The following is a 56768-nucleotide window of genomic DNA, read 5'->3' on the forward strand; positions in this document are numbered from 1 at the left end:
GGGAAGGAGGGCCAAAGGGACGCGTTCTGCTGCCTGCAGCGCTGCTTTCACGGAGGTGAGACTGCAATTTCAATGCAGGGGGCAGACGGTCGATGACGGAGGGCCCAAGCCTGGGGAATTTTGTCCTCCCTGCCCCCCCTCTTGGCGGCTATGCTGCAGCCCGCCCCCCCATGCATGCTCAGTTTTTAGACATGCATGAAACTGAGCATATGCGTAGAGGCTGGCAGCCGCCTGAGCAAAGTTTATTCAGCAGGAAGTTTTCTGTCCTCCGACAGCCTTGCACTAGTTTATAACGTGATCCTAAAATGTGTGTAATGCCTTTACTATTATTCTCAGTCCCAAGGACTATCATTGCTGCAGTTTCCCACTGGAAAAATACATGAGCAATGCACTGTGGGTAATGTAGTTCACAGGCAGTGCAACCACACTTGTTTGGCTGTGTAAGAACTGTTACCACTGGTTGTGAGGCCGCCCAGACCTTCCCTCTCTCTCTCTCTCTCTGCCAAGCTTGGCTCTTTTGTCTTCCTGCTCAGTCTTACTATCTGTCCTCAGAGGTCAGCCAGGTATGACCTTTCCCTCCTATCTCTAGGACTACCCCTTGCTATCCGATAGCAGGCTCTGTCCCCATTGGTCTCTATCTGCTCCTCCCTGTGTGAAGCCCCACCACTTCTTTGTCCTTTCAGCCAAGCGGGGCTTCTTTCACCATTGTTGTCAGGCACATGGAGCTAACACCATCTGGCTCCACACAGCTCTGTCCTGCTGAGAACTCCCTGTAAAGAACCTGGTTTTTTACCCTGAGAATATCTCCTTCCAAATGAGATATCGCACATTCCAGTCACCCAGCTTTGGACTATTTCTACCTGTTCAACTACCTTCCCCTCCCCCTGCAATACAACTACCTCACTTCAGATCTCCACCTCCCACAGTCTCCAGATTAAGAAGTCTCTGTATCCTGAACATCTATCTGTGAGTAAATTATCTGTGATTTATTCAATAAAAGAGACTTCATAAAATAATAGAGACTTCAGGTGATTGCTGTGCCAGGGTTATGCTCCATGATATTGGGGCTTCTAATTACCAAGCTCCAAGAGTCATGACAGGAAGGAGGTCTTCAGTTGGCGGGTACTTCATTTACTTTGGTAGGAGGGGGGTGGTGGAAATTAAGTTAGGGTTTTGTTTTAGTTGGGGGGGGGGGGTAGAAACTAGGGTTTTGTTTTAGTTAGGGGAGGAGCGGTGATGAAACTTTTGGCCCACCCACTTTGGTCTCAGGCCCACCCTAAATTGGCTGTCTGGCTACGCCACTGGCCAGCTAATGCCATGTCACTGGCTATGGACACAACTGGTAGTATTCTATAAATTGTGTGCATCATATGGCGAAATGCCTGTGACACACCCATGGTCCATCCATAGTAATGCCCCCTTCAGTTGCACGCAATGGGCTAGATTCTTAGATATGATGCCTAAAAAATTGACACCAAAACAAAATATGCCTAGGCGTACTTTAAGCCTAAATTTCCATGCGTTGCTGAGCACCCGTCCACATGACGAAATGTAGTCACAGGCAGTTACGCCAAGTAAAATGGTGTAAATACCAACGCCTATATTGGGCGCAGACCAGGTGTATTCTATAACCATGCGCATAGATTTTAGAAATGCCCCACGATCTGCCCATTCCATGCCTATGGCCACACCCCCTTTCAACTAAGCAACTTAAGATTTACACGCATCACGTTATAGAATATGCTTAGACAATTCTGCGTGTAAATTCTAATTAAGCAATTAAGTGGCAATCATCAGCGCTGATAGTACCGCCTTCACCACGCCTCCGACACGCCCCCGTCAACTTTACCCGTTTCCGCAACAGATTGCAGTTGGAAACGCCCAAATTCGGCTTTCAATTATACCGATTTGGCTGTCCACGGGAGAAAGACGCCCATCTCCCGATTTGGGTCGCAATATAGGCGTTTTTCTCTTTCGATTATAAGCAGGATAGTAGAATTAGAAAAGATTCAAAGAAGAATGACCAAATGATAAAGGGGATGGAACTCCTCTCGTATGAGGAAAGGCTAAAGAGGTTAGGGCTCTTCAGCTTGAAAAAGAGATGGATGAGGGGAGATATGAGGTCAACAAAATCCTGAGTAGTGTAGAATGAGTAGAAGTAAATTGATTTTTTACTCGTTCCAAAAATACAAAGACTAGGGGACACTCAAGGAAGTTACCTGGAAATACTTTTAAAACAAATAAGAGGAAATATTTTTTCACTCAACAAATAGTTGGAACTCTTTGCCGTAGGATGTGGTAACAGTGGTTAGCGTATCTGGGTTTAAAAAAGGTTTGGACAAATTCCTGGAGGAAAAGTCCATAGTCTGCTATTGAGACAGACGTGGGAAGCAACTTCTTGCCCTGGGATTTGTAGTATGGAGTGTTGTCACGATTGGGGTTTCTGCCAGGTACTTGTGACCTAGCTTGGCCACTGTTTGGAAAACAGGATACTGGGCTAGATGGACCATTGGTCTGACCCAGTATGGCTACTCTTATGTTCTTATGATAACATCATCATCTGTACCATCCCCACCGGGAGACTGTTCTACAGACCCACTACTCTTTCTGTAAACAAATACTCCATTATTCCTGAGTTTTTCACCCTCATCCTATGAGCCCTGGTTCCTCAGCTTCTTTTCAGCTGAAAGAGATCCTGCCTCCTGTAGATTGATATCATGGTGGTATTTAAATCTCTCTATCATATATTATCTCCCTTTTTTGCTTTTCTTCCAAAGTATACCCACTGAGGGCTATGTTTACTAATGCTTAGTGTACGCTAATGGATGTTTGATTGTGCTAAGTGCCACCGCAGCCATAAGAGTAAAATGGGCTTTCATGGCACTTAGTATGCGCTAAGGGTCGGTAAACATCGCCATTAATTCTTTCTGATTCTGGCCATCACTTTGCCACACTATTTTGCAAACTTCAGATCATCTGGTGTGATTAGACTCAGGATCGCATCACTGCATCAACAGTAAGAAGGGAAACCAATCTCTTTGAGCGCAATATTTGCCCCGTGGAAAAAGTGTTAAACATGTCTAAAAACAGTTTCTTGTGCCCAGAGCCAGGGATGTTTTCCCTAAAAGCGGAAGAGATATCAAGATACTAATCCGCAAATGAACCTTTTCCAGAGACGGGAAGGCGGTAGAACTAGAGGACATGAATTGAGGTTGAAGGGGGGCAGACTCAGGACTAATGTCAGGAAGCATTTTTTTCACGGAGAGGGTGGTGGATATGTGGAATGCCCTCCCGCGGGAGGTGGTGGAGATGAAAATGGTAACGGAATTCAAACGTGCGTGGGATAAACACAAAGGAATCCTGTTTAGAAGGAATGGTTCCATGGTATCTTAGCGGAGATTGGGTGGTGACGCTGGTAATTGGGAAACAAAACGGGAGCTGGGCAGACTTCTATGGTCTATGCCCTGATTGTGACTGAATAGATAGGGATGGGCTGCAGTGTAAATTTTAAGGGGCTTCGATGTTAGCTTCAGAACTTAGTACAAGAATAATACTGGGCAGACTTCTATGGTCTGTGCCCTGAGAAAGGCAAGGACAAATCAAACTCGGATATACATATTGTGAAGGAGAGGACCTGGGGGTAGATAAGATGGAAGTGGAAGAGGAAGAAGGGAGGCGGCTCACGAGCAGACGTAGGCAGAACAGAGCCTGGCCTCCATTCCATCCCCAGAGAGCGAGAGAAGTAGTAATGCCCCCTAGAAAAGGGTGGAGGGAAAAAGACTACATTACCCAGCATCCTCCGAGAGAGAGCAGAGAAAGGTTCGTGACCCCTGTAAAATGGAGGAGAGGAAGAGACTACATTTCCCAGCAACCTTGGGGCAAAGCCTGGTACAGAGATTACCTTCCCCAGCAGGAACAGGGGGAGAACTCTAACAAGGAAAGGGTGGTGCCCCTGCAGGGTAATCAAGGGAAAGAGGAACAGCTGCAAAGTGGGTGGGACAGGGAGCCCATGGAGTATCAAGAAGCTGGGCAGAGAGAAAGAGAGGAGAGCGAGGAAGAGCCTATGGACCTCTCAGCCTGGGCTCACTCCTTAGGTAACAAAATAAGGGACCAGGTAACTTCATGGTATGGTAACTGGGCTAAGAGAGGAAAGAGGAAAGGCCATGTGGGCGGATGGGTCAGTGCTTAGAGAGAGTGACCCAGATGGGTGGGGCCTTTTCATTTTCCAGAGCTCAGGCTGTGAATGAACTTTGAGTTTAAAGAGTTCTGGTTGAAGAGGGATGAGAGATTTTCCCGGAGTGGGCTGAGCCCAGCAGGAAGAAGGTGGAGTGTGAACTGTGGCTAAAAAGCCTAAAAGAAGCTGAAGGGGTTGGAGCTGTGTGCTGAAGCCTCAAGAACTGTGTTTGTTTGTTTTTTTTGGAACTGCTTGCATTGTTTTGGCCCCTCCCAAGGGAGAGGGGGGGGGGGGGGGAGAAAGAAGACCCAGGGCTATAAAACTGTCTAAAAGGAGCCCAGCTGGGTGCTGGAAGCCTGGGAGTTAAAAGTTTTTTTTTCTTGCTGTGTTTGTACCCCTGAGAGGAGCAACAGGGGGAATTGTGAGGTTTTTTTGTTGTTCCAAGTATTGTGTCTTTTTGCACTGCTGGACTGTTGGATCCCAAGCAAAATAAAGAACTTGTTAAGTTTGCTTTGAAGTTGATTTCTTTGAGCCCTGCCCTGTGGACTGCAGTGAATCAGGAGGTTGGGCAGCAAGGGTGAAGGGGAGATCCCGAGGACCCTCAGGCGGAGGAGAGGATCATTACCACAATATAAAGTATCACATACCATGTAAAATGAGTTTATCTTGTTGGTCAGACTGGATGGACCATTCAGGTCTTTATCTGATGTCATTTACTGTGTTACTATGTTGCTCTGGGGTTCTACATGGAATGTTGCTACTAATTGGGATTCCAGAATCTTGTAACTCTTTAGGATTCCAGAATCTTCAGAACTTTTAGTACAAGAACAGTGCTGGGCAGACTTCTACGGTCTGTGCCCTGATAATGCCAAGGAAAAATTAAACTCGGGTATACATATAAAGTATCACATACCATGTAAAATGAGTTTATCTTGTTGGGCAGACTGGATGGACCGTACAGGTCTTTATCTGCCGTCATTTACTATGTTACTTATTATCTATTTCATAGACCCCATAAATGGAGATTCCAAATTGATATTAGATTAGTGGCTACAAAGGGATATTAGGGTCTATTATTTTCAGAACACAGTTTTAGACTTCTCGCTGGAGGGGATGGACATGTAGGAGCTCGAATGCCCTTCTGTCCATGTCTTATAAATTTCTTTGAGCTTTTGCGAGGATCCCAAACCATGGATAAAGTATTTTGCAGGCACTCACTCTCCGATTCGAATCTCTATTGGGGTTTAGAAGTTGGGTCCCAAATTAAATTCCACTTATCTGATAGGTCTATAGTTTATACTTCCCATTTCATCATATAGAGAAGCAACTTCTATTTATTAATGAAAATAAAGATAGAAAAAAAAATATTTGAAATCAGTCCTGTAGTGTTCACAGAAGCCAAAGCTTTACAGACAAGTTAGTGATGATTCTTCAAATCTTTTATATTCTTTTGAGCTAAAGACTCAAGTCGCAACTTCTAACTTAATCCTTTTTACTTTGAGCAAAGGAAATAAGGTGTTTAGAGAAAAGTGACCATCTCTTAAAGTGTGATGACTCCAAGCGTAGTGGAAAGGCTGGTGCTAGGGGGTCTGTAATCAGGGCAATTGCCCTGGTGCCCCTTGGTTCAAGCTTGCCCAAAGCTGAAGAAGGTTCAGCCTGCCAGAAGGCTTTGGAACCCCTCCCAGATTTCTGCTCTGCACTCCAGCACGTTTAATGCCAGACATACCTGGTAGGAACCAGCTCCCCAAATAAAGAGACAATAAGGAAAGAAAGGAATTGAAGTTTATGTCTGTGATGCAAAAGAAGATGACCTCCCATCTCCTAGTCTGGGTTCCTATTTTCCTGTCAATCAAGAAACCAAAACAAGACTCATTTTGCAAGAGAAAGGCTTCGTAGAGTGTGTTCCACAGGTTAGAAAGAACCAACCAACCATATACCTTTTCGAATGGCTCATGTGAAAATAGATTCAGAATCAGGAAAATGTATTGGCATGACAAGGGTACAGATGTTACAAAAAAGCCATACATAAAATGGTTAAAATCAAAGGAAAAAAAGGCATTATGGTAATAGCAAAATAACTGCAATGGTGTATCCCCTGCTGTATTTAAAGCTCTCCTAACTTGATAAGAGGATCCAAGATGGCGTCAGAGTAGGAAGCAGTTGAAAGGAGTTCCTGCCCTCTTCAGCTTTGTTATTTTTCTGACTTCATGTCTAAGCGTCGAGGGAAACAGCGGGCTTTTCCTTCGCACCAGCTGCTTATTACCTCCTTCGTAGTCCCTACACCGGGCAAATCTGCTGTCGGACTTAGGAAGGAGCCCGACAGACAGCGAATTTTCGCTGAGCCCTGCTGAACCTTCCACTCCTCCCCCACCCAGGAATATTATGGGAGTCTCAGGAACGATGGCAAGAGGAGTTCGGGAGTATGTCTGGACTCATCTCCTGGTCATCCCTGGAAGAGAAACAGCTGGTGTCTTCAGGTGGAGTGTTTCCTCCGGTGGTCAGTGGTGATGAGTTACATGTTCTAGACGGATTATCTACACTGGCTGGTAGTGTTGTTGCTCCCAGTGTGGTTGTTTCTACCCATCTCAAGCCGTTGGTTAAACCCACCGTGGTGGGTATGGGTGCTATCCGAGGAGCCTTAGAAAGCTTACATCAGGTATGCTCCAGTTTTGCTTCTACAATGACTGAGTCTTCTTCTTGACTGAAAATTTTGGAAAATACTACCTCACAGAATTCTGAAAGACTGGGAACACTTGAGAAGTCAGTTTCCAGCAGTAGATCAGCATTCTGGGGATAAAAGTTTGTTTCTTCGTAAAACAGAGAACCTGGAGAATGCAAGTAGGAATTTGAACTTGCGTCCAGATTACTTTCACCGAGGGAATTAATAACTATTTAACATTGGTATTAAAACATCCAGGTTCTAATAGGCCACTGTTGCAAAAGATCCTCTACATCATGCAGGGCCAGTCAAACCCGGTAAGCGGGGTAAGCACCGCAGGGGGGCGCCTGCCTTCAAGGGCACTGCCATACCGCGCCGCCCTTGGTGCTTTAAATCTTTAATTTACCTCCGTTCCAGCAGCCGCGTCATTTGAAAGCCCTGCCCTGTCTCTAGCCTTCCCTCCCTTCGTTAGTTCGTTCCGCAGTCCCGCCTTCTGATGTCATTTCCTCGAGGGCGGGACTCCGAGGGAACGAACTCACGAGGGAAGGAAGGCTAGAGACAGGGCAGGGCTTTCAAATGATGTGGTTGCTGGAACGGAGGTAAATTAAAGATTTAAAGTACCAAGGGCGGCGCGGTATGGCGGGGGATGGGGCGAAGGAGAATTGCTGGACAGGGGCAGGGTGGGAGAAGAGAGAAAGAAGATTGGGGGGCGCCAACTCATAGTCTGCTGGGGGGCGCCAGAGACCCTAGGACCGGCCCTGACATCATGTCCTCATCTGTGGAAGATCAGAAGAACTTGGATGTTTCAACTTTACTGGAATCCTCCTAAGCAGAGTGGAGGAGTGGCCTAGTGGTTAGGGTGGTGGACTTTGGTCCTGGGGAACTGAGTTCAATTCCCACTACAGCTCCTTGTGACTGTGGGCAAGTCACTTAACCCTCCATTGCCCCAAGTACAAATAAGTACCTGTATACAATATGTAAGCCACATTGAGCCTGCCATGAGTGGGAAAGCATGGGGTACAAATGTAATAAAAATACCAGGAAGAGCTACTTTTCTGGTTTCTTTCTTTTTTTTTTTTTTAACACGATAGAGAGGCCATCTTGAGGTTGTTCTATAGGTCTAGGAATTCTGTGTTTTATGGTGACAAAGTATTTCCTGATGTATCTAGATGGACGCAACTGAGAAGGAAAACATTTCTGGCCATGCGCCAATCAGTTATTGCTTTGGGGGCATCCTTTCAGCTATGTTTTCACGGCAAATGTTTTGTTTCTTATCAGAATGTTAAGTGTGTATATTATGATCCTTCAAAGTTGTAGACTTTTCTTCAAACTTAAACAGGTTTCAGAGACTTTCTGTGATAGTTTCCTAATGTAGGCGTTATGATTTAAGTTATGGGGGCATTAACTATTTTGGGTTTTTTTTTTCCTCCAGCTTCACATGGAGTTCTTTAGGATCCTCTTTCCTTTTCATGGACTGTATTGGGTACTAGTAGTGACATTTAATTAACATAGTAACATAGTAAATGACGGCAGAAAAAGACCTGCACGGTCCATCCAGTCTGCCCAACAAGATGAACTCATGTGTATACCTCACCTTGATTTGTATCTGTCTTTTTCAGGGCACAGACCGTATAAGTCTGCCCAGCACTATCCCCACCTAAGCTAGTATTTTGCGCCTAAATTAGGGTTACCATATGTCCAGATTTCCTCGGACATGTCCTCTTTTTGAGGACATGTCCGGGGCATCCGGCGGGTTTTGCCCACCTGTTTGTCCGGATTTCTGGACAAGCAGGCGGGCGCCGCCGTAGGTCTCCCCTCCCCTTGCTTACTGTCTGCCTTGGTGGTCTAGTGACCTCTTCGGGGCAGGAAAGAGCCCCCTCTTTCCTGCCCGGAGCGCTGTCTGTCCTTGCCCTGCATCGTTCTCAGTCTCGGCTCGGGATTCAAAATGGCCGCCGAGAGTTGAAGCGGCCTCGCGAGACTTCAACTCTCGTCGGCCATTTGGAACCCCGAGCCGAGACTGAGAAGGATGCCAGGCAAGGCAGCGCTCCGGGCAGGAAAGAGGGGGCTCTTTCCTGCCCCGAAGAGGTCACTAGACCACCAGGGCAGTAGATAGTAAGTAAGAGGAGGGGAGGGGAATATGTGACAAGGGGGAGGGGAGGTGATGGGGGGGCAGGGGAGGGGAATATGTGACCCGGGGGGAAGGGGAATATGTGACAGGGGGCGGGGTGAGAGCGAGAAAGGGTGGGGCGAGGATCCGAAAGGGATGTGGTGTGGGCGGGGCAAGGGGGCATGGCATGTGTCCTCTTTTTCAGAGGACAAAATATGGTAACCCTACATTTAATTATGTTTTTTTTTTCTTCCTTTGTTACTATTTCTGGATTTCTGTCAAAGTTGAATATTTGATGTATAATGTGTAAGGTTATTTAAAAAAAAAAAAAAAAACAACTCTCCTAACTTGAAACAGAGTAAAATAGTTACAGGCTTTTCTAAGACCTGAAATGGAATAAGACCTTCTAGTGGCCTGTGCAGGTGGAGTGGGGTAAACATCTGGAATCCCTGCTGATGCCTATTTCTAACACAGAAATACACGATGCATATAGCTCACTGGAAAGAACGTCCCTCAGCACAATGATATCAATTAAATACAAATCAAAGCGAGCTGTGAATTCCCGAGTGCCCATAGTCAACATCCTGTTCCAGCATGCACTGCCTTTCCCACTGAGCGGGATGAGCTCCCTGGGGGGGACCCAGAACATCTAGACTCCATTAGACTTTAATCAACATAACAGCAGCTTCCTGCCATTACCAGTATTATTGTATTAAAACACGGCGCTAGCCAATCACGGCTTTTGCAGCTTCCTCCCCAATTCGCCTTCTCAGAGGCGCAACCGGAGGCAAAGGTTGTACCTTGCTAGCTCCAGCTCGTCTGCACAGGACTCTGAAGTGAACAGTCTGATAGCTGCAGCAGTTTTTCACCACTTTCCTGAAGGGGGGAAAGGAAAGGAATGAAGCAGGAGGCTGAAAAGTAGCCCAGAGGGATTGGATCGGCCTGGTACGTGCCCAGCGCCGAACTGGCGGATCTCAAGGCTGAGCTGCTGTGGGGGTAAGTTTGAGAACTTCACGCGCCCATGAAAGGTTTTCGGAAGCTGCATTTCTTCCGATTCAGGGATCCAGCCCGCGGGGCAGGGAAGGGGAAAAGGGAACGAGGAGGAGGAGGAGGCTGGAGGAAAAGCAAGTGCATGCAACAAGCAGTAGAACCTGAGCAGAGAACTTTGTAAAGAAAGGTCAGGAAATGGCCAGGGGAGCGACTGATTGGGCAACAAGCTATCCGGATAGTTGGACAGGTACGGACAATTCTTAGATCGCTAAAACCGTAACGTGCTAACCCACCACACCCCTTCATATTTTGAAAAAACATCTGTTTTTAAGCAAAGGGACCGGCGTAGCCAGGTTTTGACATCAGGGGGAGCAGGCTTTTTACAAAATAGGCGCCAGTTGGTGTTAGCTAGACAACAGTGCCTGTGGCTATGATGGGCAATGATTAATGCAGGCTCTCTCTGTTATCTGATGTTGTCCTGCCTACAAGGAAACAGGAAAAGACAGGTACAAATCAAGGTAAGGTATACACAAAAAATGGCACATGTGAGTTTATCTTGTTGGGCAGCCTGGGTGGACCGTGCAGGTCTTTTTCTGCCGTCATCTACTATGTTATCAGGAGACAGGGTGCAGAAGAGGTCCCCAGACTGGCCAGCTGTCTTCTTAACTACAAGTAAAAATATTCAAATTGTGACCATAACCTCAGGAACATCGCACACACTCCTTCCACTGCTAGACACTTTGTTTAAATCAGATGGACTATTGTTTATGTGGTGACTCTAAAGGATGTGGAGACCACTAGTCCTGAGCATTTTTAGTTTGGTTGACAAGGGCCACCAAAGGCGACCCTTGCCCCGGAGCTTACTTTCAAATAGGGCCAGACCAGGGGCGTAGCCAGACCTCGGCAGGACGGTGGGCCAGAGCCCGAGGTGGGGGGGGGCACTGTTTAGCCACCTCCCCGCCACTTTAGACCCCACTGCCGCCCGCCCGCTGCCCCGCCGCCGCATCAGGTACCTTGTTTGCTGGCGGGGGTTCCCGTGCAGGATGTAAGGCGTCAGAAACAGATGATCACACAACGAGGTGCCGGAGTCGACCGGCGCTGAAGAAGACTCCGGCTGGCGGGGATTGGGGACCCCCGCCAGCAAACAAGGTACCTGATGATGCAGTGGTGGGGTGGGGGGCAGCGGGAGGGGGCGTAATCTGTGGGGGCCCATGCCCCTGTGGCCCCACATAGCTACGCCCCTGGGCCAGACACTTTGTGAAATAACACAAAACCCTGCAAAATGACACCCAAAACCTATACTGAAAACTTACAACACCATAACAGCCCTAACCCACTTACGAAAAGACAGTTCTACAAATATTACACTTAGCCCCAGAACAGTGTTTCCCTAGGTGGTCCTGGAGTAGCCCCTTGCCATTCAGGTTTTCAGGCTATCCACAATGAATGGAGGCAGAATATGGAAATCAATTTCATGGATATTTATTGTGGATACTCTTAAAGCCAGACTGGCAAGGGGGTACTCCAGGACCAACTTGGGAAACACTGCCCTAGAACACCAAACTTACCACACCATAACAGCCCTAACCCATTTATGAACAGACAGTGCTCTATATATATATATATATATATATATATATATATATATATATATTACACTGGGCTCTACAGCACCAATATACCTACTATTGGGAAACTGGAACAAGCTGCACTGTTACACATTCCTACACAGACACTACATGCTAACAGAATCCTTCATCTCAGTCGCACATGCAGAACATGGACAGACCCTCATCTAATACAGAATAGGGAGCCACAAAAAAAACCAAACCAAACGGACAAAAGTTGAAATAGAGACCCCCTCCACTCTGCCCAACAAAGCCAGACTCAGTGCAATACTGGTAAAAGGGAAACAGAAATGCATTTTCTTCTGTACTTTGCAAAATAAAAAAAGAAAAAATGTATATTTTACAAAGCAGGTACATCTCAGTCCTTACAAAGTATTACATAAAACATTTTTTTCTTTTCTACCTTTGTTTTCTGGGAATTAAATTTTCTAATTGGGTTGATCCCAGTTTTTTTTTTTTTAATTTTTTTTTGCACGTTCCATGAGTCAGTGTTCCAAATTCTTTTCCAGGCTGTCCTATCTCCTCTTTTCTTCTTCCTTTCTCTACATCTGTCTGGCACCGATCTTTCATTTTCTTTCTCCAGTATCAAATAGAGGTGCACTTCTGTATTTTTTTTTCCTGAACAGCTGACTTAGAACATAAGAGTAGCCATACTGGGTCAGACCAATGCTCCTTCTAGGCCAGTATCCCGCTTCCAACAGTGGCCAAAGCCAGGTCACAAGTACCTGCAGAAACCCAAATCACAGCAACATTCCATGCTACAAATCCCAGGGCAAGCAGTTCCATCCACACAAATGGATTATTCTGTTTTGAGACATATTTCAGGGACAAGTGGATTTATAAGTCCAAATAAAAATAAATATTTTGTTTCGTGCAGATCTGAACATAACTAAATGGGCTATAAGCCCCTAGTGCAGTCCATTGGTATTTTTTTTATATATATATATATTTTTGTTACATTTGTATCCCACGTTTTTCCCACTCATGGCAGGCTCAATGCGGCTTACATGGGGCAATGGAGGGTTAAGTGACTTGCCCAGAGTCACAAGGAGCTGCCTGTGCCAGGAATCGAACTCAGTTCCTCAGGACCAAAGTCCACCACCCTAACCACTAGGCCATTCCTCCACTCCATGTGTCCGTGTGATGACTTATATACTGTGCCAAAACTGAAAACTCTTCTCTCTATCTGGTCAATAGTAAAAGGAGCTCATTGTGAACACAATCCACCCTAAAAAGGTTGTTTTGTGGCGGTACATGAGGAATTGTAATGTTGAATAAATGTGTGTTTGTATCCCTAGTTATGCATTCAAAGTTTATAGAATTCTTTCAAGAAAGTCAGTTAATCGTTTAACTTATTAGTGAAACGTAACCACAGAGGCATAGTATGGTCGCATTTTGTAATAGGGTAATACTAGGGCCCATCTAAAGAGCAGGTTATTTTGAGCTGGTCTTCACTAGATCAAACTTGCTTTCCTTGTGCCATCACCATAGAATTCAGTTACATCATGGGAGCAAGTACATAGGCATGCCTGAAACATTTGACAAAGTTGAGATTAGCATATATACCAACTGAGATTTAAAAGCCTGGCCTTTAGTGATGTCACATGTTCAGAAATCGTAGCCATAAGTATAGACAGTTGTTCAAATATTGTCAGATGCACACACCAGAACAGGCATCCATATACACAGTGCACAACAACAACTTCCACAGAGTACATCCAAAACTTATTTTTTATTTTCTCATTTCCATCTTCCAAAATTTTAGACAGCAGATGTACAGATCAGCAGAACCATCTTCAACTCCTCCCTCTCCTTCTCTGCGCATATCCAGCAGATAGCCAAGACCTGTCGCTTCTTTCTCTATAACATCAGCAAAATTCGCCCTTTCCTTTCTGAGCACACCACCCGAACTCTCATTACCTCTCGCCTTGACTACTGCAACCTACTCCTCACCGGCCTCCCACTTAACCATCTATCCCCCCTTCAATCCGTTCAGAACTCTGCTGCGCATCTTATCTTCCGCCTGGACCGATATGCTCATATCACCCCTCTCCTCAAGTCACTTCACTGGCTTCCGATCAGGTACCGCACACAATTCAAGCTTCTCTTACTAACCTACAAATGCACTTCATTACCTCTCTACCCTCATCTCCCCTTACGCCCCTACCCGAAACCTCTGCTCTCAGGACAAATCCCTCCTCTCAGTACCCTTTTCCACCACCGCCAACTCCAGGCTCCGCCCTTTCTGCCTCGCCTCGCCTCGCCTCACCCTATGCTTGGAATAAACTTCCTGAGCCCATATGCCAAGCCCCCTCCCTGCCCATCTTCAAATCCTTACTCAAAGCCCACCTCTTCAATGTCGCTTTCGGCACCTAACCATTGTACCTCTATCCAGGAAATCTAGACTGCCTCAATCTTGATTGACTGCACATTTTGGCCTTTAGATTGTAAGCTCCTTTGAGCAGGGACTGTCCTTCTTTGTGAAATTGTAACCCTAGTAGCGCTTTAGAAATGTTAAGTAGGATTAGTAGTAACCCAAAACAAGTAAAGTCAGAAACAACAGTTTATACCTAATTGTTCAACCACCCTTAGGAGTCACCTTTTGGTTTAAGACGCAAAGGCATGTGCACGTAAGGACTGAATAAACAATTTACCACAAAGTTTAAAGCAAATGCCCGTAATATGTAATACTTAGTAGCAATAATGAAACAATGATGGATTTTCAGTAGTAAGCAGCCTGAGACAACAGATTTATTTCCACTCAACAGAATTAACTTTGTATAAACTTGGCGACTAATACTGTGCTGAACTGGACAATGTGGGCACATTTAGACTGACTGGACAGAACGTCTGCATAAAGGAAACTCTCCCCTCATTATTCCATACCTCTCTGTGATAGTAATAAAAAAAGGCAAGTGAATTTTTATAATATACCACTGCAATCCACAAAACAAAAGAGCAAATTCCCACATGCCCTCTTTTTCTTTTAATGTAGGCACAGGAAAAAAAAAAGATTAAATGCTCCCAGGTTTCAACCTAATTAATGTTTTTCTTTTTTAATTATACTTTTAAATAGTAAGTCTGATTGTCAAGTACCTGAAAACATTTCTGCATACATGATTAGCTCTCTGCTTGCTGGAGATAACCAGGGGGGAGCCCACCATCTCTGAAATCCGCCCAGGTGGCCATTTAAAAGGAACTGAAAATATTTACAGAAACAAAAACAAAAAAATCATAAACCAAACCCCCATGCCAGCAATCGGAAAGTCAGTGGAACTGTTGGGTTGTTCACTCAGCAGTGGGTGGTGGTTCTGTGCTTCCTATCTGCTTCCCTTCTCCCTGTCTTTCTCCTGCCTGCAGATCTGCAAGCAACGTGGGGGGGTGGGGGGGACCAGTGCCGCAGAGGCGGAACCCGTTGCCCGTTCCAATCCAACTCCATTCCCCCCACACACACAACGAGCCAGCCAGAAGAGACGGTCCCTTACCCCAATACAGCCAGCAGTCAGAGAAGAAAAACAGCTCACACAGCCGAGGCCAAGCGCTGAACAGCCTGCACCACACACCGCGCCTGAGCTGAGGAGGATCCTGGGCCCCGGCCCCTGCAATGCTGCCTGCACTGCTTGAAGCCAGGAGAAGAAGAACGTCGTCGAGAGAGCTCAGCTGCAGCCGCCATTGCTGTAAGTTACCACAACGGCCGCTGCAGCTGAGCTCTCTCGACGACTTTCTTCTCCTGCCTTCAAGCAGTGCAGTCAGCACTGTGGGGGCGGGAGACGGGAGTAGTACGGGCGCTGGCCAGCAGCAGTAGTCTGTTCACTTCTTCGTGCGCTGTTAGGGCAAGCACGGCAGGCGAGTTGATGGCGACAATCCGGTAGTTCTGCCACCGCATGCAAGCGGGAAGGTGGCGGCGCATAGGCACCATTTTTTTGACAAAGCTATTTGGGGGAGTGACCGCTCCCCCTGCACCCCCTAGCTACGCCACTGCAAAGGGTAAGACATTTCTTGGATTCCAGCCCCAAGAAATCTGACTTGGCTGACCATTTTCCCTCCCAGGGGAATGTTGGTTTGTATTTGTAACTCCTTTTTAGAGGCGATAACCCCAGTGTCATTCTGAGAATTGTTTTTCTGACAACATAGAATGCATGAACTACAAAAGGTAGATGTCATATCAGTTCTACGTTTCTATAGTAACACCGAAGTCCCACCTTTTTATTCTATGCAAGGGATTTAACCTTAAGAGAATACTAGGAAGGTTTAGGTATCACTCCGGAGTTTTCTCCGCTGTTGCATGTGGCACCTCAGAAACAAAACAGTAAAGAAAGGTCCTTTCCAATCTGCTGAATTTCTTGCCTGCTGCAGTGCCCATAGACCCCAGCTGCTCTCTGGCTTTTTCCGTTCACATCTAGGACTCCTGGGGCTTACAGAGTGCTTTCTTCAGTTCTGTTACTGGGATCTGTCTGCATCGGAGGCCATTCCATGTATTCATATCACTCTCTTTCCCTGAAGATATTTTCTGTTGTTCCCTTGGAGATGCAGTTTCAAAACAAAACTGAAGTCCAAGGCTGAACACGACGTAGAAGAAATATATTTTGTGGTGTAGCCTTTTTTTTTTTTTTTGAATTGGTGCAAGCCAACTTTCTACCTGCCAGGTTTTCAGAACAGGGCTAGGGGCAAACTTTTATTCCACCTACTTCGTCATTCAGGCTGGAAAACGGCCTCTCTTTGCTAGGGAAAACTGCTTTAGAAATAAAAGACTTGTCCCTTTAATGCTGGTCCATCCCTTGAGCATCTGTATTATTTAGAACATGACCTCTTTTCTGCCATGCTTTCCGGCCCTTATTGACCAAAACAAATGAGGCCCCACATCCGACATGGGTCAACCCCTTTGTATGTTCTACCTCCACGTTCTTCGTTGGGGGGGGGGGGGGGGGAGGTTAAAATGGTTTGAACTGCCCTTGGTCCACACGGCACACCCAAGCATTCGTATAAAAAGGCATGCAAAAGCTACATGGAGGGCAATTCGATAATAAAGCGCACACAATAAAGCGTCTGTTCACGCTTTCCAAAAATACTAGGACTAGGGGGCATGCGTTGAAGCTACAATGTAGTAAATTTAAAACGAATCGGAGAAAATGTTTCTTCATTCAACGTGTAATTAAACTCTGGGATTCGTTGCCAGAGATTGTGGTAAAGGCGGTTAGCTTAGCGGAGTTTAAAAAAGGTTTGGACGGCTTCCTAAAGGAAAAGTCCATAGACCGTTATTAAATGGACTTGGGGAAAATCCAGGATAAGCAGTATAAAATGTTTTGTACATTTTTGGGATCTTGCCGGGTATTTGTGACCTGGATTGGCCACTGTTGGAAACAGGATGCTGGGCTCGATGGACTTTTGGTCTTTCCCAGTATGGCAATACTTATGTAGATATAGGTTTGTTACTTTTTAAAAGTACTTAAGTAAAAAGTAAATGTACTGGCTACAAAAATAGTGAAGTAAAAGTATAACTCGTATAATAAGTAAAAAAAAAAAAAACTTAAGTAAAAAGTAATAAAGTACAGCTCTTAAAACTATTTTTTTACTACTACAAAGTAAAAAGTATTCTTAACAAGTTGGACCACATCAAGTATGCTTACAAGCTAACTTCTTGGGGGGGGGGGGGGGGAGGTGTCACACAAGGTCCTTTCTAGAATAAAACCCTGAACGTTGCAGTATGCGCAGAGGAACATTAATACAACTATTGGAAAACAAAACAGGCTGCAGTGCATGCAACAAATTTAATAGGAATTGAATGGCCTTTGTCATATTTGCCACACGGGGATCAGTACCACTGCTTTTTTTTTTTTTATTTGTACCCCGCGCTTTCCCACTCATGGGGGGCTCAATGCGGCTTACATGGGGCAATGGAGGGTTAAGTGACTTGCCCAGAGTCACAAGGAGCTGCCTGTGCCTGAAGTGCGAATCAAACTCAGTTCCCCAGAACCAAAGTCCACCACCCTAACCACTAGGCCACTCCTCCACCACTGTTGCTACTATTTGAGATTCTACATGGAATGTTGCTATTCCACTAGCAACATTCCATGTAGACGTTGGCCCTTGCAGATCACCAATGTGGCCGCGCAGGCTTCTGCTTCTGTGAGTCTGACGTCCAGCACGTACGTGCAGGACGTCAGACTCACAGAAACAGAAGCCTGCGCAGCCTTCTACATGGAATGTTGCTAGGGGAATAGCAACATTCCATGTAGATTCCCTGTACCTGAAGTGGGAATCGAACTCAGTTCCTCAGGACCAAAGTCCACCACCCTAACCACTAGGCCACTCCTCCAAAGCCCACAACCCTAACCACTAGGCCACTCCTCCACTGTTGCTACTATTTCAGATTCTACATGGAATGTTGCTATTCCACTAGCAACATTCCATGTAGAAGTCGGCCCTTGCAGATCACCAAGGCCGCGCAGGCTTCTGTGAGTCTGACGTCCTGCACGTACGTGCAGGACGTCAGTCTCACAGAAACAGAAGCCTGCGCAGCCTTCTACATGGAATGTTGCTAGTGGAATAGCAACATTCCATGTAGAATCTCTAATAGTATCTATTTTATTTTTGTTGCATTTGTACCCTGCGCTTTCCCACTCATGGCAGGCTCAATGCGGCTTACATGGGGCAATGGAGGGTTAAGTGACTTGCCCAGAGTCACAAGGAGCTGCCTGTGCCTGAAGTGGGAATCCAACTCAGTTCCTCAGGACCAAAGTCCACCACTAGGCCACTCCTCCATGAATTCATCTGAGACAACAGTACTTTTTAACCCAGAGCAACCACACCTCTAATTTCTTTGAAAGTATTGTGTAGTCACTTACAGCACTTCTTTGCTCATTATTAATGTATTGGTTAGTAGATGGAAGAACAGATGGTGGAGGATTGAAGCAAAGGCTTCCTTTCACACTGCAAATGCAGCTATACAACTAAAACAATTAATATAAGCATGGAAACTTCTGCAGACATTCCTCCTAGAAGGTGAGCGTCAGTAAGCTGTTTCAAATTAATATTTTGAAGTGTGAGTTTATCCAGCATTTGAAACCCATTCACTTTGAGCACTTTAGATGTTTTTAAAAATTGGTTGGAGTTAAAAGATCAAGCAGCACTCTTACAATTTAAGACCCTGGTGCAGGGATTCTTAACCCAGTCCTCATGACACACCTAATCTCTCATGCATATTCATTGTGAGTATCCCGACTGGCTTGGTGTGTCCCAAAGGATTGGGTTGAGAGCCCCTGCTCTGGGGTATGAGAAAAAGGTCCATACCTGTAATTTATTCCATTCTGCCACTAAAAGTATGTAGTTTTAGAGAATGACACAGGGACATTTGCCCACGTCCCTTCTCCATGGGTTCTGTCTCCAACCCACCCCGTCCCTGCAGGCCCTGTCTCCATCCCCTTGGTCTCTGTTTCAGCTGCAGAAGCCTCAAATACATGATTTTTATATTGAAATCTTTTTATTACAGTATAAAAAGGAACAATATGCTGTGCATCTGTTGTGTATAAATTACAAATAAAAAACAATAATAACTAGCAGCTATAATAACCCTCCCACCACCACCAACCTCTACCTTTCCCAAGACCAAGGAATCCTAATTCACCCTGTTAAATTATCCAGGGGTACAAAATACAACCCGTTCAAACATGCGTGGGATAGGCATAAAGGAATCCTGTGCAGAAGGAATGGATCCACAGCTTAGCTGAAATTGGGTGGCGGGGGGAAGAGGGGTTGGTGGTTGAGAGGCTAGGATAGGGGAGGGCAGACTTATACGGGGTCTGTGTCAGAGGCGGGAAATACTGCTGGACAGACTTAACGGTCTGTGCCCTGAAAAAGACAGGTACAAATCAAGGTAAGGTATACACATATGAGTTTATCATGGGCAGACTAGATGGACCATGCAGGTCTTTTTTTGCCGTCATCTACTATGTTACTATGTATGTCCTAGAGGGGAGATTTAATAAGAAGTCATCAATAATCTCAGGATTCAGTCTAGCTCTCCCGTCCTCCACAGTCCCTCCTGCAGTGGAAGATGCCTTCTTAGAAGATGTGCAGGTAGCAGGATGTACAGGATCCCTCATACAAATTTTGCTAGCTGTGGCTAGCATGTTTGCTTGTTTTCCCCCCCCAAAAAAATATTGTCATCTTCTTCATCAAACATAAATAACAGTCCAGTTCATTAACAGGCTTCAAAGTAGAAAGTGACACAGGGACAAAGTTTATCCCCGTGTCATTCTCTAGTTTTGCTCTATAACCCATCTCTTTCAACTCTAAGCAAGCACATAGCACAGCAGATCGCACTAGAAAGGAATCTGCACAAGTTTAGAAACACCTGTGATTAGATGGAATATGAGTGACTTGCTGGGAGGCTCAAATTTGAATATTTATCTATTACATTTGTACCCCGTGCTTTCCCACACATGGCAGGCTCAATGCGGCTTACATAGTAACAATATAATGAATTACAGAGTCGTAAGAAGAATATACAATTTGTAGTAAACGCAATATTATTGGGGTTAACGGATAAGTAAATTGAGCATGGGAGGAATTGGGTGCAGAAGGAAATAAGCGTAAGGAGGTAGGCGTAGGAAGATGGAGAGGAATGGATATGGGGTAGCAATAAGGATAGTGGGAACATGGACAATGTATAACAATCGTCAATAAGAATCATGTGGGCAGGCATTGGTTAGGTTGAATCGTTAGGGTAGGCTATCTTGAAGAGATGGGTCTTCACTGCTTTTCTGAAGGGCAAAAGGCCGTTAATGGTGCGGTTGGGTCTTGGTAGAGCATTGCAAAGCTGGCTACCTGAAAAGAAAAAATTGGATGCATAGAAGGATTTGTACTTAATACCTTTGCAGTTGGGGGAGGTGCAGATTAAGGTAAGTACGGGAAGACGTCAGACTATGTGCTATGGAAACTGCACACGTTTTGCAGAATATTAAGGGCACTTACATGTGTAACTGTCAATTAACATCAATTAATTTATTTCAAAATGAGTCATCTTACTCCTTGGATGTTTTCACCTATTACTGCTTTGTATGTTCATTATTGTTCTAGTACATAAGTACATAAGTAGTGCCATACTGGGAAAGACCAAAGGTCCATCTAGCCCAGCATCCTGTCACCGACAGTGGCCAATCCAGGTCAAGGGCACCTGGCACGCTCCCCAAACGTAAAAACATTCCAGACAAGTTATACCTAAAAATGCGGAATTTTTCCAAGTCCATTTAATAGCGGTCTATGGACTTGTCCTTTAGGAATCTATCTAACCCCTTTTTAAACTCCGTCAAGCTAACCGCCCGTACCACGTTCTCCGGCAACGAATTCCAGAGTCTAATTACACGTTGGGTGAAGAAAAATTTTCTCCGATTCGTTTTAAATTTACCACACTGTAGCTTCAACTCATGCCCTCTAGTCCTAGTATTTTTGGATAGCGTGAACAGTCGCTTCACATCCACCCGATCCATTCCACTCATTATTTTATACACTTCTATCATATCTCCCCTCAGCCGTCTCTTCTCCAAGCTGAAAAGCCCTAGCCTTCTCAGCCTCTCTTCATAGGAAAGTCGTCCCATCCCCACTATCATTTTCGTCACCCTTCGCTGTACCTTTTCCAATTCTACTATATCTTTTTTGAGATACGGAGACCAGTACTGAACACAATACTCCAGGTGCGGTCGCACCATGGAGCGATACAACGGCATTATAACATCCGCACACCTGGACTCCATACCCTTCCTAATAACACCCAACATTCTATTCGCTTTCCTAGCCGCAGCAGCACACTGAGCAGAAGGTTTCAGCGTATCATCGACGACGACACCCAGATCCCTTTCTTGATCCGTAACTCCTAACGCTTTAAAAGTTTGATGTAAGCAACACTGAACCAGAACTTGTTTGAGATAATGCAGGGGATACAAATACTATAAATCAGGGGCGTATCTGCGTGGGGCCATAGGGGCCTGGGCCCCCGCAGATTTCGCCCTGGACCCCCCTACCACAGACCCTCTCCACCTCGCCCGCCCGCCACCAACCCGTCGCCGATCTTTGCTGGCGGGGGACCCCAAGCCCCCGCCAGCCGAAGTCCTCTCTTCCGTGCAGGATGCAAGTTTCAACGCTTCCTGTTCTTCTGAGTCTGACGTCAGACTCAGAATTTGGAATTCAGTCTGACGTCCTGCGCGTTGTACGTGCAGGACGTCAGACTCAGAAGAACAGGAAGCGTTGCAACTTGCAGCGGCGCAGCCTGCATGGAAGAGAGGACCTCGGCTGGCGGGGGGTTGGGGTCCCCCGCCAGCAAAGGTAAGTGACAGCAGCGGGGGAGGGTGTCATTGGTGGTGAGGGGGGGGGATCGGTGGCGCCGGGGTGGGGGGGCTAAAATGTGCCCCCTCCCTCTGGCTCTGGCCCCCCCTACCGCCCGAGTCCAGATACGCCCCTGCTATAAATTATTGACAATAATTGCTTGTCAAAGCCAATTAGCATCTAATTATTCTATTAAGTTACACAGGTAACTTGGGTGCGCAACTTTGCACGCTAAGCGACAAGTTAGGCACACAAGTTTATAAAATAAGGGGGATGGGGTAATTTAATAAAAGTGTTTTCCACGTGTCAAGCATGTTTTACATGTCCAAAGGGCTCTTATAAGATTATATGACCATGTGTGTGTTTAAAAATAGGTACATGGCTAGAACATACCTTTTTTATGAGATTTGCATACAGGCATGCCTGGCATGTAGTTTTGGCTCAAAAATTATTGGTACTTTTGCAAGACTGTGAAGACCTAATTATTTATCAAGGCATTTGAATGAGAGGATGGTTATATGGCCTTGATTTTTCCTCCCTCAGGTTGTTTTTATTTTCGAAATCTAAGCTTTTGTGATTTATTGTATTTGACATATTCTTTCTATGTTGCATTAACGTCTACAAAAAGATATTTTAAGACATATTTGCATTGTAAAAATATGTTGTTCCTTGCACGGAGACAGGTTTTAAGTGTAATAAAAGTGAAATAAGAATCTCTTCCCCTAATCTGTTTTTCAGTTGTATCTGCTCCTTTTTTTTTTACATGACTCAATGTGACAAATGCAAATGGTTCTTACGAAGTTTGGCACAATAGCTCCCCCATTTACTTACAATATTGTGGTGAGGGTAGCTGGGGAATGTTTGCAGGAAGAGCCACACCTAACTTTTCTATCTGCTGTTTATTCTCAGGTACTAGCCACTGTCTACAGCTGGAAATACAAGATTGCTTTAATGTCCTATCCACATGTTAAAGGCTATTGAAACTTCAGTCTTTCAATGAGAAGCTGCCTCCACACACACAAGGTGCCTCTCACATCTTCCTTCTTGGCGACTTGTAGGAAAAGAGACTTTGTCAATGCTGGGATCCCATAGTCATGCAGTGGAGGAATCCTACAAGGAGATTGAGGAGTGTAAGAAGATTCATGCCTCACTTAATAAAGTCACAGCCTATTACAGGCAGGCAGTACTGTGTGTTGGAGGAACCTCCGACTCCCTCAGGCTGAGAGGGGAGCTAGAGGACAGCAGGAAGAAAACTTATGATTTAAGCAATGGTAAGTATGTTGTACCTGACTAGAACTAATTAGGTTGGCTATTTTAGGAGGCTTAAGCAGTTAATAGCAGGCATATCTATCTTTCCTAAATCATGGTAATATAACAGTGGAAAAGCTCATACTATTATGAACATGTTCATTTATGTAATAGACTAGTAAAAAAAGGCCTGTTTCTTACACAAATGAAACAGGCACTAGCAAGGTTTTCTTCGGAGTGTGTATGTTTGAGAGAGAGAGTGTGTGTGTCATAGAAAGAATGAGAGAGAGAGAGAGAGAGCGCGTGTGTGTGAGAGACAGAGAAATGGAGTGTCTCAGAGAGAGTGTATGTGAGCCCCAGTGAGTTAGTGTGAGCCCCCACCACCCCTCTCACAGGGCCCCCCCTCTCTGATTGCAGGACTCCCTCCCTCTCCCCCCCCCCCCCCTACAGCTACCCATGTCCAGCGACCCTCCCCTCCACCGCCCCCAGCGCATCAAACCCCCTCACCACCCGCAGCTGCCAGTGGTAACACTGTCTGGCCACTGCTGCTTCCCCTGTTGAGCAGCAGCGGCCGCTACAAAAAGAAAAGAAGCGATGTTTTTAAACCCAGCCCAAATCATTCGCAAATGCCTGAGTCTTACAACGCAGTCTCTGCAGCCGCTCCTCCACTTGCCTGTCATGTCACTGCGCTCCTCCGGGGTCTTACTCCAGGTGCAGCGACGAGGAGGAGCGGCTGCAGAGACTGCGTTGTAAGACTCGGGCGTTTGCTAATGATTTGGGCTGGGTTTAAAAACATTTATCGCTTTTCTTTTTGTAGCGGCCGCTTCTGCTTAACGGAAGCAGCAGCGGCCGGACAGCGTTACGGGGGGGGGGGGGGGAATTCTGTGGTGTCGCGCTTGTAGCTTTTTGATGCACCGCTCCCTGCTACTTCCGGTTTCGAGGGGCTGCCGTGGACGTCAACCCAGTCGTCAGAACAAGCAGCCTGCTTTTCCTCGGAGAAAAGGTGTTACTATTGAGTTTTTGTCACCACTGTAAGTTTTTCTTCATATTCTTTATCAGTGGGCTTTGTATTGAGCTCAACACAGCTTCTATGTTGCTTCTAATTTTCTGCAACCGGCTTCTTTCTCCATTCTTTGAAGGATGCTCTTTTGGTTCTAATAACCTCTTGCGCTTGACCTGTTAACCATGCTGGCTGTCATTTGCTCCTTGCCACCGTTAATACTTGGAATACATCTGGTCCGGGCTTCTACAATGGTGTTTTAAAACCGCATTCATACCTGATTTAAAGTCCTAACCTTTGCAGCCTGGCTAACTTCAGTCTGCCTGTGCAATAACTGAATAGTGCTACAGCAGTCAGACATGATATTTAGAGTCACTATCTGATTAAATGCTTCTTATCTATCTAGCCATGGACCCAGTCAAGCAGGCCAGCTGCTGCCCTGCTAAATATTGACCCCCTTATTGCAGAAAATGCCACTCGCCCCTTAAATATTTGCTCATATAGCCAGAAAGTAAAAAGCCACATTATGAGAAATTCATCTCATTACACCAGAGCTTATATCAAATCTGATCATATACTTCTCAAGCAGCATTTTCCTGTCTTTTTAAATAAGTCCTACTTGCATCTGCTCCTGCAGTTCACATTTCTGGTAGAAAAAAAAATTAAAGTGACTCTTCCAATATATCAATTATCTGCAGGAACAAGAAATTACAGAAAGAAATTGTGCCTGATCATTTGATAAGCCATTACATGAAGCAATCTGTAGAATGTGTCAACAATAGGAGAGTCAGGCTTTTCTTTCCAAGGATTTCACTCATGCTGCCATCCTGTGACATACTTCCATCACCAGATCATGTACTCCACTAAGGACTAGGGCTAAAACTCTTCCTCCTTGTTGGCTCCTGAACCAGTTGCTGCACCAAGTCTAAGCTGAGGCTTCCTGAGCCTATTAGCTGTGTTTTATACTATTACTAGTAAAAAAAGCCCCGTTTCTGATGCAAATGAAACGGGGGCTAGCAAGGTTTACTTCAGAGTGTGCATGTGGGAGTGTGTGTCCCTGCCCTCTCTCCCTCCCCCCTTGGAGTCCAGTCCTTCAGTGTTAAGTTTCCTGCTGTTCTGTGTTACAGAGAGAGTGAGGGCATCTCTCTCCCCTCCCCCTCCGAGTCCTTCACTGTTACAGAGAGAGGGATTTCGTGCTGTGCTGTTTTCCTTCACTCATGGGGAAACCGGATATCTGTGGCGCTTCACACTTCCGGCTGGAGGCTTCATAGGACTTTGGTCTTGCCTTTTATATATATAGATTATAGAAACTATAAAAAACCAAAACACCCTTAAATGCTAACCTGTAGAACTGTGACAGATAATATGCTAAGAAAAACTACTGCCTAAACGCCTATGCTATGTGAGCAGAGCAATTCTAAAATAAGGGCCCTGAGGTTACCTATTTAATTCTAAGCCTACCTTTCCCCAAGTTTTAAAAAACAATTTCCCTTCAAATTCTTACCAAGATCTCTTCTTCACACACTTCTTTCAATTTAATAGCCCCTGACTTAAGCAGCCTCTCTTAGGAGGAAAATTGTTTGAATGTTAGAGGGGGGAGGGGAAGAGAAGTTAAACTCCACACAAATTTTATGGCACTAAGTCTTGCCATAAATTTTTTTTTTTTTTGGGGGGGGGGGGGGGGGGAGGAATCTAGCAAGGCAGGAGAATCACTTAAGCCTCTGTTGTATTGACCAAAACGATGATGTTCACAGACTATTTCAGTGCATGTTCTAGACTTCTGTGCTAGCACTATATATATATCAAACATATAAACGGCAAGTGACTGAACACACTCGCAAATGCGCAGTAGAGACTTCCCTCTCTGTCCCGACCCTGCGTCAATACGTGACGACGAGGGTGGGACGGAGAGGGAAACTATGCTCCCCCGCCACCCTCTGATCGCAATTAATTCAACTTACATCTCCGCAGCACGCAGATCAGCTGAGCTCCGGTCGGCCTTCCTTCCCTGCCTGTGTCCCACCGTGGCTGACGGTACGTCACACAGGCAGAGAAGGAAGGCCAGGCCGACGGGAGCTCAGCTGATCTGCATGCTGCGGCAATGTAAGTTGAATTAGTAGCGAACAGAGGGCCTGGGCCAGGTAGAGGGGTGGCGGTGACTCGGGGGGGGGGGGGGGGGGGGGGGGAATGCCTTGGAAAACCCCCATTCCAATAGGAGCCCGTTTTAACGGGCTCAACGGCTTATATATATATATATATATATAAATATATAAAGCAGAAACACATGAGAAAGTGGTTACTTTCAGGACTTGTACCCTAGTTTGTTTCATATCAAAACATATTGCATTTGTACATATCTAATTGATTGCCCTTCATCAACTTTCAGGACTGAGGAACAAGCTCATGAAGCTTCTCATTGATCAGCAAGTGAGCGCAGAGGAGCGGGTAGAGCTGGAGAGGATCTGGGTCCTTTTCATGTCATCACTTGAGCTGTACCAGCAGGATCTTTACAAAGCCCATCATTTAAGTCAGCTCTTCCCCTTACACAGCGGTCACAAGTGTTTGATCAGCACTGGAGTCGTAGGAAAAACATCAGATGTGGGCTCCAGGACTCGAACGGTTAAAGCAGCAGGCAGTAAGCATCATGACAACGTGGAACACATGGAGCAACAGTGCCCAGCCGATCTCGGCATCCAAATCCATCAAGTTGAGAGCATGCTTCACGACATGGAGATGAAGATCAGCATCCCAGTTTGGACAGTGGAAGCCCGGGAAGAGGCCTGGGCTGAGCTCACTTCAAGTTTCGAGGTGGAAGATGGCTCTGCCCATGAGATTTTGGCTGCAGAAGAGACGCATGGTAGAGGATGCTGCACTCAAGGGCAACCATGGCAAAGGTTTCTCTGTTTGTTTTCATAGACTATAAATGGGAACCAGCCACCCTTACAAAAATGTAAGCAGAATGCATTTTAAACACAGTTAAAGCAATTCAAGAACTGGACCTCGCTGTGGTTCCCAGGAGCCCTAGACACAGTTCCAGTCACACACTTTAGAGATCAATACTATGTATACCAGGAGTGGGCAAACAAGAGGCACAAGCCTATCAGGTGGAGGAGTGGCCTAGTGGTTAGGGTGGTGGACTTTGGTCCTGGGGAACTGAGTTCAATTCCCACGTCAGGCACAGGCAGCTCCTTGTGACTCTGGGCAAGTCACTTAACCCTCCATTGCCCCATGTAAGCCGCATTGAGCCTGCCATGAGTGGGAAAGCGCGGGGTACAAATGTAACAAAAATAAAATAGATACTATTGGAGATTCTACATGGAATGTTGCTACTGTTGGAGATTCTACATGGAATGTTGCTATTCCACTAGCAACATTCCATGTAGAAGGCTGCGCAGGCTTCTGTTTCTGCGAGTCTGACGTCCTGCAGGACGTCAGACTCGCAGAAGCCTGCGCAGCCACATTGGTGATCTGCAAGGGCCAACTTCTACATGGAAGAATAGCAACATTCCATGTAGAATCTCAAATAGTAGCAACAGTGGAGGAGTGGCCTAGTGGGTAGGATGGTGGACTTTGGTCCTGGGGAACTGAGGAACTGAGTTTGATTCCCGGCACAGGCAGCTCCTTGTGACTCTGGGCAAGTCACTTAACCCTCCATTGCCTGCCACATTGAGCCTGCCAAGAGTGGGAAAGTGCGGGGTACAAATGTAACAAAAATAAAATACAAGAAAACAGATCATTTGCAGCGTAGAAATCCTAACACCCTGGACTGGGTTTGTGGCACTGAGTTTGCCCACCCCCCACTGAAACAGATAATTCAAGAGACAAGAACAGGCTGAAGTATTTGAAAGACAAGATCCAAAATAAAATAAGTTTATTTATACAACACAAACATTTGTAGACTAACAGTATATTACAGTATTCATTTACAGGAATAAAGACAGTAAAACAGAACTGCTGTGCAAGAGAGAGAGACCAGCTGAGCAAAGGGCTTCAGTTCTCCTTGTTTCTCACCTGCTTGGCGTACAGCTCATGGAGGTGTTTCTTGTAGGCTGGGAAAAAATAAAATATGGTAGCATTATAGGAACAGGGGTGTGCAGAGCCTAGTAAAGTTATTCTTCCCTCTCACAGTGAAATTTGCTTCAGAACTGAAAGGAGCCCAGGACCCATTTGAGAGTGAATAAATTGCCTGCAGCTCAGAGTAATGCCACAAACCTCACACTGCAAGCAACAGTCTGATCCCCACCCACAGGAGACTAACATGGCTGTCACCAGGCAAACATTTTGAAAAAATAGGACATTGATTTGAATGAATATGCAGAATACCATGGCCCTGTGGTTTCTAACAGGACTACATTCCAACCCCCACATTGCTGTGAGCAAAAGATGCACAAACTTACCAGCCTGATTGTGCCACAGTTCTGCTGCGTTTGTGTTCAAAGGGCTGTCATTATTGGGCTCTGTGAATAAAAATAGGCAAGAGCCATTTAATAAAACCAACACCTTATTTCTAACACCAGAAGTAGATGAATTTCGGGAACAATTCAAGTTAACACTGCATTTTGCAGGTGTGCATCTTTGCTCAGACATTTTGCGAGCACACCTATTAGCTTGTGTCCCAGGGGCTAAATGCAGGGCTTCCTAATTGCATTACTCTTGCCAAGTTTTATTCCTTAATGCAGTAACCAAATATGCAGATCTCTGCACAAAACTATGCACTAACATGGAGTGTGCACACAGATTTGCACTAGCAACAGCTGTGTTTCACATAACATAAGCATCACCACACAGACAGTCCAAAAGGTCCATGAAGCCCAGTATTCTGTTTCCAACAGTGGCCAATCCAGGGCACAAGTACCTGGCAAGATCCCAAAACAGTAAACAGTTTATGCAGCTTATCCTAGAAATAAGCAGTGGATTTTCCCATGTTCATCTTAATGGCTTATGGACAAGTTACTCAAACCTTTTTTAAACCCTGCTAACTGCTTTTACCACATTGAATTCCAGAGTTAATTACACATTGAGTGAAGAACTATTTCAGATTAATTTTAAATTTACTGCTAGTGCCCCCCCCCCCCAAGACGAGTACACACACAATTCACATCTACCCATTCCACTGCAGTCAGTATTTCTATCATATCTCCCCCTCAGCCACTTTAGTCATAGAGAAGTTACCCTTTTTATCACTCTACTCTTTACTTATTTTTATTCTGCTATATCTTTTGAGATGCTGTGACCAGAACTGCACAGTATTTGAGGTGCGGTCACACCATGAAGTGATACAAAGGCATTATAACATTCTTATTTTTGTTTAAATTCTATTTGCTTTCTTAGCCATAGCAGCTGTACACTGAGTTGAGGGTTTCAACATTAACAATGACACCTAGATGACTCCTAACGTGGAACCTTGCATCACGTAGCTGTATAATAGGTTGGTTCCTCTTCCTCACACGCATCAGTTTGCACTTGATCACATTAAATGCCATCTGCCATTTGGATGCCCAGTCTCGTAAAGTCCTCTTGCAGTTTTTCAATTCTCTTGTGATTCAACAACTTTGAATAACTGTCATCAGCAAATGTAATTACCTCACTAGTTATTCCCAGCTCTAGATCATTTATAAATGTTAAAAAAGCAGCGGTTCCAGCAGAACCCCACTAGCTACCCTTCTCCATTGCGAATACTGACCAATGAACCCTACTCTGTTTTCTATTTTTTAACCAGTTCTTAATCCACAATAGGACATTACTGCCTATCCCATGACTTTCTAATATTATTGGGTGGTGTTCATGAGGTACTTTGAAAATTCACCCACACACACTGCCAACCAGTTCACCTTTATCCACGTTTATTCATCCCTTCAAAGAAATGTAGTAGATTGGCAAGGCAAGATTTCCCTTGACTAAATCCATGTTGGCTTTGCCTCATTAATCCATATTTATGTATAGGCTCAGTAATTTTGTTCTATATAATAGTCTCTACCATTTTTCCTGGCACAGACATCAGGCTCGCCAGTTTATAATTTTCCAGATCACCTCCGGAACCCTTTTTAAAACCTGTCGTTACCATGGCCACCCTCCAATCTTCTGGTACCATGCTGGATTTTAAAGATCAATTAGATATTACCAATAGCTCTGCAAGTTCATTTTTCAAGTTTATCAGTAGAATCTGGCACCTAAAGTTATACAGGCAGATGTAAATTCAGATGCTAAAAATGTGTATTCGTGTCTCCTCACAGTCCAGCACTTATGCTCTTTGTAACAGCACACCTCCCACATGCTCTAAACAAAAAAAAAGTTGAAGATTTATATGCTCACAGTAAAAGAAACAAGTATTAAATTCCTCTCTAACACTGCCGCAGAAATTCCAAGCTAACCTAACGTGGTGGTAAAGCCCCCGTACTGTCTTCAGCCTTTTAATGGTCTGTGCACATAGCCCAACAGACTGTGTACAAAGCCTAGTGCAGGCGGCACATTAACATGGGTGGTAATCAGTTAACTCCTGCACAAAACCTGTTTCAGCATAGGGTCCCACAAACTGTAGATTAAAGCCAAGCTAAGTGGTACACAAAACCTAGCATGCTTTTCTGAAAATCAGTCCCTCATTCTATATATAGGACTAGTGACAAAGTATTATGGAAGGAGTTGAGCTTTAATATTCTGTGCCTTGGGGATCTCATGAATAAAAGAATGGTCCAAGCCTTAGAGATGAAAGCTTCATGGCCTATACACCTCTATGATTTAATCTGGCCCCCAGCTATTCAGTCTGAAGCCAAAATTACACTTCTAGAGTTAGAACATTACAGCAGACAAAGCAAAGACCTGAGATTGGAGAATGTGGGGTATTTACTCCACTCCTGCTTGATCCCCTGTTGACCCCCTCTCTTCCCCTCCTCTACTCCATCTTGCATATGACTTGTTGTATTGTACTCTTCCTTCAACGTTGTAAGCCACATAGAGCCTGCCTTGGTGGGATTGTGGGATATAAATGTTCAAAATAAATAAAAATAAATAAATTTAGAAACAGATGGACAGACTAAAAAAAGAATTAAGCTAACTCAACAACTTTGTATCATTCCACAAATGAAGGGTGTAAATAATTGAAACCCATCATTATATTTGCCCTCTGCTGGATTATAAATGAAATTAACTAGAAGCAGCAGTCAAGGAAAAAAAAAAACCCTACACAACAGAATTCAATTGTTTCAAGTTAAGGTGAGGGTATTGGTTGAACCTGAAGCATACAATTCGCACTCCAGAAATGCTCAGAGAACCTACTTCTGCTCACCGGGGGGGGGGGGGGGGGGGGGGGGGGAAGAACCACAAACCACAGAAGAGTGGCAATACTGGGTAGAATGAACAAAATTCAGAAAGGTCACTGCAGCGCTTCATATTAATTAAAAGTCAGCATGTAATGGGCTTAATGTTTCTAGCAAACATTTTAGGGTACCAGGAATATTGACATTTTATATTCAGAAATAAACATGAGCTTATAGGGAATAGTCTTGCTGCTGGGTGTGTTCATAGAGTATTGCTGATCTGGTATCATAATTCTCTTTCACCTCAATCAGAACTGGTGCTGGGATTCTGGCATCATGAATGAATATGCAACTAGCAGGGTATTTTCTCCCTATTTTAATAGACCCCCACCCTCCCACTGTTCCTAGTCTAGTCATTCATACAATGCTTTTGGAGTCTTATCCGGCCAGTAGCTCCCAAACCAGTCAGGTTTTCATAATGTCCATACAAATCTCATGAACATTCATTAAGGATATCCTGAAAACCCAACTGGCAGGGGAATCCCTGCCCTGGGAGACAGCAAGTTCACACTGCCTCCACAGCATCTCCGGCTGACTCAAACATATAGGCAGATGTGATGCTGGAATTGATCTGGGGATTTTCCATACGGCAGTAGTCACCAAAATGGACCATGAATAAATTAGTCTTAACCTGTTCATTTTTGAGTACATTGGACTAGTCCAAATGCATGGAGTTTGTTCCCCCACCAGCAGATGGTATCAGAACTCGTTTGCTAATATCACTATCCTGTGCTCACCTCAGCCTTTAGTATTCGCAATAAAGCAGAATTAGATAACTGTTTTACCCAAAACGGGGAGTTCCAAGGAGACAGGCAGAACCATTCCCTCAAACTTGGAAACCAACTACGGTAATCTCAAATAAGCCTCCTAGAAAGCAAATCAGAAGTGGATCTTTTTAACATGTACAGGCAAGGTTATGTTCTGTATTAGTATGATGGAACAAAAACAGGCAGATAAGGAGAAATTAGTTCTTACCTGCTAATTTTCTTTCCTTTAGTGCAACAGATCAGTCAAGACCTATGTGTTATGTTCATCTAACAGCAGATGGAGAGAGGACTTAGAACTGAAGCGTGCCATATAAGGAATGTTCCCAAGTCAGTATTACTTTAACAAAGCAGCTACAGGACAAAATGCCCAAGAAAATTTGGAAGGTCTTCTTACTCTTAAATCTTCATCAAGAGACATTGAGGAGCATAATCGAACGCCCATCTCCGAGGACGGGTACGCGAAGGGGTGGGACAGACCGTATTTTTGAAAAATATGGGCGTCCATCTTGTGTTTTGATAATAGGGTTGGTGCCGGGCAAATGCATCGGATTTGAGCTGGGCGGTATCGGTTTTCAGCGATAATGGCAACCGAAGCCACCCAACTCAAAAACAAACAACTCCAAGGCATTTGGTCTTGGGAGGGGCCAGGATTCGTAGTGCACTGGTCCCCCTCACATGCCAGGACACCAACCAGGCACCTCCCAAGTCCATAGCTCCCTTACCTTGGGTGCTGAGCCCCCCAAATCCCCCCCAAAACTCACTCCCCACAACTCTACACCATTACCATAGCACTTATGGGTGAAGGGGGGCACCTAGATGTGGATATAGTGGGTTTTGGGGCGGTTTGGAGGGCACAAGTGTAACAGGTAGGGGGTGATGGGCCTGGGTCCACCTGGCTGAAGTCCACTGCACCCACTAACAACTGCTCCAGGGACCTGCATACTGCTGTGATGGAGCTGGATGTGACATTTGAGGTTGGCATACAGGCTGGGAAAAAAGTTGTTAAAGTTCTTTTTTTTGTGGGAGGGGGTAGTCAGGGGAGGTCATCCCCGATTCCCTCCGGTGGTCATCTGGGCAGTTGGGGCACTTTTTGGGGACTTGTTTGTGAAAAAAAAAAAGTCCAAAAAAAGTGGCCCAAATTCTCGCTTCTGCCGCCCTTTTTTCCATTATTGGCCGAGCGCGCCCATCTCTCCTCAGCCGATAAACACGCCCCAGTCCCGCCTTCACCACACCTCCGTCAACTTTGTTCATTCCCGCGACAGACTCCAGTCGGAGGCGCCCAAAATCGGCTTCGATTATACCGATTTGGGCGCCCACCTCCCGATTTGGGTTGAAATAAGGGCATTTTTCTCTTTTGAAAATAAGCCCGATTGTTGTTCCTCAAACTAAGTTCCTCTTAAGGTAAAATTATGTATAATCATACCTGATAATTTTCTTTCCATTAATCATAGCTGATCAATCCATAGACTGGTGGGTTGTGTCCATCTACCAGCAGGTGGAGATAGAGAGCAAACTTTTGCCTCCCTATATGTGGTCATGTGCTGCCGGAAACTCCTCAGTATGTCGATATCAAAGCTCCATCCGCAGGACTCAGCACTTAGAGAATTACACCCACGAAGGGACACTCTGCCCAGCTCACCACCGCCGAAACGGGGGAGGGGAATTAACCCAGCTCATCCCCACACAAGTGGGGGAGGGGAATCCGTCCAGCTCATCCCCGCGGAGCGGGGGAGGGACACCACACCCGCCGATGCGGGGGGATCTGGCTTATCCTGCAACCGCAACCGCGGGAGGAGCTGACTGACCCTAACACCGCCGAAGCGGGAGGGGTACAAAGCTGCCCTACAGCCGCACGAAGCGGGAGGGAGTGCCGGCAGAATTTTAAGTCTCAATCCAGCCCCGTAAAACGGAGGGGAGAGGAATGCAGCAGCTCACTGTAACACAAACTCGTCTTAACTCTTGAAGAATCCAAGTGAAAAAACTTGAACACGAAGTCTTTCTGAAGTAACTGAAGACTAAACTTGAACCTGAAATGCAACCAGAATAAAAACAGTACAGATATCTGGGAGGGGCTATGGATTGATCAGCTATGATTAATGGAAAGAAAATTATCAGGTATGATTATACATAATTTTACCTTCCATATCATCAAGCTGATCAATCCATAGACTGGTGGGATGTACCGAAGCAGTACTCACCCAGGGCGGGACATTGAAATCCCTGACCTCAACACTGAAGCTCCAAACCGGGCCTCCGCCCGTGCAGCCACAGTCAAACGGTAATGCTTGGAGAATGTATGAGCCGAAGCCCAAGTTGCCGCCTTGCATATCTCTTCCAAGGAGACGGATCCGGCCTCTGCCATCGAGGCCGCCTGAGCTCTCGTGGAGTGAGCCTTCAGCTGGATAGGCGGCACCTTCCCCGCGGCCACATAAGCCGCTGCAATGGCTTCCTTGACCCATCTTGCCACTGTAGGCTTAGCAGCCTGCAGACCCTTACGAGGACCTGCAAACAGGACAAACAGATGATCCGATTTCCGGAAATCATTGGTCACTTCCAAGTATCTGATGATGACTCGTCTCACATCCAGATATTTAAGAGCAGAGTACTCCTCTGGGTAGTCCTCCCTACGAAAGGAAGGGAGACAGAGCTGCTGATTCACATGGAAGCGAGAAACAATCTTGGGCAGGAAGGAAGGCACTGTGCGAATAGTCACTCCTGCCTCAGTGAACTGCAGAAAAGGCTCTCGACATGAGAGCGCCTGGAGCTCGGAAACTCTTCTGGCTGAAGTGATAGCCACCAAAGACTGCTTTCAACGTCAGGTCTTTCAGAGATGCCCTCGACAAGGGTTCAAAAGGCGGCTTCTGCAATGCTCTTAGTACCAGGTTGAGATTCCACGCAGGCACCACTGAGTGCAGAGGAGGGCGCAGGTGATTAACTCCCTTGAGAAAGCGCACCACATCTGGCTGCGAAGCCAGGGAAGCACCCTTCAGGCGGCCCCTGAAGCAAGCCAGAGCCGCTACCTGGACTTTAAGGGAACTGAGCGACAGGCCTTTCTCCAGACCTTCTTGCAGGAACGCCAACACTGAAGAAATTGGAGCAGTGAAGGGAGAAAGTGAGCCTGCTTCACACCACGCTGCAAAGATACGCCAAACCCTGGCGTAAGCAGTAGAAGTAGAGCGCTTCCTCGCTCTCAGCATAGTGGCGATGACCTTGTCTGAGAAGCCCTTCTTCCTCAGACGCTGCCGCTCAATAGCCAGGCCGTAAGACCAAAGGGGGAGGAATCCTCCATCACCACGGGACCCTGATGTAACAGGCCCTGCTCCACTGTCAGCCGCAGAGGATCGTCGACTGAGAGCCTGATCAAGTCCGCATACCAGGGACGTCTGGGCCAATCCGGACCCACCAGGATTACCCTGCCGGGATGCTTTGCCACCCGGTCTAGCACCCTGCCCAACATGGGCCAGGGCGGGAACACATAGAGAAGCTCTTGTGTCGGCCACTGTTGGAGAAGAGCATCTACTCCCAGGGATCGAGGGTCCCGTCCTCTGCTGAAAAAGCGCGGCACTTGGCAATTGGCCGATGACGCCATCAGATCTAGGCTCGGCTGGCCCCAGCGCTTCGTGATGTCCAAGAACGCCTGAGCAGATAGCTGCCACTCTCCGGGCTCCAAGGTATGGCGACTGAGAAAGTCCGCCTTGACATTCATGACTCCGGCAATGTGGGCCGCTGAAAGCTGCTCCAGGTTCGCTTCCGCCCACTGGCAAAGATTCATAGCCTCCTTGGCTAGAGGGGCGCTCTTGGTACCTCCCTGGCGGTTGACATAGGCCACAGCTGTGGCATTGTCCGACAGGACCCGTACAGGCTTCAACACAAGTACCGGGATGAACTCCAAAAGCGCCAACCGAATGGCTCTGAGTTCCAGGAGGTTGATAGACCACTTTGCCTCTGCAGGAGACCAGAGCCCCTGCGCTGTCCTTCCCAAGCCCGACAACGAGGCGTCCGTCGTGACGACAATCCACTCTGGGGTCACCAGAGGCATTCCCGCAGACAACTTGTCTGTCTGCATCCACAAGCTCAGCGCCTTGCGCACTGCTGGGTCCAAGGGAAGGCGCACAGCATAATCCTCCGACATCGGAGTCCAGCGCTGCAGCAAAGAGTGTTGAAGTGGTCTCATATGAGCCCTGGCCCAGGGCACAACTTCCATCGTGGCCGTCATAGAGCCCAACAGCTGCACATAGTCCCAAGCCCGAAGGGGAGAGGCTACTAGGAACTGGTCCACCTGAGCCTGAAGTTTGACAATCCGATTGTCTGGCAGGAACACTCTGCCCACTTGGGTGTCGAATCGAACTCCCAGGTACTCCAGGGACTGAGTCGGGCGCAGCTGGCTCTTCTCCCAGTTGATGATCCATCCCAGGGAGCTCAAAAGAGCAACTACCCGGTCCACAGCTTTGCCGCACTCTGCATAAGAGGGGGCTCGGATCAACCAGTCGTCCAGATAAGGATGGACTTGTACCCCTTCCTTTCGTAGGAAGGCCGCGATGACCACCATTACTTTGGAAAAGGTCCACGGAGCAGTAGCCAACCCGAAAGGGAGGGCTCTGAACTGGAAGTGTCGTCCCAGGACTGCAAAACGCAGAAAGCGTTGATGAGGAGGCCAGATGGGAATATGCAGTTACGCTTCCTTGATGTCCAAGGATGCCAGGAACTCTCCTGCCTTCACTGCCGCTATAACAGAGCGGAGAGTCTCCATGCGAAAGTGCCGCACTTTCAAGGCCCGATTGACCCCTTTGAGGTCGAGGATAGGCCGGCCAGAACCTCCTTTCTTTGGTACCACAAAGTAAATGGAGTAACGTCCCTTGCCAAGCTGACTTTCTGGCACCGGAACGACCGCGCCCAGGCGGATCAGATTGTCCAAGGTCTGCTGCACTGCCACAGCTTTGACCGGAGACTTGCAGGGAGAGAGTACAAACCCGTCTTTTAAGGGTCGGCAGAACTCTAGTTTGTAGCCGTCTCTGATGACTTCCAGCACCCACGCGTCTGAAGTTATTGTGGTCCACTCGCCCAGAAACGAGGACAGCCGTCCTCCAATCTGCACTGGGGCGTGGACCAAGACCCCGTCATTGGGTACGAGACCCTGGGGGAGGACCGGAGGGAGCACCTCCGGGACGGCGGTCTCTGCGAAAGGAATGCTGCTTGGGGGAGAAATTCCTCTTGAAGGAAGAGGGGGCAGAGGAACCCGACTTGCCCGGGCGGTACCGACGGGCTTCCTGCAACCGTCCTCTGGAGGTACCGGGACGAGTACTAGCCCGAGCCCTGACCTCTGGTAATTTCTTGCCCTTAGACGTGCCGAGATCGGTCACGATTTTGTCCAGCTCGACCCCAAAGAGCAGCTTGCCTTTAAAAGGCAACCTAGCCAGGCGGGATTTAGAGGCGTGGTCAGCAGACCAATGTTTCAGCCAAAGCCACCGCCGCGCAGAGATTGTCTGAGCCATGCCTTTCGCTGAGGCCCTCAAGACATCATACAGCAAGTCTGCCAAATAGGCTAAGCCCGATTCCAGGGCCGGCCAATCAGCCCTCAAGGAATGATCCGAGGGGGAAGCCCGCTGCACCATAGTCAGGCACGCCCTGGCCACATAGGAGCCGCAAACTGAGGCCTGCAAACTTAAAGCAGCCGCCTCAAAGGACGACCTTAAGGCCGCCTCCAATCTTCTGTCTTGGGCGTCCTTTAGGGCCGTGCCACCTTCCACCGGCAACGCCGTTTTCTTAGTCACCGCAGTGATTAAAGAATCCACGGTAGGCCACAGATAGGCCTCACGTTCACTCACCGCCAAAGGATAGAGGCGGGACATAGCCCTAGCCACTTTAAGGCTCGCTTCTGGGACATCCCATTGAGCCGAAATTAAGGTGTGCATGGCATCATGCACGTGGAAGGTTCTAGGCGGGCGCTTCGTCCCCAGCATAATGGCAGAGCCAACAGGGGCTGAGGGAGAGACGTCCTCCGGAGAGGAAATCTTCAAAGTGTCCATGGCCTGTAACAACAGGTTGGGCAAATCCTCTGGGCTAAAAAGCCGCGCTGCAGAGGGGTCATCCACTCCATCCGAGCGGGGATCCGTCTCCTCCAAGGAATCCGCAAAGGACCGTTGGGAGACCTCAGACACGCTGCCCTCATCTACATCGGAGGAGACAAATTCCTCCAAGGCCTGGGAATCAACCCGAGGGCGTTTACCTCTGGGAACCTCAACCTCTTTACCAGACGAGGGAGCAGGGGCAGCGTTGTGCATGAGGAAGGCCTGATGCAGCAGCAAAACAAACTCGGGGGAGAAACCCCCAGACTGTGCACTTCCGCCGCCTGGGCAACAGCCCTAGACGCACTCTCAACCGGCGCTCGCAATAGCGGGGGAGAGACATGCTGCGCATCCAAAATGGCGTCCGGCGCGAAACTCCGCGAAGGAGCCGCGCGGGAAGAACGGCTCTTAACTTTAGCCGCTTCTGTGCCGTCGCCCAAATTAAGGGCGTTCATGGCATTAATGTCTCCAACCTCAAGGGCGGCCCAAGAAGAAGCCGTCCGAGCCTCGTGGCCGGCCAAGATGGCGGAGGCGAGGAGCGGGGGATGGGCGTTTATGGCGGGAAAAACCGCCACGCCGGAGGAAGGACCGGGACATTCATCGGTCACGAAACTGTCACCCAACAAGGGCGAATCAGGCTTTAAGACCCCCGCATCCCCTCTAGAAGCGCTCAAGCGACCCGGGGAGCGACCCTTTGCGCCCTCGCCCTCCGACGCCATATGCCACGAGGAGAAGAATCGGGGAACCCCCTGCCCGCTATAAAAAGGTAAAATTACCTGCTGTCCGCTCCGAGTTGTAACGACCTGGTGTCCCAGTGAGTAGCTGCAATAGACGCTTAAATAAACGTCGAAATAAACGCCTTTAAGGACGTTCAAAATTTTTTTTTTTTTTTTTTTTAACGGAGCCAGCGGGAGGGGGGAGAAAAGGAGGGACCTGGCACCACCAGGTTTGCACTTGCTCAAAAGAGCCCTCAACCCCAGGCACTCAACAAAACCTAAAAATTAGGCTTGGAGGCCTAGCCAGAGCTGCTGCTGTGTGTGACCACCACCTGCTGAGATAGAGAACATACTGGGGAGTTTCCGGCAGCACATGACCACATATAGGGAGGCAAAAGTTTGCTCTCTATCTCCACCTGCTGGTAGATGGACACAACCCACCAGTCTATGGATTGATCAGCTTGATGATATGGAAAGAAGAGTTAAATGAAGTGAACCAACAGAAAAGAAACTAGAACACCCTACACTAGAGGCTCCAAGAAGTAGAAAAACTTCTGGTAGCGAGCCTTGAACACTGCCGGGGGGGCTGCTTACCTGCTAAAGTGTATGCAGAGCTTGGTCCACGCCTCATAAATAAAACTCAATTCACATTTCTAGTGTCCAGAGAGTGGACATGCACCTTCATTGGTAAGGGGCGAGAGGAACTGGGTATTTAAGACCGAGTTCCTGATCTTTTGTCTCCATGGAAAGGAAGACTACTTCGCTTGATGATATCTAGAAAAGAAGGAAGACTGGCCTGGTCCATTACCTTTGGCATTTTGAAAACAAACGAGGCTGTAAAGACCTGAAAAAACAAATTTAGGCTCATCTTCAACTAAAATGATGAAACTTGGACTCCTCTAAGACTAACAAGTTTCTTCTTGTCTTCTTCAAAAAACTTGCTCCTAAAAGGGAGCTTTGTAAGGGTGGACTTGGAAGCTATAGCCGCTGCCCAATTTCAAAGCCACAGCAACATCTTGCAGAAACAGCTAAGGCCATCTACTTTGCCAAAGCCCTAAAATCAATCACAGAAAGCATCTTCTAAGTAAGCAAGACCTGTCTCTAATATAGGAAAATCTAATTTTTTTTTTATTTTTGTTACATTTGTACCCTGCGCTTTCCCACTCATGGCAGGCTCAATGCGGCAGACAATGGAGGGTTAAGTGACTTGCCCAGAGTCACAAGGAGCTGCCTGAAGTGGGAATCCAACTTAGTTCCCCAGGACCAAAGTCCACCACCCTAACCACTAGGCCACTCCTCCACTGTTGCTACTATTTGAGATTCTACATGGAATGTTGCTATCCCACTAGCATGCTATCCCACTAGCAACATTCCATGTAGAAGTCAGCCCTTGCAGATCACCAATGTGGCCGCGCAGCCTTCTACATAGAATGTTGCTAGTGGAATAGCAACATTCCATGTAGAATCTCCAATAGTAGCAACATTCCATGTAGAATCTCCAATAGTATCTATTTTATTTTTGTTACATTTGTACCCTGCGCTTTCCCACTCATGGCAGGCTCAATGCGGCTTACATGGGGCAATGGAGGGTTAAGTGACTTGCCCAGAGTCACAAGGAGCTGCCTGTGCCAGGAATCGATCTCAGTTCCTCAGTTCCCCAGGACCAAAGTCCACCACCCTAACCACTAGGCCACTCCTCCACAGAGTCTGAATCCATAGGAGAATCAGCCGCGCTTTGAATGAGGCAAAGACAGGTTCCGTAATATAGGAAACGAACCGTAGCTTGCAGGCATAAGGCAGCTACCTCAAAGACATCTTACAACAAAGTCTCAATCCTACCGTCCTACATCTCTTTTAAAACAGTACCACCTTGAACAGGGACAGTAGTCTTCTTAGTAACCACTGTAACTCGAGTCCACTGTGGGCAATTGGCTTCTTCATACCAAGCCCAACGGGAGCCACAGGAGAAAAGACTGAGAACTTCAAAAGGCTTCTATCAAAGCTGGATGCTTCTCTCTATGGAACAGGTGAGATAGAGAAGGATCATCTCCCTCAGCCCCTGGAATTAAGTTCCCCAGTTCCAGGAGTGCAGAAAGAGCCAGGAGTGAAAGAAGGGGATTCAGAAGAGACTCCATGTCCCACTCAGCATTAGGTTAGACCTGCTTTTTCCTCACAATTAATGTAGCCTCAGCAGAAAGTGTCTCTTGAAAGGGCTGAGCGCGCTTCATTAAATAAGAACTGCACATCAAAAGGCTAAATTAAGCAGAAAATGGGGATGTGTTGTCTTATCAGGAGAGCCAGAAAATGTATCAGGAGAGCATAGAAATTGCTGAGCTGACCAAGATTGGTTGTCAGCTATAGAAGAAGGCAGAGTTGGAGCTAGCAGTGCAGATCTGTAAACATTTAAAATGGCCACCAAACCCATGCTGTCCTTGGAGACTAGGTACTGACCCCCCCCCCCCCCCCCCCCCCCAACAACTCAACTCCAGAGGATATGTAACCTGCTCAACATGTTGGCAAAAAGTAAGTTCATCAGCTTCGGACGCTGGACCTGTTTGTTGTACTATAAGAAAAGAACGAGAGACCAGCAAGGTATACCTCTTAAGGCTAGACACTGCCTACACCCCCATCTCAACTGTGACCAGGGTAACTAGACCAGGAGCTAGCATCAACAACATTCCAAGAGCTGCAGAAGAGTACGTCTTTCACCTCCTGGAAATAGAAAATTCTGAACTGGGAACAAAACCATGGTACTTTTCTATATAGTGACCTTGCAATTCTACCAAATATGATTACAATTTATGTATGGTAGAGAATAGCAATAAAGGCATATTTGTTTCAACAAGCTTTTACTATGTCTTAACTACTCAGAAAAGACATGTTATATCTATTAAGTTCCATTATAGAGCATGCCATGAAAACGTGTGTTCTCACATCCTAGACAAAAGGAACTAAGATACTTGCATCCTTGGTACTTTACCCTAGTTCAGTGGTTCCCAAACCTGGTCCTGGAGGCACCCTAGCCAGTCAAGGTGTCAGGATATCCACAATAAATATTCATGAGAGAGATCTGCATGCAGTTGAATGATCCTGAAGGTTTTTGGTGGTTGGGGGGGGGGGGGGGGGGGGGGGGATCAATGACCTCCTTGAAACAGCCACACAGTTTTGGAGCTGCTAAACACGATGAAAATGCACAATGCCAACTTCCCTCTCAAATCTCAGGAAAATGTTGGAAAAACACCACCCATCCGAGCTCTTGGAGAAACTGAACTATTCTAGTAGCAGGCCTGTCAGTCTCTGCCTTGAATAGCAAATCATCCAAATACAGACGCACCAGATCTTTAAGGCTGCTGCCACGCACTATTATTATTGTGGGGGAAAAAAGACTGATGGTGCTGTGGCTAGGCCAAAAGGTAGTGTCCAATATTTGAAAGCAACCCGTTTCAAATCCAGAACTAAATGAAATGCCCTTTTCCTTCTTGCCTTAACCCCCCCCCCCCCCGCCCTCTTTTTTCAGGTACTGGTGGCACACACACCTCTTTAGAAGAAAATCTCAGGGAGAATACTACACAAGCATCAGTGACTGAAGAGAAAAATTAAGACATATTCGACTTTCACGTCTGCGTAATGTAATCTGAACCTGCTTCTAGTAAAACCCAACAACTGGCAGCTGGATTTCTGAACACCAAGTCCCAATATTCAGAGATCTGCAGGAGCTACGTTTCTGCCTCCCTCCACCCCACCCCCCAAAAGGGCTGCACTCAAAATCGCTACACTGTTGGCCCTTGGAGATCTTCCAGGACATCAATGCTTAGAATCCCCAAATCAGCTGCTAATGGAGTCATGACAGAGGCTTCGAGGTCTGTCCCTTTGCAGTCTGAGAAACTGACTTCTAGATCCTTAACCAGCTTCCCTTAAAAAAAAGATCAATTCCTAGCCACAATAAGCGGCCCTATTCTTAGCAGAAGCCCTGATATATGAAGTATCCTCTAGAAAGATTGACCAAGCCTCTAGCCATTCCACTTTTCTATGGTCCAGACCCAATTTCCCAGTTGCTGAACCCAATGAAGACAGGCCCTAGCCTCCTGCAAGCTATCTTATGTAGCACCAGCACCAGGCCAGATACCTTAAAAGGGCTACAAAGTGAGTTCCTGATGAAGCGATCCTGAGTACCTTCCATGGAGACACATTTTATAATATCCACATTCACCACAAAAAAACCTATGATTTTATGCAATCTGTTTTTACTGTATCTTCTGCTTAGAATGGACAGAGCTGCCCTTTCCCCTTCAGGCTGGAGTCTGAGTGTTCAACTTTGAGGTGACAAACTCCTTGATCATCTAAGATTTCAAGTGTGCCCAAGACTTGAGAAACCAAGACAGACAATGTTCCTTTGAGGCAGATAACAGAGGGAATCTTCCTTCAACCCAGGCCACCTGAAAAGGTCACCAAGTCCAGTCATGAAGCAGTTGTTCAAGATCACACTTTTCCTCCCAGTCACATTCTTCCTCCCCAATGTTGAGGTGAATTCCCCGGGGCAGGATCCTGGATCTGTGAAAGGGCTCCTGACCAGCCCCATTTCATGCAATAGCTCATTGCCTGAGTAGACCAGTCTGGGGAGACTGGACAAGCTGAAAAGTACTCCTGCAGAGAAGCCAACTGCCAAGGTGGCGGCCATCCATCTATCCAGGCGAGTACAGACATTAGTAGGGGAGACTCCCCCCCCCCCTCTATAGGAGCACATGGCACCAAAATAGCAGCTGCTCCCCACCACTGACAATGGCCAGACGTACTTCTGCTGAGGGCCACCACTGTCGTGTACTCAGCCCTTGCAGAGTCACTGCCACCTTTGCACACAGGTTGAGGATGGTAATGAACTCTTCCACCGGTGGAGGCCTGGCACAGATCTCACATGTTGCTCAGTCTGTTACATTTCCCACATTCTGTGGGCCCTTAACATTCCATTCTTTGCCTTGCACTGTATCTCCAAGGGCGAACTTGCCGTCCCCAGATTGCCAGGAATCTTACTCTGCCTGCACGAACCATCCTGCTTTCAGGCTCCTTTGCCTGCTCTTTAAGGCAGAGGAGGAGGAGGGGAATCAGGTTTATTCTGACAACTACTCACCTTTCTCCAGTTGGGACACCAACCCACAGTGGTCTCAAAGTCCCTTGTGGATTCCTATGTTCCCCTACTCATCAAATCCTTACTCTGGTCTAGCAGACCAGGTCCTAGCTATACAGAAATGCTGAGCCTACCATCTGCCGGAGACATAATACTGAAGGCTAGTCATCACCAAACAAGTTGTGTTTAACTGCTGATTTTTTTTTTTGGGGGGTGGGGGGGGGGGGGGGGTGGGGAAGAAGAAGGGATCATAAACCCCAAGAGTCAGGACATTTTTTTTTTTAATGTAGAAAAACATCCCTGCATCATCTTACCTCCAAGCAAGCTCTGTAAAGACAGCAGAATAGTCCTGACATCATACAGAGCGGACCACTTGTCTTTCAAGATATCCAGGCAGATGTTCCCTTGGCTGTCTACGTTGGGATGGAAGCAGGGCGTGACAAATCGGACTGTGGGGGCATTGTAAGGGTAACCACTGGGAAACTCCATGGCAAGTTTGTATCGAAGACCTTCATAAACCTGTAGGAGCAAACACACAACAAGAGCTGCAGACTGTACCAGTGTCCAAAACAAAAAGCACAGCAAAACCCTAAACAAATGTTTAGATGTCTGGCCTTCAAATTTATAAGTGTTGAGAGTTTGTGCTTTTTAATATTATACAATTCAAAAATGTTCAATACAAATATTAGTATGTCTACTAGAAACTGATAATCTTGTCTTTAGTGTGCTATGTTGAGACTATTTTAATTTTTCGTATTTTTATTAACGCAATATACATTCTTCCAACATCCAAATGGTACCAGGTTGTACAATACCAATAAAGGAAAGACTCAAGGCAGGTAGAATATACAGAAGAAAAGAAAAAACAATTATGTTTTTAATCCCCCCCCCCCATCATATCCCCCCCTCCACCTACCACCACAAATTCACTAACAAACCTCACTCTAAACTCTATTTCCCCCCTCCAACCCAACCTCCTCTGTATTTTAATTTTTAAAGTGGCAAGAATAAAAGCCTTTTTAACTATTAGAAGACGTATATTCTGCTTTTGTGGACTGTACTGCTTTTTATACAGAACTTTTTGTTTTCCTCTTCTGGATATCCAACTGTTACTTAACCAGTTAAGCGCAAGCTTTGCCCAAGCTGTATCCCCAGACCATCCCAGCACTAAAATTCATTGAAACTAAGACCTAGCAAAGCAACCCCAAGCATCTAGGCAACACATTTGGGCCTTTAGCCCCCTGTATGCACATCAGAGGTTACAGAGATCATCCAGGGGCTTTAATTCAAAGAGGTTTGGCAAACTGAATATGATCCCAATACAGATTATAGGACCATAACCAATGCCCCAATGATACACCTAACCATCCAGCTGTTCCATTTCATTCCAGGTATAGATCTTTAAAGTAAAACTGCTTCTCTTCCTTTCTACAGTTTATTAAGTGACAGGATAACTCCATGTATCAGACATTTCATTGCTTCCTCAGTCCTACTTCTCTAGAGACTTTTTAATGACCCATTATTTTTTTTTTCATTTTTTTTTAATGAAATAAGCTATTGCCTCTTCTGGTTTAGAAGATCCACCATTCTGTTATTCAAGCTATGTACTTTCCATCAATTGGTTCAACACCTGCATGGACCTCTGATGAGCAGAACAGCAGCTCCCCCTATCAGCAAACTTCAGCCCAGTCAAAACTCAAAAATGTAATAATTAAAAGCCCTGCTTTATCAAACACTTCAGGTATGTTGTGTTTTTTTTAGTCAATAGCTGCGTACCTTTGAACATGGGTGTTTGTTGCATTTGTATCCCACATTTTCCCAATTTGCAGGCTCAATGTGGCCTACATAGTAACATAGTAGATGATGGCAGAAAAAGACCTGCACGGTCCATCCAGTCTGCCCAACAAGATAACTCATATGTGCTACTTTTTGTGTATACCTTACCTTGATTTGTACCTGTCATTTTCAGGGCACAGACCGTATAAGTCTGCCCAGCACTATCCCCGCCTCCCAACCACCAGCCCCGCCTCCCACCACCGGCACAGACTGTATAGGTATGGAAAGCACTATCCCCGCTTGCCAACCACCAGCTCTGGCACAGACCATATAAGTCTGCCCAGCACTATCCCCGCCTCCCAACCACCAGCCCCGCCTCCCACCACTGGCTCTGGCACAGACCAAATAAGTCTGCCCAGCACTAGCCCCACCTCCCAAACCACCAGCTCTGGCACAGACCATATAAGTCTGCCCAGCACTATCCCCGTCTCCCAACCATCAGCTCTGGCACAGACCATATAAGTCTGCCCAGCACTATCCCCGTCTCCCAACCATCAGCTCTGGCACAGACCATATAAGTCTGCCCAGCACTATCCCCGCCTCGCCTCCCACCACCAGCTCTGGCACAGACCGCATAAGTCTGCCCAGCACTATCCCCGCCTCCCACCACCAGCTCTGGCACAGACCATATAAGTCTGCCCAGCACTAGCCCCGTCTCCCAAACCACCAGCTCTGGCACAGACCATATAAGTCTGCCCAGCACTATTCCCGCCTCCCAACCACCAGCCCCGCCTCCCAACCACCAGCTCTGGCACAGACCATATAAGTCTGCCCAGCACTATCCCCGTCTCCCAACCATCAGCTCTGGCACAGACCATATAAGTCTGCCCAGCACTATCCCCGCCTCGCCTCCCACCACCAGCTCTGGCACAGACCATATAAGTCTGCCCAGCACTATCCCCGTCTCCCAACCATCAGCTCTGGCACAGACCATATAAGTCTGCCCAGCACTATCCCCGCCTCGCCTCCCACCACCAGCTCTGGCACAGACCGCATAAGTCTGCCCAGCACTATCCCCGCCTCCCAACCACCAGCCCCGCCTTCCACCACCGGCTCTGGCAGAGACCATATAAGTCTGCCCAACTAGTACCGTAAAGGCGTTTGCCAACTCTGGTAGAGAAGCAAATACAAAGTGATATTATAGTTGAATAAAGTTCATATGTAAGACACATTGGGAATCGTAGAGAAGAAGAGTTCTAGTGTTCATTACGAGCTTTAGTTACATTGTGTTGCAGGGTTCAGACACTTAAGTTGGGTTGGTAGGGTATGCCTTTTTGAACAGGTTGGCCTTTAGTAATTTCCGGAAGTTGAGATGGTCGTACGTTGTTTTCACAGCTTTTGGTAGTGCATTCCACAGTTGTGTGCTTATGTAGGAGAAGCCGGATGCATAAGTTGATTTGAATGGACGGATCGAAAAGACACACGCGCGGTATGACAAGGAAGGGTAAAAGCATTCATCTTAAGAGCCAATTGCAGATCAATCAAGCACTTCAAATGGTTACTTACTGTGCCAACAGCACCATCAATGGTCCCAATCCATTTGAACAGGTTATCCGATTCTGGAAAGGCGGAAATTCCTTTGTCACCCGACATCTAGAAGGGAGGAAAAACTCTTATTAAATAATGTTTTATATTTAAGAGACTTTACGGTGCAAAACTGAACTATGCAAACAGGATGTGAAGAGCTACCATGTACAGAAATATTCCCAAACAACCTGTAAGTCACTGAGCTGGTATTGCTAAATCAAGTCAACTTTAAATAAAATTCCTTCAAGTAACAGCAAAAACACTGGTATGTAGGCTGAGGCACATAACTCTTCATCTATGTTTTCAGATTAGATCAGTGGCTCTCAACCTTTTTTTGTTGTGACACACTGGACACTAAGGGATCATTTCATCAAAGGTGCACTAATTAGATTTAGCAAGCACTAATGATTAGCGCATGCTAAATGGGTTAGTACACCTTATAAGGACTCCTAAAATTCACAGCTGAATTAAAAAAATATATTTTATTGTTAAAAATGATGCAATGGAAATATAAACTATTCTTAAACAGAGTTTACTTTAATTTCAACAGTTTTGATCCTTATTAAATGAGAAATTTGGGACTGAGTTGTAGGCAGTTTTTCCATATGGGATTGTATAGTAAGCAAATTTAAAACCACCTTATTGTCAAGACAAGAAACTTTTACCCATTCTTTAGTCTTTATAGCCTTGTCTTATATGAAAAAAATTCTGGTGTCACCTCAGGAACAACAACATAAAAATCCCTCTACTACCAGATACTGTGAAGTAACAAAACCCTGAAAATATTCAGAAATTAGGTAGCAAACAGAACACAAACAGCAGACCTACAGCATTTCTACTAGGGACTGATGGTAACAGGGCAGGGGCGTAGCCAGACAACAGATTTTGAGGGGGCCTAGGCAAGAATTGGATGGGCACCAAGTGTTCTCTCCCCCCCCCCCCCCCCCCAAAAAAAAATCTCAGCTGATGAGAAAACGCTTCTTTCCACCTTGGCAGTCTGCAGCAGGCATACGCTGAAAACTGAGCATGCACAGGTGCCGGTATTGTGGAGAGTAGCGTATTTTGTTACCATCAGGGGGAAGTCTTCAGTTGGTGGAGCTTGAGATCCCCACCAGCTACTGCTAAACGTCTGCTACTGTTGGGTGGGCCTGAGCCCTGAGTGGGTGCACCCCGGCCCACGCTACTGTAACAGGGTAGTAAAGCAGCAAAAACCAGTTATGATTTCAAGAGACATACTGGTTGAGAACCACCAAGGACCCAATGATCAGAAGCCCCATGCTGTTCCAAACAGCGGTCTAAAATTAGCACCGGAACAACGTGGAGCAATAACACCCTTATGATCAGAAATCGCAGCATGCAAATTTAGGCACGCTATTAGCTCTGATAAGGTAAAAGTGTGGGATGATTGTGCCCGAGCGCTCCCGCACTTGTTTGACAGGTCCAGGCTGTGAAAAGCCTGGACCTGTCAATCAAAGGAGATTGAAATCCTTCCCCCCCCCCCCCCCCCCCACCCAAAATCAATGAGGCTCTGGCGGGCCTAATGTCCCACCCCAGACAGTAACATGGGGGTTGGGGGTCCAGTGGACCTCCAACCCCCCCCCCCCCGGACTCCCTTCATCGAGGGGTTTGGATTTGCAGTCCACTGTGTTAGCAGGGATTTTATTTGGGCGGAGGTTGGGGGCTGGAGGTACACCGCAGCGGTTCTCCAGCCCCCTGTGCTCTTGTGTCGATGGCTTTGGGGAAAGGGGCCTTGGGGGCACTAGGCCAGCAGGGCCTCATCAATTGTGGGGGAAGGGGGGGGGGGGGGGGGGGGAGACCAGAGGGAGCCTTAACCCTAACACCAGATCTGAGCTAGTGTAGGGTTAAGGCGCTATTTCACCTTTATGATCTGAGCGCTGTTCTCTGATCATAGGGGTAGAATACTGCGGAGCTCACTTAAATCTAATTTAAATGAGATCTGCGCTATTGCCCGGTGCAGGCGCCGTTTGTAGTGCCAGATTCCTCTGATTATACGTGAGCAGGTATATGTGCCTGCATTTACAATTAGATAATTGTTTCGAGTAAACTTATGACATGTTTGTAGACCAGAAGCTCTGAAAACACCAAATTTGCTCAAAATTACCACTACATTCTGACATTTTACATGCACAGGAACCATCCTGGGAATGAGCAACAAGGATGTTCCTCAGCATTTTGACATCTAAATTGACTAATGTCTGACACATGATGATGTCAAGCTCTACAGACCTTCAGTCTGACCCAGAAGAGCACTCTGGGCTCTCTTAAGAGCAACTATAGAAAACGGACAAAAAACAAACAAAAAAAAAAAAACTGCTGACATTTGATTCAATGGCTAATAAAATATATACTCACCATAAGAGACATCAGCTCCTGGTGTAACCTGCAAGAGAAATAAAGAACTAGAAACCCATATACAGAGAAAGTAAGCTGTCAGGTGCTATACCCTTCCACAAGGTACCTCAATATACAGTCCAGAGCTCTATTACTTTAGTAATGCCTTTTACAATTCTGAAGATTTATTAGTGTTGGCTGCTGGTACAGATAAAAAGAATTCAAGACAGCCTCTACCTCAAATGATTACAACTTTTGACTTTACATTGCCGCCAGAAAAAGAGAGAAACGGCAATTCACTGAACAATTTATTTATTTTTTAAATGATAATAGACTCCCACCTGCAGATCTAAAGCCCTCACTGCAGGTATTTTTTTCTCTTACATTTGTACCCCGCGCTTTCCCACTCATGGCAGGCTCAATGCGGCTTACATGGGGCAATGGAGGGTTAAGTGACTTGCCCAGAGTCACGAGGAGCTGCCTGTGCCTGAAGTGGGAATCAAACTCAGTTCCTCGGGTCCAAAGTCCACCACCCTAACCACTAGGCCACTCCTCCACTGTTGCTACTATTTGAGATTCTACATGGAATGTTGCTATTCCACTAGCAACATTCCATGTAGAAGTCAGCCCTTGCAGATCACCAATGTGGCCGCGCAGGCTTCTGCTTCTGCGAGTCTGACGTCCTGCACGTATGTGCAGGACGTCAGACTCACAGAAACAGAAGCCTGCGCAGCCTTCTACATGGAATGTTGCTAGTGGAATAGCAACATTCCATGTAGAATCTCCAATAGTATCTATTTTATTTTTGTTACATTTGTACCCCGCCCTTTCCCACTCATGGCAGGCTTAATGCGGCTTACATGGGGCAATGGAGGGTTAAGTGACTTGCCCAGAGTCACAAGGAGCTGCCTGTACCTGAAGTGGGAATCGAACTCAGTTCCTCAGGACCAAAGTCCTCCACCCTAACCACTAGGCCACTCCTCCACTATTGCTACTATTTGAGATTCTACATGGAATGTTGCTATTCCACTAGCAACATTCCATGTAGAAGTCGGCCCTTGCAGATCACCCATGTGGCCGCGCAGGCTTCTACATGGAATGTTGCTAGTGGAATAGCAACATTCCATGTAGAATCTCCAATAGTAGCAACATTCCATGTAGAATCTCCAATAGTATCTATTTTATTTTTGTTACATTTGTACCCCGCCCTTTCCCCACTCATGGCAGGCTCAATGAGGCTTACATGGGGCAATGGAGGATTAAGTGACTTGCCCAGAGTCACAAGGAGCTGCCTGTGCCTGAAGTGGGAATCGAACTCAGTTCCCCAGGACCAAAGTCCACAACATTCTTTACTAACATCACAATAAAGTAGTTATGATCTACACAAGTAATCTTTAGGGCAGTTATCCCAAAATCTACTTCTCTAAGGCCACAAAATTATATACTGTAGTTTTTTTCTACCAGGTACTTGTGACTTGGCTTTGGCCACTGTTTGGAAAACAGGATACTGGGCTAGATGGGCCATTGGTCTGACCCAGTATGGCTACTCTTATGTTCATCTTTCCTATTTATAGTTCCTTACAGTTTTTCTGTAATTTTTTGCTAACGTGTAAACTGCTTTGATCTATTAGCTAGCAAACCCCAAATAAACTAACAGAGTTGTCAGAATTTTCACAACAAATAAGCACAAAGCCTTCTACATATACTACCTCAAACACATACAAATAGATTTTAAAAACGTTCATTATACGTGTGGGTGTGTGTGTGTGGGTGGGGGGGGTTCAGTCTTAGGCCAAGGCTTGGAAGACCCCCACCTGGTCTTATATCCAATTCCATAATTACAGCTAACTTTAGCACTGAATCAGCAGGCAGCCTTCGGCCTAATTAGTCTGTCCACTAACTTACCTTAGTCTAGCGTTCTGGCACACTTCGGCCTAACTATATTTATTACATTTGTATCCCACATTATCCCACCCATTTGCAGGCTCAATGTGGCTTACAGAGTTTGGTTATCACATAGTTGTTCCATGTTATTAGATACAATTAGTAATGTACAAAGATTGGTGAGGGAAAAGAGAAGGAAGGTGTCTGTCCACTAGTTTACCTTAGTCTAGCGTTCTGGCACCCTTCGGCCTAACTAGCCTGTCCACTAACTTACCTTAATCTATCGTTCTTCTTCTCTCCTCCACCTCCGTCAGCCTCTGCGCTGAAGGTGAGCTGTACAAGTCCTCTAAAAGACCATTCCCTCATTTAATTTTTGCATTTTATGATACAAAAAAAAAAGTTACATACATAGTCTCAGCCTCCACCCCGCCAAGCCTTCCCCTCACCTCTTGCTCACCGAACCTTTAGCAGCGTTACTCCCCGATTCTGCTCCTTTCCGCACCGCTACAGACTCAGCGACCACCGGGTCCATGTTCTGAGACGCCATCAGGCCCAAACGGTTAACCACTGAATCACTCGCTCCCCGCACGATCGCCGCCCCTACTCAGTCTCTAACGCAGCCTCTCTTTCGGGCGGAAACACAGCAGCAACAATGTAGCACCCGCTCTCCGTTTGAATTTTTCGCGACGTTTACGGAGGCATCCAATCAGATAAGCGCTTGGATTTAATCGAGCCAATTGCAGGGCTCTGTTTATCAAACGCTCCATGGCAACAAAAACGACCTCCCCATCTTCAGGCTCGTCGAAGCTATCCTACAAGCCACAGTATGATTGGTTACAAGAGCTGTCATTTACATTAAAATAAATAAATAAATAAAATGAGTGCGCATGCGCACATTAGCGACTAAACTAGTCCTTTAATCAATGGTGGTGGTGGTTGTTTTATCTTGCTATAGCCATAACAAGGCGGAGATTACTTTGCCCATTTTCTGCCTTTCGAACGTTGAAATAGACACGCACAGACAGCACTGACTAATGCAGTAGTCTCTTCACTGGCAGCTGGGCGACATACTTAGGCTATATGCAAGTGCAAGACTTTTCTGCTGCTGCGTCTATGAGGTAACATTTTTTTTTTTGGAAATACAAATACCCTTTGCAACAGTTTTCAAACAAGTAAAACCTAAGAGACCTCTATTCTCTTCTTAAAACAAACAAAAAAAAATTATACAAACAAATCTACTCTTAAACAGTAAGCAAATTAGAAAGTCATGTTTTAAGAGTATGTCTTAAAACATACTGCTGGTACCTAATTAGATTGTAAGTTCTGTCGAGCAGGGACTGTCTCTTCATGTTCAAGTGTACAGTGCTGCGTACGTCTAGTAGCGCTATAGAAACATTTTAAGCAGGCAAATCGACTCGTCGGCCCTTCAATCAGTGTCCCGCCCTCTGATGTAACTTCCTATTTCCGCGAGGGCGGGACACAGTGATTGAAGGGCCGACGCGACAAGCCGATTTGCTTGCTTTACAGCAGAGCAGACGAGACGCGAGGCGCTTCACTGTTTTTTTTTTTAAGGCTAGGTACCGGGTGGCAGAAGAGGGTCGTCTGCTCGTCGACGGAGCTGGTAGGCAGGTGGGGACTGCGGCGCTAGCAGGGCACCCCCTCCCCCACCTGCTGACACCCGGGGTGGGGCAGACGTTGGTTGGGCGGGCCTGGAGGGAAAGTGGGTGGGCCTGGGCCCATCCAGGCCCACCCGTGGCTACGCCCCTGCTGCTGCTGAGCCCTCCAAAATCCACTATTCCTAACTGTACACCACTACAACAGTGGCATAGCTGGGGGAGGGGTACAAGGGGAGCAACTGCTTCCCCAAACGGGCTTCCTACTGCTGGTACCTATTTTGTTTACACGATCTCTCACAGTTAAAAAATGCACTGGTGCTGTCAGAAATCTGCTCTCTGCTCCCCTGGCACCTTCAACCTGGCTATGCTTCTGCACTACAATAGCCCTTATGGGTGAAGGGGGCACCTATATGTGGGTTTCTGGTCAGTTTTGGAAGGATGACAGTTTCCACTACAACTGAACAAGGAGGGGGAGGTATGGGCCTGGGACCAGGGTTGCCAGGTGGAAAATTTTTTTTCCCACCAAAACGTGCCCAAATCCAGCCCAAAACCCGCCCAAAGTCAAACCCCGCCGTCATTGGCCCCGCCCATAACATCACTAACCCCGCCCCCTGCAACAACAACAACAACAACAAAAAAACCGCTTAAAAACCACCCAAAAGACCCAAAACAAGCCCGAAAAACCGCAACCCGCCACGGGCAAAAATTTCCCGCGGCGGGTCGCGGAAAACCGCCCACCTGGCAACAGTGCCTGGGACCTGTATGCTACTTAATGGCCCTAGTTCTAACACCTGAGACTGGTACTATTTTTATCCACATTTTTTTTTTTGGGGGGGGGGGGGGGTGTCACCTTTTTGTGTCTTATTATAAAAACAAGTCTACACCAAACACCCAAATGTTAGGCACACACCCTAAGCCCACCTCCGCAATGCCCCAGACAGGGCCCCTTGTGATTTGGACGCACTGCAGTCAAAATGTATAGATAAACGTCTGCAAAATAAGTCTCAAAAATACAAATTTGGATGTTCTGAGAAGAAATGCGTCCAAATGGTGCTTTATGACATTTTTCTCTTTCAAACATGAGCTCCATAGGGTATTATGTTCTGGAACTACAGACCCTGAGAAAAAACTTCAGCATACATAAAGGTATTTGTACACAGAAAGTGATTATTTTAAAAGGGAAAAACCCTTCAGTCTGCTACTGAATTATGAAATTTGCATTTATTTTACTCAGAATCATAAAGATGGCCCTCTTTGAGCAGGGACTGTCTTTTGTGTATGGTGTACAGCGCTGCGTATGCCTTGTAGCGCTATAGAAATGATTAGTAGTAGTAAGAGCCCAAAAGTCCAGAAAGTCCCATAAACTCTTACATAATTCCTGGCTTTTTTTTTCTACACTTCCTCCATAACTGAACCCCCCCCCCCCCCCCATGTACTTCTTACAAGAGTAACACCAATAACGAAATTACCCCCTACATCAGCGTTCCCTCAAAGCAAGGATCAGAGACCAACGGCAGCCTTTGGAGACCATTACAAAACTATCTGCAGTTCAGAAAAGAACTGACATACCTCTTCAACAAATTTTATGGTGATCCAGTCTAATCTGAAACTAAAATGCAACACTAACTTCTCTTTCATGTTTAATAACATGTTACTGATGATCCAAACCAGTTTGTAACTGAAATACGACACTATAATTTATCTTTGTTATATCAACTGGTGGTGGTGGTGGAGAGGAAAACGGTAACGGAATTCAAACATGCGTGGGATAAACATAAAGGAATCCTGCTCAGAAGGAAGGGATCCCCAGAAGCTTAGCCGGTGGTTGGGAGGTGGGGATAGTGCTGGGCAGACTTATACGGTCTGTGCCAGAGCTGGTGGTTTGGAGGTGGGGATAGTGCTGGGCAGACATACGGTCTGTGCCAGAGCCGGTGGTGGGAGGCAGGGCGGGCGGGGATAGTGCTGGGCAGACTTATACGGTCTGTGCCAGGGCTGGTGGTTTGGAGGTGGGGATAGTGCTGGGCAGACTTATACGGTCTGTACCCTGAAAAAGACAGGTACAAATCAAGGTAAGGTATACACAAAAAATGGTACATGTGAGTTTATCTTGTTGGGCAGACTGGATGGACCGTGCGGGTCTTTTTCTGCCGTCATCCACTATGTTACTATGTAACTGTAAGCCACATTGAACCGAAACCTTTCTTGGATAATTGTGGGATACAAGAATGAATAAATAAATGAAATTGGAAAGGCTTATCTTCCTTGAGGATACCTCCAATGAAATATTCAAAAGGTGGGCTAGAAGCAGGGCTTAAAATTGCTAAAATTGACCCATGGTCCCCAAGTTTTAATGAAAGGTCCCAGGCTCTACACACCAATTCTGCCTTGTCATAGATTCTGTGACTGGTTGCAGGGGGCCTGGCTATTGTGGGGTGGGTCTCTCAGCGATCACCCCATCCCTGAAGGGTGGCCTAGCATTTGAGTACCAGCACCTTTTTCGCTAGAAAAAACGCACTGGCTAGAAGTGATGAATGGATGTCATTGACATGCTGGTAAGCAGTACACAGGCCCCGCATGGGAAGTTATTTTGCACCTCTTCTTCAGCTCATTTGGATCCAAAGTAACCCCGATTTAAAAATTAGTGAAGACCAATACGCTACATGTTTTCTTGCGTTCACTTTTTGCCTCCATGACCTCCAGTGAGAGGTTTGTCTGTTCTTTTTTTTTTTTTTTTGTATGCATCCACCCCCTATACATCAAGCATTCCCAAGGCCTTAATTTAAACACAACTGCAGCCAAAGCAAGAATCCAGTTTGCAGCCCAGCATGCAACAGCCGTTTTCATAGAAACATACCTTTAAAGTGGAGGAGTGGCCTAATGGTTAGGGTGGTGGAATTTGGTCCTGGGGAACTGAGGAACTGAGTTCGATTCCCACTTCAGGCACAGGCAGCTCCTTGTGACTCTGGGCAAGTCACTTAACCCTCCACTGCCCCATGTAAGAGCCACATTGAGCCTGCCATGAATGGGAAAGCACGGGGTACAAATGTAACAAAAATAAAATAGATACTATTGGAGATTCTACATGGAATGTTGCTATGCCACTAGCAACATTCCATGTAGAAGCCTGCGCGGCCACATTGGTGATCTGCAAGGGCCGACTTCTACATGGAATGTTACTAGTGGAATAGCAATAATGTATAAAGAGTGGGAGTACGACCAAGGATACCAGAAACAGGAAGATGTTCTTAAATAAAACTTTATTAAAGGTTTGGAGACTAGACACGTCGTGTTTCGGCCGTCAGGCCTGCATCAGGAGTCTACTGCGCAGAGTGCTGCGAAATAATGCCGATAGAAGTCCTCTGAAGATTATGCAGAAGTCTCTTGCCTGACGGCCGAAACACGACGTGTCGAGTCTCCAAACCTTTAATAAAGTTTTATTTAAGA

General features: G+C 46.4%; 2 protein-coding genes across 3 annotated transcripts; one reads left to right on the forward strand and one right to left on the reverse strand.

Annotated features, from left to right (window-relative positions):
* Positions 1 to 9530: 9530 nt before the first annotated feature.
* Positions 9531 to 27301, forward strand: LOC115476000 (regulator of G-protein signaling 9-binding protein-like). Of its 2 annotated transcripts, none has more exons than XM_030212093.1 (3): positions 9531 to 9936; positions 22788 to 23149; positions 26513 to 27301. In XM_030212093.1, the coding sequence occupies exons 2-3, from the start codon at positions 22954 to 22956 to the stop codon at positions 27040 to 27042; spliced, it is 726 nt and encodes a 241-aa protein (XP_030067953.1). In that variant the 5' UTR covers positions 9531 to 9936; positions 22788 to 22953; the 3' UTR covers positions 27043 to 27301. The 2 variants fall into 2 exon arrangements, with proteins under 2 accessions (XP_030067953.1, XP_030067954.1); XM_030212094.1 differs by lacking the exon at positions 9531 to 9936 and adding an exon at positions 9988 to 10177.
* Positions 27302 to 27974: 673 nt separating this feature from the next.
* UBE2C (ubiquitin conjugating enzyme E2 C) lies at positions 27975 to 52293 on the reverse strand. Its single transcript, XM_030213281.1, has 6 exons — positions 52155 to 52293; positions 49846 to 49873; positions 47452 to 47538; positions 44424 to 44628; positions 28524 to 28583; positions 27975 to 28175 (listed from the first exon to the last, which is right to left on the reverse strand). Exons 1-6 carry the CDS (start codon positions 52253 to 52255, stop codon positions 28117 to 28119), a joined length of 540 nt encoding a protein of 179 aa, XP_030069141.1. The 5' UTR covers positions 52256 to 52293; the 3' UTR covers positions 27975 to 28116.
* Between the last annotated feature and the right edge of the window lie 4475 nt (positions 52294 to 56768).

The sequence above is a fragment of the Microcaecilia unicolor genome, chromosome 8 (assembly GCF_901765095.1).
Source record: "Microcaecilia unicolor chromosome 8, aMicUni1.1, whole genome shotgun sequence".
Classification (NCBI taxonomy): domain Eukaryota; kingdom Metazoa; phylum Chordata; class Amphibia; order Gymnophiona; family Siphonopidae; genus Microcaecilia; species Microcaecilia unicolor.

What these genes read in the sequence shown, in the direction of transcription:
- LOC115476000 (XM_030212093.1), top strand. Translation starts at nt 22,954, where the DNA reads ATGCTGGGATCCCATAGTCATGCAGTGGAGGAATCCTACAAGGAGATT. An exon ending in AACTTATGATTTAAGCAATG is followed by an intron (nt 23,150 to 26,512) that starts GTAAGTATGTTG and finishes ATCAACTTTCAG; the next exon opens with GACTGAGGAACAAGCTCATG.
- UBE2C (XM_030213281.1), bottom strand. Translation starts at nt 52,255, where the DNA reads ATGGCGTCTCAGAACATGGACCCGGTGGTCGCTGAGTCTGTAGCGGTG. An exon ending in AAAGGTTCGGTGAGCAAGAG is followed by an intron (nt 49,874 to 52,154) that starts GTGAGGGGAAGG and finishes TTTCTCTTGCAG; the next exon opens with GTTACACCAGGAGCTGATGT. An exon ending in TTGATGGTGCTGTTGGCACA is followed by an intron (nt 44,629 to 47,451) that starts GTAAGTAACCAT and finishes TTGCTCCTACAG; the next exon opens with GTTTATGAAGGTCTTCGATA.